Here is a 72,089-nt window from a genome sequence, read left to right as displayed (position 1 = left end):
TAAATTCCCACCTAGAGAGTTTATCACCGTCTTCATCAGTCCTGGTCCTGATCACCCGCCTGTACAGTAGATTCTAGAGAAATGCCTGCTTTAATAAACCCACTGAGAAACTTGACGATCATGTTAACAGGTTTAACAGGACATGGCTGATTGATAGGTAAATCAGGTGAGTTGCAGGGCAGAGTGTAGTCAGGACCAGGACTAGTATAGTGCACTAGTATAATATCTCCATTGCAGAGTGAACTTGAAGCAGGACTTCCAGCGTCTGCTGAATCTGCAGAATATTACAGAATAAATACACCAACTCACATTTACACTCATTCATCCTGTTTTAAACAACACACAAACTTTCTGTACTAAACCCAGTAAATGAAGAGGATGCTTGATCAGATATTAGGGGGATGTTTGAATTGTCTGGTATGAGTCACACCCGTTCCCCAGTCATCACAGGAAAGTATGAAAAGTATACATACCCCTAAAATGTTTCACTTTTTGTATAATTGCAGCCATTTGATAATATAAAAAGTACATTTTATTTATCATTAATGTACACTAAAATTTATTAAGAAAAGAAAAACTGAAATATCACATGGTCATAAGTATTCAGCCACTTTTGCTCAGTATTGAGTAAAAGCACCCTTTTGAGCTAGAACAGACATTTTTGAACATTTTAATTTGTATGAAAGTCTCTGGTGCAGAATTAAATAAAGACAAATCTGAGTATATTTAGATAGGTAATAATAATAATAATAACAAATTTACTATCAATGTTCAAGAATGTGACAAACTAAATATATTGGGTGTATATTTTAATAATGAAAACTGTGCTGAAACAAATTAGGAAAAAAGGAAAACGAAATGATGTGATAAAAAATATATAAAACATGTATTAATGTAATCAATACATTTATATTATCTAAAATCTTTCCACCAACATGGTGCTATGTGTAATTTTAAAGGCCTTTCAGAAACTGAATCAAAACAGGCAATTAAAAATATTACAAACTAAATTTTACCTGAAAAGACGAGAGACATTTTGTGGCTTATTTTAATAGACAGACTCCCTGTAAGATTTTTGATTCTTGATCACCTTTTATTTGAGTGTTACAGATCCACAGAGGTGTGGAAAAAATAAAACAAATAAACAAAAAAAAATACATTTTGTTTTTTTTTATTCTATAAATTACAAGACCATAAAATATGGATTTTTTTTATGAAAACCTCTTGAAGGGAAATTGTATGGATGGTTATTTGTGTTGTTAAATGTAGTCTGTGGAAAACTCAGTGTGCGATTGCCATGGACAATTGTAACTTTACGAGTGAATGTGTTTTTAAACAAATAATGATTAAACTGAAAAAAAAGACTCTGGACATTAACAAACACAATGGACAAAAATTGAACTTCGTATTTTTTTTAAATTTACTTTGTAAAATCTTGGAAAGTAAAATCTTTTGGAAAGTAAAGTATAAATGAAAAGGAAGCTGAAGGTAAAGGTGATGGACTGGCCAAGTACAGACTACGGTATCTCTAGAACTTAATCCATTTGAGCACCTGTGGGGCATCCTGAAGCGGAAGGTGGCGGAACGCATGATGTCTAACATCCACGTTTAAGAGGAATCCAATAGAGGAATCCAATACCAACCTGTGCAGCTTTGGTAAACTCCAGGCCCATGTAGGTCTAAGGCAGATAATACTAGATAATAATGGTGGCCACACAAAATATTGAGACTTTGGGCACAATTTGTGCATGTTCACTGTGAGGTTCACTCACTTGTGTTGCAGATATTTAGATGTTAAGTTTAATTTCTATAGTATTTCCCATGAAACGATAAAATCAAATATTTGCAGAAATTTGAGGGGTGTAATCTTGTTCTTTTGTGAGATACTGTATATTGGTCATGTATAAAATGTGTATTTCACAGAATCCTGAAATACAATCCCACCTACCTTTGAGCACACTGTCACTGTCACTGCTGGCTGAAGGTGATACACTATCACTCCCTGTACCTGTTAAACCAGACGATATTCCAGTATTAGTACACTGTCTTATAATATATATTTACAGTCATGTATACTGTACTAAACAGCAACTAACATCACAGGAAGCAGTGAGTAGTGTAGGAGGCTTATAGTAGTGTTTACAGGGTAACTAAACCCCCTGATTTTAGCTGACTACACCCTTAGCTTAAATTTGAAAACGGCTAAACAAAAATGAGAGGGGTAGTTTGGAAGGGGCACTGGGTGATGTATGGGTTTAGGGGCGTGGCAGGAGGGAGAGCTGATTGGCTGAGCTGTAGCAGCAGCAGTGCGCCTCTGATAGCTAGATGTGAAACACAGATGATTTGACATCTGACATTAGGTCTGTCACAATAATTGCAATATCGATTTATCGTACAATAAATGAACATGACCTCAATCATTTTTGATTAACCTGATGTCTGTTTCCATATGTATGTTTGTTTAAATATATATCAGTGAAGAGCATTTTAGCCAGTAATGCTTCAGTGTGGACTAAAATAGATGAAGAAATTAGTATTAAAAATCTTATGACAGGCATGACATCAATTTCCTAGAGCCTCTGACAGCCTGCACCCTGCATTTTATAGAACTACTTTGAGTCAATTAACAATTTCACACACTTCCCATCAATGCTATTGTTTTTTTCTACTGTCATTATTATAATTCCCTTACCTTTTTTCATTCTTCTACTTTTTTATTTCCTTTACTTCTCCACTTCCTTTACTTCACATTTTGTATATTACTCAAAATTAATTAATTTAATTTGTAATTTGTAATTAATTTAAATACAATGGGAAAGTGCCTATTACAAGCCATGCTGGCTTTTTTGTATTTCCTGCACTGTTATTATTAATATTACTGATTTCTGTCTTTATTATGTTTTAGATGTATTGTGCATTATAAAAAAACACACTCACAGGTAAGGCGCTTGCTGTTGGAGCGAATAATTGGGTCAAATTGGTTGACTGGACTTTTTGAACTCTCTGTGTGTAAAACACACTTTATATTTTCCGGTACCACTTTAAAATAAGACTACCCTTATAAAGGGTTTATAAACTGTTTATAAATGAGATTATTAATTATTATTGATTAGGTTGTAAATGCTTTAAAAAACATTGATAAGCAATTACAACAACAACAATTGAAAATGCCACAGTGATCCGTTGTTTGCTTAGTAATTTAATTCAACTGAGTCATTTAATTTGATAGTAAAGAGTTAAACATAAATTAATGACAGGGTTAATGCTGACTGATAGAAAACGCAAAGTAAGATCTGAGGTTTGACAGTAGAAATGAGTGTGTAATTAATATTTTGCAAATTTTCAACTCACTGTTGCCATTTCTATTTATGTGTTGTTATTTATAAACCATTCATAAATCTTTATAAAGGTAGTCTTATTTTAAAGTGGTACCTATGTTCCTTACAGAAACAGCAGATTTTGAGACTAGAATTTGAAATAAAGCAGAACTACTTACGATTTCTTCTTTTCATTATCAGAACACAGAAGATCCCAGAACACAGGACCACTATAACCACAGTGACCACTACAATCACTGCAACCAAAGCTTTAGTAACAGGGGCCTCAGAGTTTCCAGCTAAAAGAACACAAACAAAAACAAAGCACCAGTAAAACGGACTGACAATATACTGATATTCTACGCATACACAATAGAGACTTTAGACTAACTTTAAACAGCATGATCTACTTTACTCTCTCTCTCTCTCTCTCTCGGACTCCGGCTGCTGATGGAGAAACAGCATGATCAGTGATTTGAACCACTAATCCTCAGGTCATAGTGACAGCGTCATCAACATAAGACATCTATCACTGCTTATTTTCTGCATTGTAATGTAAAGAATTTCTGTATATTTATCATAATATATAATATATATCAATAATATATCAGTAATGTATGATTATATTTACCACATTTTTCAATCACTGTTTCTGTGTGGGTTCTGTGAGACACGCAACAGTAATAATCTGCTTTATCATCTTCCTGTATCTCCACACTCTTCCTCAGCTGGTAGGTTCCATTGTGATTGGGTCTGATTTCAGAAGATGTGATCAGATGATCAGGAATTTCAGTGGTGAACTTCCTCAGACTCATCTTCACTTCTTTGGGGTAGAATCCCGTGATCAGGCAGGTCAGGTTCAGCTTTCTAGAATCTCGCACAAATTTCTTTGCAAACGTAAGAACAGCAGGTGGAGCTGAAGTTAGAAAGAAATGAAACAATATTTCAGTTAAAAATATATTCAATATAAATATTTATATATATTTCAGAACTATAACAATAATTTCTTCACATTATGATACAGTAATGCCTGCACCATTTCAATCATAATATAAATCTTAGTAATGTTTTTCTAACCTCTGTAACACTTACTTTACAAGATTCGAATTATCTGATAGTTTTGATAAATGTAACAAAATTTTAACAAACGTTCAACCAGGACCATTAGACAGAATTAATATCACTGTCGATGAAGTTAGGAAAATATTTCAAAACACTAATACTAGAAAAGCAGAGGGGCCAGACCAGTTTAGTCCTTTTATACTGAAAAACTTTGCAGCTGAGCTGGCACCAGCTTGGCAACCAGTGTTTCAATTGTCAATCGACACACACACAGTTCCAACAGTATGGAAAACTTCATATATAAAACCATTGCCTAAAACTCAAAATCCAAAAGAACATAAAGATTATAGACCTATAGCCCTAACTTCAGTAATTATGAAAGCTCTAGAGAGACTCCTGTTAAAATATCTTCAAATAACTTTGTCCAATGGCAAACTGGATTCATTTCAGTTCGCATATAAAACAGGTTGTGGCACAGAAGATGCTGTTGCCACATTAGTTCATATTATCACTAAACATCTAGATAAACCTCACAATTATGTAAGAGCTCTCTTTCTAGATTATTCATCTGCCTTTAATACAATACAACCCAATATTTTACTCTCAAAAATGTACCATCTGAGAGTGAACCCCTATCTGATTCACTGGTATGCCTCTTTCCTTACAAACAGAGTCCAGCTTGTTAAAGTGAATAAGACCCTTTCTTCTGCTATATTGACCAATGTTGGTGCACCTCAGGGCTGTGTGAGTTCTGCTTTGCTTTTTACTTTATATACAGACGACTGTCGTTTAACCACAAAAAATCAATATGTTATTAAATATTCGGATGATACTGTTTTGCTTACTTTACTAACCGACTCAGACAGCTCTGACCTGCACCAACAAGGGGTTAAAAAATTGCTGTATGGAGCAAAAACAACGCTCTGGAAATAAACACAAAAAAAACAGAAGAAATTGTGTTTAGTTTAAAATCTTTAATTATAAACCCCATCATTGTTAATAATGAAATAATCAAACAGGTGCAGTCATATAAATATCTTGGTGTAATGATTGATGCCACCTTATCATGGAAGCAGCATATGGACTATATTTGTAAAAAAACTAAACAAAGAATTTATTTTCTTCGTCGTCTCCGATCTTTTGGAGCTACTCGGCAGATACTCCTACTGTTCTATACTGCTGTTATTTTGAGTGTTCTGCAGTACTGTAATGCTGTGTGGTACAATTGCTTGTCCTTATCTGAAAAGTCCGGACTGAAACGCTTGATCAAAGTTTGCTCAAAAATTGTGGGTCAGCGTTTAAAAGGTCTGTATGAGACCGCTTATCATAACAACACAATGCGGTTAGCTAAAAACATTCTTTCTGATGCTAATCATGTTCTGAACAGCGAATATGTACTTCTCCCATCGGGACGACGATACAGTGTTCCGCGGTTTAATAAAGTCAGACTGAAGCACTCTTTCGTGCACCAGTCAATCCTTAAATTGAACCGGGAGCCTAATCTATAATCATACAAGATCTTTATGAAGCGAGATGATGCGAGCGAACTATGTATTTAATGTAACCCCTTTTTTTTTTTTTTTCCCTTTTATAATGGTTGTTTGTGCCCTTATATGTTGTGTTGTTAATGTATGATGTTGTAACGGAGCTACTGTTTTTATGCAAAACAAATTTCAGATCATGGATCTGACAATAAAGTATTATCTAATCTAATCTAATCTAGTATCACAATTATTACTTTTTAATTATTACTGTTCATCGGAACATAGCCACCAGCAGGACCAATAACTGGTTGCAGCGGACCGGGTGCAAGGAAAAACGTGGAGTGGATTTTCATCTGCTTCATCCTCTACCAGGGTATAAGCCCCCTCCCAGTACTAAAATAGCACTATTCAACGGTCAGTCTTTATCAAATAAAGCCAGTCTAATACAGGACCATATCCTTGACAAGAAAATAGATCCCATGTCTGAAACCTGGCACAAACCAGAGTCATATGCTGTATTGAATGAGGCCTGTCCCCCAGGTTACACTTACCTGGAAAAAGCCAGAAGCACTGGTTGTAGAGGAGGCTTGGCATTTATTTACCACACAGACCTGCAACTTCCCCTCTTCCTCTGCCCAAGCTGTCCACATTTAAATGCCTCTCTTTCAAATATGTGTCAAAAATGACTACAACAATATTACTTATCTATCGTCCCCCCAAACCCAACCCAGCCTTCATCACAGAAATACAGGACCTGCTGACATCACTTCGCACAACAACATTAACATGCTTACACTCCAAACCAAAACGTCTAATCCAGTTCAGAAACCTGAAAAATATCAATCTTGCCACTCTCAGTCAGGATATGAAAGAACTGTGAACTACTGCACACTTTACATCACTAAATGACTCTGTACAACACTGGCCTTCACAACATCCTTGAGTCCCATGCCCTACTGAAATCAAGAACAGTCTCCTTCTCCAGATCAGCCCTGTGGTTCACCATTTCCATCACCTTCTACACCTTCACCATTGATACAGACTCCAGAGCCAGTGACCATACTCTCTCACCACACAGAGAGAGGGGGAGAAACATATCCAGAAGATGAGGCCTTCCACATGTTCACTTGATCCTCTTCCAACAGCACTAATAAAAGCAAACAGCTCTGTTATTAGCCCCCTCATCACTGCAATAATAACAAATTCACTGCAAACTGGCCAAGTCCCCTCAGTCCTAAAACTCCTCTCATTCGTCCACACTTGAAAGAACCTTCAGTAGATCCTGAAGACATGAGATACTACAGACCCATCTCCAACCTGCAATTTCTCTCCAAGGTTCTGGAAAAAAGTTGTTGCAGCCCAGCTTCATCATCACCTTCATACACACAACCTGTATGAGACTTTTCAATCTGGTTTCCGCTCTGCACACAGCACAGAGACAGCACTGGTCAGAGTTACCAATGACCTGCTGATGGCCGCTGACCAGGGCTCCCCATCACTCCTCATACTCCTGGATCTCTCTGCTGCTTTTGGAACTGTGGACCACAACATCCTGCTGCATCACCATAGTTGGTCTCTCTGGGACCATCCTCAAATGGTTCCAGTCATACCTCAACGACAGAGCTGAGTATGTGGCCCTGGGGGAAGCAAGGTCAACTCCCCACACTGTCACCTGTGGGGTCCCTCAAGGATCAGTGCTTGGACCAGCACTGTTTACAGTCTACATGCTCCCTTTGGGCCACATTATCAGGAAACATGGACTATCATTTCACTCCTATGCGGACCACACCCAGTTGTATCTCAAAACAGATCCCATCTCCACCCCAGCCACACCACCAGTTCTTACTGCATGCTTGGAGGAGATTAAGGCATGGATGTCAAAGAACCTCCTTCAGTTAAACAGCGGCAAAACAGAAGCCATCCTCATAGGTACCCCACATCAGACCCAGGCAGCTCTCATCAGTAATATCTCTGTCTCTGGCCACAGCATTCCCCTCTCTTCCTCTGTCACAAATCTAAGTGTCAACGCACATTTATCATTTAACGATCACAATCGTCACCTCTCCAAAATCTCCTTCCTCCATCTCAAAAACATAGCAAAACTCCGTCCCTCCCTCTCCCAAATGGACACTGAAAAACTGGTCCATTCCTTTGTCTCCTCCAGGCTGGACTATTGCAACGCCCTCCTTGCTGGGATCTCTGACAGGAGCCTGCAGAAGCTTCAGCAGATCCAGAACTGTGCTGCCAGGATCCTGATGAGGAGACGCAAATATGACCACATTACATCACATTACATCTACACTGACTACCTATCCACTACCGAATCTAATATAAGCTCTGCCTTTTCCCTCACCAATGTCTCCATGGTAACACCCCACCCTACATCAAAGAGCTCCTTATCCCGCACAATACTGCAAGACATCTCCGCTCAACAAACACCCACTGCCTTCAACAGCCCCGGACCAAACTCCGCACAAACTACCCATGTCTGTGGAATGCTCTTAAAAAACAACTAAAAACTTTCTTATTCAAAGGCCTACTAGGACATTTTTCTACTGATGTGTGTCATTTTGTTGTTTTTATCTACTTGTTTCTAAACGTTTGCTTTTGATTTTATTGCCTTTTCTAGATGTAGCACATTGAGATTTCTTTCCAACGTAAAGTGCATTTTTAAATAAAATGTATTTTTTATTAATATTATACCAACAACAGTTATTATTATTAGTAATAATAGAAGCTGCTGTGGTAGTAGTTGTAGTGCAATATGTGCAATATTAGCACTTATTTACTTTTTATTTACTTTAATTTACTATTTACTACTGTCAGACTAAGTGCAATACCATGACATACATACTGGGGAACCGTGCTTCCACTTAATGTTTTTAGATCTATATTTTATAGTATTGTTGTTCTCTCATATTTTTGTATATATAAATTTGTATTGTTATTAATATTATATTTATTTATATTGCTTTACATTTCCCGACACTTTTGTCCTCTATGATGCAGTAACTTTGCAAATTTTCCCACAGTAGGATTAATAAAGGATTATCTTATTTTATCTTATTTTGTAGTAATAGTAACAATATTAATAATAATGAGAAGAAAAAGATATCTAAATCAGATTTTTCTTTAAACAGTAGAGTATTGGTAATAACACTATAATTATAAAAAGCATCCAGATACTCACTGTGACTCTGTGTGATGTCAGTAGTTCTGTACTGTAAATACATCTTCAGTATCTCCTCACACTGATCACATTTCCTAACAGCATTAAAGTCTTTACTCCACTTCTTCTCCCTCTCTCTGTTCTTCTTCTCCTCCCTCTCTCTGTTCTTCTTCTCCTCCCTCTCTCTGTTCTTCTCCTCCCTCTCTCTGTTCTTCTTCTCCTCCGGGGTTATCCAGGAGGTGCAGTTAAACTGAATCAGATCTTCTCCATCATAACCGAATTCATTAATACTGTTTAATACAGTCAGAGATCCATCAGAACTCTGTTCACCCTCACAGCCGTGCCTCCACTGAAGAACATGAACACCTGAAACAGAAGAACAGATAGAAAAATAAGACCACTAACTTGTTCAAACAAAGTAGCAAATAAAAAAAGTGAAGTAGAATGAAAATAATAAATGGTTACATGGCCAATCTAATCAGTGCTCTCTTTGCACATCATGCTTTTCAGATTTTTATTTGATAAAAATTGTGTAAACCATGAAGCATTTTCATTAAGGTGACAAAAAGTAAAAAAGTTTAAAGGGTGGGAATACTTTTGCACACCACTGTATATGTATATATACCCTCTAATGGGCTTTGTGCTAAAGTCGACCTAGATAAATTACATATATAAAAGCAACACATTAAAAACTAATTCTCATGTTCTTCAATCAAAATGATTGAAGAACATTATTTTTACTGAATTATTTCAGTAAAAATAAGTAAAAACAGTGTTTCTCACCTGACTGAGAGTGTCCAGACTTATCCATCTGAATGTCGATGAGTCTATTTAACAGTTGTCTGTCGTACTGCAGTTTCTCAGTGCTGATTATCCAGTCAGATTCTGAAATGTTCTTCACCCAGTTCTGTTTAGCAGTTCTGGGTTGATCTGAGCTGCTGTTGTAGAAATCTATCTGTGTGTCGTTCAGCAGAGTTACAGCAGTGCAGTCGTAAATATTAGAATAAGAGTTTTTAGACTGCATGGTGTAGAGATATAACAGAGAGTGATTATCTGTAGAAATCAGAAGAAAAAGACAGGGTGTTGAGGAATGTCCAATATATAAAGGATAGTAACTTAAATAAACACTTAAATAAAGCTTTCATTTGTTTCAGATTAAATTATTTGATAAAAAAATAACCACAGTGTAAACAGACCAACAGTATTCAACACCTGAAGTACTCAGTTTGCTATTTATAGGTTTATGTTTGAGTAAAATTAATAATGTTTTATTCTATAAACTACAGACAACATTTCTCCCAAATTCCATTTTATTTGCAGAAAATGAGAAATGGCTGAAATAACAAAAAAAGATGCAGAGCTTTCAGACCTCAAATAATGCAGAGAAAACAAGTTCATATTCATAAAGTTTTAAGAGTTCAGAAATCAATATTTGGTGGAATAACCCTGTTTTTTAATCACAGTTTTTTCATGCATCTTGGCATCATGTTCTCCTCCACCAGTCTTACACACTGCTTTTGGATAACTTTATGCTGCTTTACTCCTGGTGCAATAATTCAAGCAGTTCAGTTTGGTGGTTTGATGGCTTGTGATTCTCTCTATTTCTCTTCATTATATTCCAGAGGTTTTTAATTTGGTAAAATCAAAGAAACTCATCATTTTATATATCACATACTCTAGTTCACATGAGAGATTGTTCTGGATTAGGATTTTGAAATAAACCAACTGCAGTGATTGATATGAACCATATGTGCATTATGATATTGTACATGCCAGTGTTTAAAGGTGAATTAAAGTTATGTTTGTTATGTAGCTGTTCAGAAATGTCCTGCAGTTTTACTGACCCCAGATCTGGTCTCGCTGGAATGTCCGGTTAGTTTGTGTCAGATTTAAACTCGAGCTCAGAGATGAGAGCAGAGCGAATAGCAATAATAACATTAACTGTACTGCTGTACAATCAGTTTATTATGGGAACATACCAGGAGGATGCTCCTCAGCCAGCATGTGTATTTTATGTTCAAATTTACCAAAATGTACCAAACCAGGTGTTGATTAATATAATAAGAACTAGAAATAACTCTATTAAACGCAGGAGAGGAGGAGAGATTAGGAGATGTTTTAAGGGCTGGAAAAGCTGTAACTGCTTTTTGTAAAATTGCTGTTAGTATTTATTGTAATGCTGTAATGTGTTTTACTGAGCTAATAAACACTTACTGCACTGATAAGAAGCTTTTTCTTGACTGAAATTCCCTTTTAGACTGTAAGTTTAAAAATGTTTGGCCTTTCTAGACCACTGTAGACCACTGTCTACTGAAAACACAAACCTAGCTTTAATAATAATAATAATAATAAATATAGCCGCAAGCGGCAATCAAGCGGGTTCAAGCACCAACTGGCACAATGGTGCCTACTAGAATTGGAAACACTCTGTCACATTTATAGATTTTCAAAAGTCTTTCACCTGTGATTAATGATGAGCAGAGGACATTGAACATGATCAGTGCTTAAATTCACATACAAATCTATTGATGTTTGTAGGATATTCATTAAATGAGTTACAATTAATCAACAGGCATCTACATGTTATGGTTTTTGATCAGGAGACTTCAACCAGAATGTTCACTAAGTTTGGTGTTCAGATTGACCTTTTGAGCTTTTCAAAATAAGCTGAAGTTTTTGACCAAACAAGTTTATATTAACACCAAGGAGTGAATGTTCTGACATGACATGTAATTACAAAGTTGTTCTAAATCTAGATCTGAATTAAATTACACTTCATCACAGTAATATTGTACAGAAGTGTTTAACATTGTGAGATTACAGCAAATACTGCAGAGTTACAGCAATTTAGGTTAGAAATTTCAGGGACGCACAGATTGCTTGATGCCTGGACACTATTGTAAGCGACTATTTCACAATTGTTTTTGATGACTATTTAACTGCAGACACAGTGTGCAACAAGACCAACATTTAGGTTATATGTCAAATATTCAGAGACTAGTTTAAATTAAGCCTTTTTAAAACAATTAGCAATAATACATTGTCACATCCTGGTCTTGTCTCATGTCTCTGTGTGTCTTCCCCACGTGACCTGTGCTCCCCTGTGTCTCCTGTCAGTAGTTTTCCACCACCTGTGTCTCATTTGTAGCTACGCCCCTTCCCCAGGTGTTTCTATTCTAGAGTGTTTCCTGTTTCTTTATATAGATCCCCTGTGCCACTTTGTCTCTGTCGGTCTTTGCACCTTCCCCTGTCGTTTGTCTCTCTCTGTGTGTAATAGCCTCTGTTCCTCGCGCCTTAGTTTCTGTATCTCTTGTTTATATTTCTAGTTTCTTGTTTATTTCCGTGTTCCCTAGTTCCTTGTAAATACCCCTGCTTTGTGTTGATTCCTAGTTTAGCTCCTTGTATATATATTCCCTGTTTGTTTATCATTATTATTATATCTAGTTTGTTTGTTTTAGTTCTCTGGTTCCTCTCGTTTGTTTCTGGTTATTTTCAGTCATTTAGTTTATTCCATAGTTCCTTGTATGTATCTCCCTGTTTTATGTTTAAGTGTTTACTTGTTTCTCGTTTCTTTGTTTATTTATATTTATTTATTAAATTATTCATTTTTCCCTTACCTGCAGTTGTGTCCGCCTCCTCGTCTCCCTGCCTGGGTATTCCTGACATACATAAACAAAGCATTTGTTAAACATAGTTGTATTGACACATTTGTCAGAGCCACTGTACTTAATATGGCAAAACCAAATAGATGTCAAAATAGTACAGTATGTTTGACATATAGAAGGTTTTTTGAAACAGCGCCCCCAGTGGCCAGATTGTTTCACCACTTTGCAGGTCACTACAATGTCTCCACCTGAACATAACTGCCAAGTTTCATATTGATTGGTCAACATACAGCCTGCCAAAATGCCGGTTGAACCCTAGTAATAATAATAATGAGGAAGAGAATTGATGTTACGGGTGTCGGGAGGGAGGGAGTTCCAGGATTGGGAGTAGAGCGTTTTTTTTTGTTTGTTTTTGTAATATCTTAATATAAACCAGACATTGCACTGATGATGTCATTCAAATATATTGTTTTTCTTCATTTATTTTCCTCACAACAGAAATCAGTACCATGTAATATAATGTACCAGTAAAATTGTTGAATTTAATAATCTAATAATAAACAGAAGTACAAAAAATAAAATAAAACAAATGTAATTATTTGTGGTTTACTGTAAATCTACAAATTATTGTAAATCACTATAATACATGCAGGGATTCACTACTTTAGCTAAAGTGAATCAGAGTGAAACATGTTAGGGCAGGGGTGTCAAACTCATACTGGCCGAGGGCCACGTTGGCATATTGGCTGTCCTCTGAGGGCCAGATGTAACTTATAAATGTAATAAAATGTAACCAAACGTAATATAAAATGAATGTAATTACTCCTTAATGTTAAAAATTGTTTGCTTGTTGCTCTATTAACATAAATCCTTTTAATTTGTCACTTTATGAAATCCAAAAACTCCATCAATCAAGAACCAAACTATTCAAGTGAATAGAAATGACATCAAATACAAGTTATATTAACTTTGATCAAAACATCTGATACTGAAATAAGGCTTAATAAATATAAAATCTAAAATTGTGAGCTGTTAAGAACATGATAGATTTAGCAGTTCCTCAGATTTAGCAGTTCCTCATCCAATCACTAGTCGGAGCTGCAGCAGCAGCAGCACAAGCCCGCAGTTTTCACTGAGTCAGAGCTACAGCCCAGCCACGGGCTACAGGGCTCAGCTGAGCCAGTCTGGAGCGTTTTTAAAAAAATTTTAAGTTCTTCTGTGTAGGAAATAAAGGTTTTAACCCCACTAACCGGATAATACAGCTCTCTACAGTTCATCTTTCAGCCCAAGCAGCTAACAGCAGCAGTTTAGAGCAGAGTCACGGAGTCACTGCTGGGATTACATTATAAACAGGTCAGTTAGCGCGCTGCTAACCTCAGGATGTTTATAACTACGGAGTTTAGTGGACACACCACAGCAGCAAGGTTAGACTGTTGAAGGCTACTGAAGACTATTAAAGGCTATTAGAGGTTATTGAAAGGGTTATTGGGGGCAGAAATCAGTAGTACAGGCTGGTTAGATAAGTGATTCACGTCCTCGTCCTTTGCTGCGATGAAACTGCGACTAGCGCTGTCACAGTGATGTTTATTAACATCATTAAAACAGATTTTGTCAGCTATTGTCTTATAAATATTTACACAGAACTTATATCTCTCCTAAAAAGCGTTTATTTTGGTCAGTAACACTCTTCGTAAAACAAAAGGCATACCGTTCTTTCGCCTTGAAGCACAGCCGTCCGTCTGAATCAGCTTCTCTTTTTCTGGACATTATGGGATAAACATTTCACCCGCGCAGTTACGCCTTCCCTCCGGCAGGGTTTCCACATCAATGACTACACTGCCGTGTAGTGGCAGTAAGCCGTAACTTCGCGGGTAATACAATCGACAAGCATTGTGGGAAATGTAGTTTTTGGTCAAAGCACGCTTCTGATCTATTTATTATAGACACTAAGATCTTACAAGCTCTCGCGGGCCACATAAAAGGACGTTTGGCGGGCCACTTGTGTTTGACACATGTGTAGTAGTAGAGAGACTCCGCACTCCGTATCTGACCCGTTATACCGCAAATCCACCGCTAACCGCTAGAGGGAGTCCGCGAGTGAGTCCTAAATGAATAGGAGTGAATGGAGCTAATCGGCTAAAAACTCAAATTAAAAACAGTACCTAACTATTTATCCGAAATATATTTTTATATTTAGAAAGTGTAATTAAGTATTTCACTCAGAAATGAAAGAAAACGTACCTGTATATTTATATTTTTCTACAGTAAACGAGTTTTACTTACTATAGACGCTAGCATTTCTGCTACTGTAATCTGATCATGTAGTGAGATGATGCTGATGCTGAATTAAAGTACAGCCAGATCATATTTAAAAGCTGTTTAACTGGAGTTTAAGAGTTTTTAAAAATAATTTCTACAGTAGTGAAGCATTTAATGTTGTTCTGTTTTGAGGAAATAAGAATAATTTTCTGACAAACATGTATAAACTTTATTTTATAATCAAAGTTTATGATAATCATAATTTCACACTCACAATTAGTTTTTTTGTGTAGTATAGCTGTTATCATTACTGCTCCTGTAATCTGATTAGTTGGTGAGCTGATGCTGAATGAAAGTACAACCAGATCATATTTAAAAGCTGTATAACTGGAGTTTAAACGCTTTATAAATTATTTCTACAGCAGTGAAGCATCTGACTTTATTCTTTGTTGAGAAAATAAGATTTAACTTTAGTGTAAAATTGATCAAAGGTTTATAAATTCTGATTCTGCTCAGTTGTTCCATATGAACAGATTAATTTCATACTCATTCTATTACCTGAAACACCCAGAATCTTTAAGTGGTAATGCACTGTTAAGAGATTTTGTAACGCTGCATTATACAGGGTTTATCATATATATATCTTATATATATAAAAAAAAAAAAATATATATATATATATATATATATATATATATATATATATATATATATATATATATATATATATATATATATAAATAATGCAATGCATATATATTTATTATTTATGATACAATGTTAAACCATACAGTGTCTGTCTCTAAAAATGAGTGTTTAATAAATGGTGTTTCAAAGTTGAAACATTTGCATAGATCTCAGAAGTGATGAATTTAAGAATATCACTTTTTTAATACTTGTTTTGCAATAAGTCTTCCTCATCAATGCTGCATTTATATTGCAGTTTGAGTAGTATATTTAAGCTTCTTTCACACTGATTCCAGAAAATGTAGAGAAACAATCTGTTACCATGTTGTGGAAAGGAGGACTCAAAAGCATAGTTTTTTTTAGATGTATAAATTTATTAATTTATATAATTAATGCACATAAGGCTGAACTCCCACCCACAGGGATTGTGAGCCAGTTTGATACCAAGGCACCACTGGAGTTGGGTGGGTTGGGCACTGAAACGGCATCTTAAAAGGGCACCTTAAAATAAGAGCAAAGAAAACTTGCCCCAAAAAAGTGAAAAACAGAGCTGTCACAGACAGGTTCTTTAACGTGGAGCTTTGAATTTGTCTGTTTTTGGCTTTTGTGGTCTTTTTTGCCTGGTTTTACTTTCTTTTCTGTTCCCTTTTTCTTGTCGTGTCTTGTCGCCAGCTGTTACTGGTCACTCTACAAAGGGGCGACAGAGAACTGAGGTTTCACTGGGTCTTTATACTGTGTCCCACAGCTGAGCCTAGTCAGCAGGGCAAACTGAGTCTTTTGTCCCAGACCAACCAGCTCTGCCACTTTGCTGGAGACTGGCGGTATAGGTTGCCTTCTTACACTTTGCACAACAAAAAACAGACTTTAAAAATAATAATAATAATATTTACACAATTTACACACATTACACACAAATTAATACAATTTACACAATTTTACGGCAAGGCGAGATTAAAGAGCTCAACACTAGACCTCTTTACTGGATTCCATTCCGTATAATTCCAGGTTTCTGATTCACAACACAGAAATTTCAGTGCTTAAGGCCCAAAACTGGCAGCTTAGTAAACCCAAGTACCAAGCCCACAACACTGTCTTTAATAACACCATGCTCTAACACTGAGTGATTAAAACCGCCTAATTTTAGCTTCAAAAAGCACAGACTTTCAGTAGTGGTGTGGAACGGTCTGTAAGAGTAAACTACAGTTTGGACTGTGTGGTTAATAGTACATCTTATCCATTGGGTGGCTGTTATTTGGCAGCAGGATCTTCAGGTGGACTAATAGCAGGAACTTCAGGTGGATTGGGGTAACAGGACCTTCAGGTGGACTGATAGCAGGACCTGTAGCTGGGTTGGCAGAAGGATAATTAAGTTCTATTTCTATTTAAACAGCAGAGCAGCAGAAGGTGAACAGAAAACACCACAATAACAGAAACAGAACAGATCTTTAATACTGTATTTAGAGATCTTCCATAGGATGGAAGGAGCTCCTCCTTTCTTCTGATTAAATAATGATTCAGATCTTATCCAATCATATGAACTGAATGTTTAGATACATCAGTAATTTGATCTAGATTACTAAATTATATACAGTCATATGAAAAAGTTTGGGCACCCCTATTAATCTTAATCATTTTTAGTTGTAAATATTTGGGTGTTTGAACAGCCATTTCAGTTTGATATATCTAATAACTGATGGACACAGTAATATTTCAGGATTGAAATGAGGTTTATTGTACTAACAGAAAATGTGCAATATGCATTAAACCAAAATTTGACCGGTGCAAAAGTATGGGCACCCTTATCATTTTATTGATTTGAATACTCCTAACTACTTTTTACTGACTTACTGAAGCACAAAATTGGTTTGGTAACCTCATTGAGCTTTGAACTTCATAGCCAGGTGTATCCAATCATGAGAAAAGGTATTTAAGGTGGCCAATTGCAAGTTGTTCTCCTATTTGAATCTCCTCTGAAGAGAGGCATCATGGGCTCATCAAAACAACTCTCAAATGATCTAAAAACAAAGATTGTTCAACATAGTTGTTCAGGGGAAGGATGCAAAAAGTTGTCTCAGAGATTTAACCTGTCAGTTTCCACTGTGAGGAACATAGTAAGGAAATGGAAGAGCACAGGGACAGTTCTTGTTAAGCCCAGAAGTTTCAGGCCAAGAAAAATATCAGAAAGGCAGAGAAGAAGAATGGTGAGAACAGTCAAGGACAATCCACAGACCACCCCCAAAGAGCTGCAGCATCATCTTGCTGCAGATGGTGTCACTGTGCATCGCTCAACAATACAGCGCACTTTGCACAAGGAGAAGCTGTATGTGAGAGTGATGCAAAAGAAGCCATATCTGCAAGAACGCTTTTGTATACCTCCGGCGACTCTGTTTGAAATGGCTTCTTTCGCATATATATATATATATATATATATATATATAGTACAGTACAGGCCACACCTTCTCTTTTTCAATGTGTTTTCTTTATTTTAATTACTATTTACATTGTAGATTCTCACTGACGGCATCAAAACTATAAATGAACACGTGGAGTTTTATATACTTAACAAATAAAGGTGAAATAACTAAAAAATAGTTTCTTCAAAATAGCCCCCTTTTGCTCTGATTACTGCTTTGCACATTCTTGGCATCATTATCTCATTGAGCTTCAAGAGGTGGCCACCTGAAATGAAAAGTTTTCCAACAGTCTTGAAGGAAGGAGTTCCCAGAGGTGTTTATTAGCACTTGTTGAGAATCTACAATGTAAATAGTCATGACCTGTACTATACATGTATCTAAACATTCACCATGGGGAGTGGTCCAGCATAGCTCATAGCTGCCACTATAAGCGGGAGGTCGCAGGTTTGAACCCCCGCTCATCATGCAATTCCCCAGTCACCACTGTTTTCCAGGTATAGCGGAAAGTGGGAATGGAAAGTATTCAGACCCCTTAAAAATGCTCACTCTTTGTTTCATTGCAGCCATTTGCTAAAATAAAAAAAACTTTACTTTGCCATCGGCTGCCGGCGCTCAGAGGAAGCAATTAGTCTTGCTCTCTCTGGGTGGGTACAGTAGATGGCGCTCTTTCCCCTTATCACTCCTAGGGTGATGTGGATCAGCACAAGGCTGCATCTGTGAGCTGATGTATCAGAACCGAGTCGCTGCGCTTTCCTCCGAGTGTTAGCGCTGTGATGCTACTCAGTAATACTGCATCAGCAGCAGTTCAAAAAGAGGCGGAGTCTGACTTCACGTGTATCGGAGGAGGCTTCCTGGTGTTGGGGCATCACTAGCGATGGGGGAAGTCCTAGTGAGTGTGATGGGTAATTGGCTGAGCAAAATTGGGGAGAAAATGGGAAAAAAAAAAACACGAGGGCGAGTAACACAAAAATAACGCAAAAGTTACTTTTACTGGTAACTAGTTATTTTTATAGTGGAGTAACTCAGTAAGTAACTCTTCTTTGGAGAAGTAACTAGTAACTATAACTAATTACTTTTTTAAATGAACGTGCCCAACACTGCCCACAAGCGACAAATGATGGGCGACTCGTTGCGTTAAAGTGTGAACGCAGGGTTAGAAGGGAAACATGGCGACGCCCCTGTTCACTTCGATGTAGGCATCCTTTCTAGTGTCGCTTTATGCACCTTATAGTACGAAAAATACAGTGATAATAACAGAATTATAATATAATGTATATAATAATACATAATACTTCTCTGAGATGTATCATGAAGTGGTAAATAAATTCCCACCTACCTGTAGAGAGTTTATCACCGTCTTCATCAGTCCTGGTCTTTTTCACCATCCTGTACAGTAGATTCTAGAGAAATGCCTGCTTTAATAAACCCACTGAGAAACTTGACGATCATGTTAACAGGTTTAACAGGACATGGCTGATTGATAGGTAAATCAGGTGAGTTGCAGGGCAGAGTGTAGTCAGGACCAGGACTAGTATAGTGCACTAGTATAATATCTCCATTGCAGAGTGAACTTAAAGCAGGACTTCCAGCGTCTGCTGAATCTGCAGAATATTACAGAATAAATACACCAAATTACATTTCCACTCATTCATCCTGTTTTAAACAACACACAAATTCATTGGTATAGGAACCGGGGGGGTGGGTGGAACAGAAATAGGTGGATTTGTCCCCAAAAAAAATGTGAACGCAGAAAAAGCAGAAATTGTCTTGAAATAAACTTTTATTTTAAATCTGCATCCCTGCCATGAAAAGCACCTCCTCTCAGAAGCGTGTTTCTAATTAAAGTTAGCTAAAGCAATTATTTCTGCTTTTATCAGGAAGACGGTGTGCACACGCTGCAGAGGTTTGCTCACTTGTGTTGCAGATATTTAGATATTAATGGAGGACAGTAAATCAGTAAATTCTATTCAAGTTGCACACTGACAACCTTAAGTTTAATTTCTATGGTATTTCCTATAAAATGATAAAATAAATATTTGCAGAAATTTGAGGGGTGTAATCTTGTTCTTTTGTGAGATACTGTATATTGGTCATGTATAAAATGTGTATTTCACAGAATCCTGAAATACAATCCCACCTACCTTTGAGCACACTGTCACTGCTGGCTGAAGGTGATACACTATCACTCCCTGTACCTGTTAAACCAGAGGATATTCCAGTATTAATGCACCGTCTCATAATTACAGTCATGTATTCTGTACTAAACATCATTTAACATCACAGGAAGCACAGGAAGTAGTGTAGCAGGCTTACAATAAAGCAGAACTACTTACAATTTTTTCTTTTCTTTATCAGAACATAGACAATCATAGAACACAGGACCACCACTATAAGCACAGAGGCTGAAACTGCTCCAATAGTAAGGCTCACAGGGCTTCTTTCTAAAAAAAAAAACACACACACAAAAAAGAAAGCACCAGTAAAACTGACTGATGATATCATAAACTGATCTTCTACTCATAAACACTGGTGACTTTAGACTAGTCACCCTGATGCTCCATCACTCTGGAACAGGATAAATCTCGACTCATCAGATCTTCACATGATCTTCTTCCACTGATCCAGAGTCTGATCTTTACTCTCTTTATTAAACTGAAGCTGTTTTTAAAGCTGGTTATTCTCACTGATAAGCGCTATAGGTTCCATTGACGCTCTACCACACTCCCCTTGGTTAAGTCCACCAAAAAACAAAAAAAGGAAATACGACAAGAAATCCACAGAACCATTGGGTTTAAAGTTGAACAGTTTACTTCTTCCAAGTTAGGTTTACATTCTTCCAAAGTCCTTCCAAAGTTAACCAAAAAGGGGAACTTAACAAAGAAAGAAAGAGAGAGAGGTCAAAAACTGTTTGGCTTTAAGGCTCCATCTTCTCCTTCTTGTTCACCAACTGCCCTACCCCCCTCCCTCTCCTGATTCTCTCTGGAACTCTTAGCCCCTCCCACAGCCCCTTTCTCATGGTAGAGTCCAATTACCCACAGCTAGCAAGGCAACCACTCTGTTCTAATTCTAACTTTCCACAATACATATATAATCTATATAAATACCATAAATTCTATATATTAACATATGAACTGTAAATCCTTCAAAAATGAATTGTACATAATAATGAACTTGAGATATGGTATTCTTTCTAATAATCCAACAACCAGATAAACATTATATATATGAACTAAATTTAGGCTCTTACATTACCGGCCCCTAATTGTTCTCAAAGCTTTGAAACAATTACCAAAATATAACTGAAAATAATAAGAGCCTTCAATCAAATTGGGCCTGATAAATACTCATCAGTCATTGTCAGATTCATAAAGAAGACACAACTTTGTTACTGGGCGACACAGTTCATTGGTCTTGGTCTTGATTCTGACTTGACGGACAAAGCCATTCCTGTCTGGGAAAGTTTCCACTATTCTTCCAAGTGGCCATGAATTTCTGGGTGATGTGTCATCAATTATCAGTACCACATCATTGACACAGAAGTTTCTTCCAGGCGTAAACCACCTCTGACGTTCTTGAAGCTGTGTTAGGTATTCTTTACACCAGCGCTTCCAAAAGAGGTCTGTGAGGTATTGGATCTGTCTCCATCTGCGATTGGCATAATTGTTGTCTTTGTTGAATACTCCTGGAGGTAACTCTGACTTCTTCTTGAGTAATAGCAAGTGATTCGGTGTCAAGGCTTCTACATCATTGAGATCTGATGATGCCTTTGTGATAGGCCTGCTGTTTATGATGGCTTCGGCTTCACACAGCAAGGTATGAAGACCTTCATCAGTCAAAAGTTGTTCTCTAGCTGTGATGTTCAGAACCTTTCTCACTGAGCGAATGAGCCGCTCCCAGCTTCCTCCATGGTGAGAACCTGCTGGTGGATTGAATTGCCATTGTATGTCCTTTTGTTGCAAGTGTTTTGTGATCTTAGTGGTGTTCCATTCTTTTATTGATTTCTTCAATTCACTGTCGGCAGATCGCAAGTTCGTTCCATTATCAGAGTACATCTCCTTGACTTGTCCTCTCCTGGCTACAAATCTTCTTATTGCGTTAAGACATGCATCTGTGTCAAGTGAAGTTGCAACTTCCAAATGTACGGCTCGTATGGCAAGACATGTAAATATTACACCGTATCTCTTTTCTTGCCCTCTTCCTCTTTTCACCAGGAACGGGCCGAAGTAGTCTACACCAACTCTTGTGAATGGAGGATCATCTGGTTGGACCCTGCATTTCGGCAGATCCGCCATGAGCTGCTTACCAGCAGTTCCATGTAGTCTTTTGCATACAACACATTTGGATAAGAATCTTCTTATGGCTCAATTAGCTCCAGGAATCCAAAATCTTTGACGGAGTTGAGCCAACATATGATTTCTTCCTGCATGCGCTGTGACATCGTGTATATGTCTCAGGATGAGCAATGTGATGTGTGATTTCCTTGGCAAGACAATTGGCTGCTTGGAATCATCTGGCATTGTTGCTCGACTCAATCGTCCTCCAACTCTAATGATCCCATCTTGAAGTACTGGATTCAACTTGTAGAGTAGGCTGTTTTTCTTTACCCTTTGATGCTTTAATGCTGCCAAGTCTTCACTGAAACTTTGTTTCTGACAAAGCTTTACAATTGCTTCTTCTGATCTGGTTAAATCTTCACAGTTTAGCTCTGTTCCCTTCAGAGATTTCTTGAACTGGTTCATCATGCTTTCCGAGTTTACTTCCTTTCTCTTTTCTTTCAGTTTCTTTAGCAACTCTTTTAATCTCAGAAACCAAGCAACTATCCGTTTCAGTTTTGTCCAGGATGAGTAGGCAGTCATCAACTGGTCCATTCCATTTTGAGTTTCCTGAAACTGAATGACATGAGCTTGTGCTGATCTTCTGATCTCCAAGTCATCAGTGTCCAGCATTCCTGGATCTGGATTCTTGGGCCATTGATCTTGTGCACAATGCAAGAAACTTGGTCCTGAGAGCCAGCTTTTATTTTTTAAGAATGCTTCAACAGACTGTCCTCGAGAAACTTTATCAGCAGGATTCAAATTGGTACCGACATATCTCCACTGTGAAGCCTGAGAATGCTCCAGGATTGTTGCGATTCTATTCGCCACGAAAGTCTTGAATCTTGTGCTTTCACTGTTCAAGTACTTTAGCACAGTTGTGCTATCTGTCCAAAATACAGATGTGTGAAGTTCCAATTCCAGTTCTTTCTTCAGCAATCTGTCCATCTTGACTGCAACTGTGGCTGCTGTTAATTCCATTCTTGGTATAGTTGGAGCCTTTAAAGGTGTGACCAGGGCCTTTGCCATCACCAGAGTGGAATGAGCTTCACCAGATGCATTACGTTACAGTAGATAGCTCACAGTTCCATAAGCATCTGCACTTGCGTCAGCAAAGTGATGTAGCTGTGCGAAGACTGATTCACCAAACTGTTTTGGTTTGATACATCTGTCAACTCCAAAATCTGCAAGCTGCTGCAAACTTGAAATCCACTTGTTCCAGTCCTTAACAATGTTATCAGGCAGGTTCTCATCCCAACTGTACTTCTGTCGGCATAAATCTTGCAAGATTCCTTTTGCTGGAAGTACTATTGGAGAAAGAAAGCCTAATGGATCAAAAATGGAACTGACAATGGAAAACAAACCTCTCCTAATATGCGGTCGTTCTTTTAGGTTGATCTTGAACCTGAACTGGTCCGACTCAGCACACCACTGGATTCCCAATGCTCTTTCCATAGGCAAGTTGTCCACGTCCAAATCCAGATCTTGAAATCCTTCTGCTCTGTCCTGCTCAGGAATTGAGTTGAGCACCTTTCGGTTGTTGCTTGCCCACTTTATCAGTCGAAAACCACCCTTTGCCAACATGCTTCTCAAGTCAATGCAAAGAGCAATCGCTGTGTTTTCATCTTTAATTGACATCAGAAAATCATCTACATAACAATTTTTCTTGACTGTCTTAACAGCGTGTTGTCCAAATTCCTCCTCAGAATCTGTAGCACATGTTTGAAGTGCAAAAGTTGCTACACTTGGCGATGATGTTGCCCCAAAAATGTGAACCAGCATCTTGTGTTCGACAAGTTCTTGTTCATAGTTTCCATCCGGCCACCAGAGGAATCTAATAAGATCTGTGTCATCATTGCTGACTCTGACCTGGTAGAACATAGCTTCTACATCGGCCATAACTGCCACAGTCTCTTGCCGGAACCTCATGAGAACTCCTACTAGTGAACTTGTTAAGTCTGGTCCTTGTAGGAGCTGTTGGTTAAGCGATGTTCCTTGAAAGCTCGCTCCGCAATCAAAGACAACACGCAATTTTTGCTTGACTGGATGTCTGACTCCATGATGAGGCAGATACCAGGTTCGTCCCTCAGTAGGCTCAATTTCAGCACCTTGGAGCTTAACTGCATAGCCTTTCTTGAAGAGTTCATTCATAAATGCCACATATTCACTGTGAAACTTGACATCTCTTGTAAATCTTTTCCTCAAGTTCAGTGCTCGTTGCTCAGCAACTGATCTGTTGTTTGGGATACACATAGATTTGTTTCTCAGTGGAAGACAAATACTATAATGGCCATCCACCAATGTTGCAGACAGGGACACCTTGTCAATAAACTGGTGATCATCCTTGGACATTTCGATGCTCTCATCTAGCCCAGCATCAGGAAAGTCTTGCTTGAATTGCAGCTGCCAGAGGTCTTCTAACTTGGCTACTGAAATCCGATTTACAGTGAAGTCTGACAATTTCTTTGCCTCTTTTGCATTGTGTCCACTTCTAAGCGGTCCATTTATCGTCCAGCCCAATACTGTTCTTACGGCATATGGTCCATCATCCACACTATTAACCACTTGTAGTGGCTCCATTGCCTTGGGAACATTTGCTCCTATGAGCAATCCAACCTCCGACTGGATGCTGGGAAGTTTCACATCTTTTAGATGAGGCCATCTGTTAACATCCTTTTGATGGGGAATATTGTCTTTAGTCACTGGAATGGTTTTCTGTGAAAACACCTCTGAAAGTGCAATAAACTGGTTACCATCCAAACTACAGATCTCCAGTCCAGTCACAACGCAAGTGTTCATCATAGATTCCTTTCCCATTGTCCGCAATAAGATGCTTGTGTTGCGCCCATTCATGTTGAGCTGGTTTATCAGTGATTCAGTTGCAAATGTAGCTGAGCTACCTGGGTCCAAAAACGCATATGTGGTGACTATTTTTGTTCCCTTCTGTGCTTTAACACACACTGGAATGATGGAAAGAACACATTCTTCTTTACCGGCCCCAATAGCACCACAAGCTTCTGTTGTTTGTACAAGGGCACTTGATACAGATTGTTGCTCACAGACTTCCATAGATGTTTCATCTTTTGAGTCCTTATTTTTCACGTGCAGCAGTGTTGGATGTATTCGAAAGCATTCTTGGCACTGTGATTTCTCTTTACAGCTACTGCTCATGTGACCATGTTTCAAACATGCAAAGCACAGACCCTTGCTTCTCAAGAATTCAATTTTCTCCTGGTGGGGCTTACTTCTTAGTTTTCTGCAAACCATGAGTCCATGTTGCTCTCCTCCACAATAAAGACAAGGTTTACCGCTCGTATCAACAGCTTGTGCCTTTGGTGTTGTTTGTTGAGTGTTCTCGCTTTTGCCTTTATTTCCAATTCCTGGAGAGGCAACCGCAGTTGAAAACACCTTTGGTCTGATTGTCTCAGCATGTAGTGTCTTTGGTTTCTGTCGAACTGGGTCTCTCATGCTTGTACTGGTATCTTTTATGTTACCATAGAGTGGATGTAACATATATTTTACTTGTTTGTTGACAAAGTCAACAAAATCCTTAAATTTAACCCGTGCCTTTGTTTTTTCTTGTAAGTCACAGGCAAATTTTCTCCAAGCTTCTTTAAGTTTATATGGAAGTTTGTTTGCCAGCACCTTTATGTTTGCTGTGTTATCCAAGCCTTCCATATAACTAATGTCTGACATTGCATTGGAGCAGCTGGTGAGAAACAGTGCAAAAGACTGTAGCGCAGCGCCATCTTCTGGCTTGATTATCTTCCAGTCCAAAGCCTCTTTGATATATGCTTCTGCTATCTTGTATTTATCACCAAAGAACTCTCTTAGCATCTGCTTTGCCTTCATGTACCCTGCCGATGGTTCCATGTGGATACAACTTTTCACCAATTCGTGTGGCTGTCCACTTGTATATTGCAACAGAAATTGTAGCCGATCACGATTGTCACTAGTACGACCTTCAATTCCATGCTCAATAGATCTAATGAAAGATTTATACTCAAGTGGATCCCCCTTGAATATTGGAACTCTGAGTTCGGGAAGCAATGACATTTTGTGATTCTTTACAAGGTACTCTGTGACATTGGCTTGTTGAGAGATAGCTATGCATAGACTATCAAATGCAGATTCATGCTTGTTTTCAATGCCTTGTGTGGTCAAAGTTCCTGGATGCGTGTCAGGTGGAGTTTTATGCTCAGCACCGGATGAAGGTGAGGCCTTCAGTGATGGTTGAAAACTAGCATTCTTTGTTTTTTCATCTTGCACGCCAACCTTAGTGATGCTCTCAGCTTCTTGTCCACGTTCATATTTTTGCAAAACTTCCATTTTTGCACCAGACTCTGCCAGAGCAGTATGCACTGCATGCATTTCCTTTCTTGCCTTTAGTACAGCTTCTACTCTTTTTTGTTCAGCCTCAAACTCTGCTTCCCGCAGTCTTTTAGTAGCAAACCAATCTGCTTCTTCCTTTTCTAAGGCTAACTTTTCACTTAAAGCTGCAGCCTTTGCCTTTAATGCTGCATGTTCCATCTCAGCCCTCATTCTTGCAGAGGAAGTTGAAGACAACATGCTTCCACATTGTGAACCAGATCTACTTGCCATCCTCAGCCATATATTGTTGCAAACCAGAATTTATCTCCAAAAATTCTTGGTGCAAACAATGAAAATTGACATGCAGTTTGTTTTTAACAATGTCGGCATTTGCGTCATCTTCCATTAGCTGCTCAATCTTTTTCACCATATTAGTTATTTGGGACAGCTTGCCTTTGCGTGCCTTAACTTGTCTAGATTTGTACTCTTCTAAAGCCTTCTCTGTCATTTTACTATCCGTTTTCCACTTTTTGCTTCTTCATCCATGATGAATACAATTCCCACTTAATTAGTAAAGATTACAGTGCTGAAGACTTAGCTTTACATGTGTTCCAATTCCTCCATAGAATGCACACTGTCCTCCATTTTGGCTTCAACTAGCATCCAGCAGCCAAACAAGACAAATGACTTACAACTTGTTGTTTTTTCGACATCCAGTTTCCATCCTCCACAATCTCAGTTCCACAGCTTCCAAGTGTTCCATTAATCCATGTACAGCCAGTTTTTTGACTACAATATAGGTTCCATTGACGCTCTACCACACTCCCCTTGGTTAAGTCCACCAAAAAACAAAAAAAGGAAATACGACAAGAAATCCACAGAACCATTGGGTTTAAAGTTGAACAGTTTACTTCTTCCAAAGTCCTTCCAAAGTTAACCAAAAAGGGGAACTTAACAAAGAAAGAAAGAGAGAGAGGTCAAAAACTGTTTGGCTTTAAGGCTCCATCTTCTCCTTCTTGTTCACCAACTGCCCTACCCCCCTCCCTCTCCTGATTCTCTCTGGAACTCGTAGCCCCTCCCACAGCCCCTTTCTCATGGTAGAGTCCAATTACTCACAGCTAGCAAGGCAACCACTCTGTTCTAAATCTAACTTTCCACAATACATATATAATCTATATAAATACCTTAAATTCTATATATTAACATATGAACTGTAAATCCTTCAAAAATGAATTGTACATAATAATGAACTTGAGATATGGTATTCTTTCTAATAATCCAACAACCAGATAAACATTATATACATAAACTAAATTTAGGCTCTTACAAGCGCTTTTCTTAAAAGGCACTAATCACAGCTGTTTAGTCTCTTTAATCCCTTTAGTTCCCTTCACTGCAGTGTGAGTGAGTGTGGTAAAGCTCTTACTTTCACTGTTAAACAACATATCCCTAAGTTCTAGTGCTTTTTTATACCATTTGTCTGATTTCACCAAAAGTTTAAGTGATCGCTGATCACCATCATTTAGGATATTTTTTCTGACCACATTCCTTCCTGGTAGATGATGATCCCCCCTGTCCTTTCACTGTTTAATAATAAAGAGTTGGTCAGTTCTTAACCTGATTTTAGTAGTTTTAGTTTCTCTTTAGATGTTTTACCTGCATTATTGATGCATACCAAGAATTTGACCCTTCTGAAACAGATAAACACCTTTCCAAGACCACAGCATGAGTCTGTCTTTCCACATGGTTGTTTAATTAACTGATGAGAAGCTACTCCCTGCATCAGTTAGGGTTAAATGTTAACTTGTTGCAGCTGAAACATATTAATCACCCATGCAGTAATTATTATCCATGGAGAGGCTCTTACCTATTAGTTTAGTTAAACCCAAAAGTAATTAATGGATCATTGGTTTATTATCATTTTAATGGACATCAAAATGAATAAATAATGATATTTTATTAATAGTACCTAAAATATTGTTGTTATAAAAATACATTTTATAAAAAAATATTTTATTTATATTTTAATCCCATTTTCTACCCAATATAAAAGGCTAATTACCCCACCCACTCTTTAGGGCTCCTACTAACAATAGTAATGCCCCCAACTCTAAGAAGCTAACACACACCTGTATCCACCAGCATCACAATGGGAGTGATGTACAGAATCTCGATTAACAAATTTAATCTGATTAATCACAACAAAATTATGTGATTAACTGCGACTAATCGCATTTGTTTTTCTTCAGATGTAAATTATTATAGTGAATATTTAAATGTAAATAAAATAATGAATGTAAAGAAATGTAAAATGCAATTATATGTATATTAGTGGTGTCAATTAAAATAATAGTATATACTTGTATGTTTGAGGGCAAATAAAATCAACATAGAGTGCTGGAGAATGCATGATGCATAAATTGAACTGTAAAATTGGTTGTGAGGGTTTCTGAATTTGAATTTAATTTGAATATTTAAAAATGATCAGAGATGAGGAGCAGTGCAGTGCAGGAGTGCGGGTGTGTGGAGAGAGAGAGAACTCTAACCGGGTCTGAGCTGGAAGTCTGAACCGGACTGTTACTGCTGGACACCGTATGAGCTCCGCCGTTCAGTCGTTCAGCCAGAAAACAGATCAGTGTGTTGGGCGGGGCGGGGCAGATTCCAGCGGAAGTAGGAGTCAAATTTTGTGCCTTAATTAACTTGCGTTAAAAAAATAGTAACGTGTTACTGATTCCAAATTAACAGCGTGCGTTAACGCTTTAACGTTGACAGCCCTAATCACATGTGGCCTCAGTTGCTCGATCCTGCCGCTTCGCGCTTTATAACATCAGGAAAATTAGACCGTTTCTGACGCAACAGGCCACCCAACTCCTGGTACAAGCGGTCGTCATCTCACGCCTCGACTACTGCAATGCCCTGCTAACTGACCTCCCGGCCTGTGTAGTAAAACCACTCCAAATGATCCAGAATGCAGCAGCACATCTGGTCTTCAACCAGCCAAAACGGGCACATGTCACCCCGCTGCTCACTGAGCTCCACTGGCTACCAGTTGATGCTCGCATCAAATCCAAAACTCTTACAATCGCCTACAAGGTGATGACAGAACAGGCTCCTTCCTACCTGCACTGATCACTCCTGAAGACTTACGCTACCTCCCGGCCGCTGCGCTCCTCCAATGAACGTCGCCTCGCTTTACCAAACAAACACTCACACAAAGCAATCCAGACTGTTCTCATACAGAGTTCCCCAATGGTGGAACAAACTACCTTCCACTACCAGATCAGGAGAATCTCTCACTATCTTTAATAAACTCCTGAAGACAGAGCTCTTCAAAGAGCTCTTACTCTCCTAACACCTCTAACTAACTACCTTCTACTACCAGATCAGGAGAATCTCTCACTATCTTTAATAAACTCCTGAAGACAGAGCTCTTCAAAGAGCACTTACTCTCCTAACACCTCTAACTAACTACCTTCTACTACCAGATCAGGAGAATCTCTCACTATCATTAATAAACTCCTGAAGACAGAGCTCTTCAAAGAACACTTACTCTCCCAACACCTCTAACACACTAACTACTTCTAACCTCATTTCCTTCTTCCCCTCCTTCACTTCTCTATCCCTTTATTTCCCTTCGACCTCCTTTAAGCCCTATCTAAGAATGGTTTATCTTAATTCCTATTACTTTTGTACTTTTTGGACAAAAGCGTCTGCCAAATGTAATGTAATGTAATGTAATTATAATAGTATGTTAGCATAATATGTCAGTAATGTATGATTATATTTACCCCATTGTTTAATCACTGGTTCTGTGAGGGAGTTGTGAGTCACGTAACAGTGGTACTGGTCTTTCTCATCTTCCAGTATCTCCACACTCTTCCTCAGCTGGTAGGTTCTATTGTGATTGGGTCTGACTCCAGAAGATGTGATCAAATGATCAGGAATTTCAGTGGTGAACTTCCTCAGACTCATCTCCACGTCTTTGGGGTAGAATCCCGTGGCCATGCAGGTCAGGATCAGCTTTCCTGAGTCTTTTACAGATTTCTTTGCAAATATATGAACAGCAGGTGGCGCTAAAGACAGAAATGGAGCAACATTTCAGTTTAGCCTTCAAACAGATAAAAATATAACAGTTTATATCACTATAATTACACCACAATATGATACAGTAATGCCTGCACCATTTTAATAATATATTCGTAATAAAGTATATATATATAGTAAAGATTTTCTAACCTCCATCTCTATTATTACTTTATAATTTTGTACCTTTATTTAAACTGCTACATTAAAGTAAATAAATTCAACAAACAGTAAACAAAATCTATTAAATAAATACAGATGATTTTGCTGTACATTTCTGACTATCCCTCACTAGTTTATGTGTAATAAAACAATTTACTTATTGCTGCTCTAGTGCTGTACTATGCGCAATAGCTAAATTTATCATATGTGGAATAATGTGTTTATGGACAATATGTGCAGTATCAGCTCTTATGTACTATTTATTTGCTGTTTATTACTGTCAGCCTATGTGCAGTAAACAACGATCACTGCTTACCATGATATGCGTACTGGGGGACTGTGCTTCCATTAATCTTAATATTTCTAGATATATATTTTATAGTATTGTTATTCTTTTCTTATATGCTTTGTATATATATATATATTTTTTTTTATATTATATTGTTTTATATTTCCTGACACTTCTGTCCTCTATGATGCAGCAACTTTGCAATTTTCCCCACTGTAGAATTAATAAAGGATTATTTTATTTTATCTCATCTTATTTTAGTAATAATAATAGTAAGAAGAAGAAGAAGAAGGAATCTAAATCAGATTCCTCTTTGAACAGTAGAGTAATGGTGATAAAACTATAATAATAAAAAGCATCCAGATACTCACTGTGACTCTGTGTGATGTCAGTAGTTTTGTACTTTAAATACATCTTCAGTATCTCCAAACACTGATCACATTTCCTAACAGCATTAAATATTCTACTCCACTTCTCCTCCCTCTCTCTGTTCTTCTCCTCCTCCCTCTCTCTGTTCTTCTCCTCCTCCCTCTCTCTGTTCTTCTCCTCCTCCGGGGTTATCCAGGAGGTGCAGTTAAACTGAATCAGATCTTCTCCATCATAACCGAATTCATTAATACTGTTTAATACAGTCAGAGATCCATCAGAACTCTGTTCACCCTCACAGCCGTGCCTCCACTGAAGAACATGACCGTCTGAAGAACAGATAGAAAATTACAACCACAAACTGTGAGTTCCTTAAGTTTTCATGATGCTGTTTGTTCACTAGTGTTCACTAATAAACCACTGAGACTTTCACAGAACAGCTGTATTTATACTGAGACTGAATTACACACAGCTGGATTAACTCTATTAAGGCTGTGAAATAATTTCACTGGATTTTATTTAGGGGGTTCAGAGTAAATACTTTTGTTCAGAGTAAATACTTTTGCACATAAAAATTGTGAAAACCATGTATTATTTTTATTTCACTTCTCAAATATGTGCTACTTTGTGTTATTACACAATATTTAAGCGGAAAATAAGTAAAAACAGTGTTTCTCACCTGACTGATTGTGTCCAGACTCACTCATCTGAATGTAGAGGAGTTTATTTAACAGTTCTCTGTCGTACTGCAGTTCCTCAGTGATGGTGTTCCAGTCAGATTCTGGAATGTTCTTCAGCCAGTTCTGTTTAGCAGTTCTGGGTTTATCTGAGCTGCTGTTGTAGAAATCTATCTGTGTGTAGTTCAGCAGAGTTTCAGCAGTGCAGTCGTAGATACTAGAGTTTTTAGACTGCATGGTGTAGAGATATAACAGAGAGTGTTTACCTGTAGAGAAACAGAAGAAAAAGACAGGGTGTTGAGGAATGTCCAATATATAAAGGATAGTAATTTAAACAATTAAATAAAGCTTTGATTTATTTCAGATTAAATTATTTGATAAAAAAATAACCACAGTGTAAACAGACCAACAGTATGCAACACCTGAAGTACTCAGTTTGCTATTTATAGGTTTATGTTTGAGTAAAATTAATAATGTTTTATTCTATAAACTACAGACAACATTTCTCCCAAATTCCATTTTATTTGCAGAAAATGAGAAATGGCTGAAATAACAAAAAAAGATGCAGAGCTTTCAGACCTCAAATAATGCAAAGAAAACAAGTTCATATTCATAAAGTTTTAAGAGTTCAGAAATCAATATTTGGTGGAATAATCCTGGTTTTTAATCACAGTTTTAATTTCATGCATCTTGGCATCATGTTCTCCTCCACCAGTCTTACACACTGCTTTTGGATAACTTTATGCTGCTTTACTCCTGGTGCAAAACTTCAAGCAGTTCAGTTTGGTGGTTTGATGGCTTGTGATTCTCTCTATTTCTCTTGATTATATTCCAGAGGTTTTCAAATTTGGTAAAATCAAAGAAACTCATCATTTTATATATCACATACTCTAGTTCACATGAGAGATTGTTCCGGATTAGGATTTAAAAATAAACCAACTACAGTGATTGATATGAACCATATGTGCATTATGATATTGTACATGCCAGTGTTTAAAGGTGAATTAAAGTTATGTTTGTTATGTAGCTGTTCAGAGATATCATGCAGCTTCACTGACCCCAGATCTGGCCTCACTGGAATGTCCGGTTAGTTTGTGCCAGATTTAAACTCGAGCTCAGAGATGAGAGCAGAGCGAATAGCAATGATAACATTAACTGTACTGCTGTACAATCAGTTTATTATGGAAACATACCAGGAGGATGCTCCTCAGCCAGCATGTGTATTTTATGTTCAAATTTACCAAAATGTACCAAACCGGGTGTTGATTAATATGATGAGAACTAGAAATTAAACTCTATTAAACTCAGATTAGTAGGAGAGATTAGGAGATGTTTTGTTGTTTTAAGGAAAACAGGGCTGTAAAAGCTGTAACTGCTTTTTGTAAAATTGCTGTTAGTATTTATTGTAATGCTGTAATGTGTTTTACTGAGCTAATAAACACTTACTGCACAGATAAGAAGCTTTTTCTTTACTGAAATTCCCTTTTAGACTGTAAGTTTAAAAATGTTTGGCCTTTCTAGACCACTGTAGACCACTGTCTACTGAAAACACAAACCTAGCTTTAATAATAATAATAATAATAAATATAGCCGCAAGCGGCAATTAAGCGGGTTCAAGCACCAACTGGCACAATGATGCCTACTAGAGCATAGGATAGTGATGTGTAAGAAAGTCTAATAGAATTGGAAACACTCTGTCACATTTAGAGATTTTCAAAAGTCTTTCACCTGTGATTAATGATGGGCAGAGGACATTGAACATGATCAGTGCTTAAATTCACATACAAATCTATTGATGTTTGTAGGATATTCATTAAATGAGTTACAATTAATCAAAAGGCATCTACATGTTATGGTTTTTGATCAGGAGACTTCAACCAGAATGTTCACTAAGTTTGGTGTTCAGATTGACCTTTTAACCTTTTCAAAATAAGCTGAAGTTTTTGACCAAACAAGTTTATATTAACACCAAGGAGTGAATGTTCTGACATGACATGTAATTACAAAGTTGTTCTAAATCTAGATCTGAATTAAATTACACTTCATCACAGTGATTTTGTACATAAGGTTAGAAATTCCAGGGACGCACAGATTGCTTGATGCCTGGACATTATTGTAAGTGACTATTTCACAATTGTTTTTGATGACTATTTACCTGCAGACTCTACAGTGTGCAACAAGACCAACATTTAGGTTATATGTCAAATATTCAGAGACTAGTTTAAATTAAGCTTTCTTAAAACAATTAGCAATAATACATAAACAAAGCATTTGTTAAACATAGTTGTATTGACACATTTGTCAGAGCCACTGTACTTAATATGGCAAAACCAAATATATGTCAAAATAGTACAGTATGATTGACATATAGAAGGTTTTTTGAAACAGCGCCCCCAGTGGCCAGATTGTTTCACCACTTTGCAGGTCACTACAATGTCTCCACCTGGACATAACTGCCAAGTTTCATATTGATTGGTCAACATACAGCCTGCCAAAATGCCGGTTGAACCCTAGTAATAATAATAATGAGGAAGAGAATTGATGTTACGGGTGTCGGGAGGGAGGGAGTTCCAGAATTGGGAGCAGAGCGTTTTTAATGTTATTGTAATGTCCTAATTTAAACCAGACATTGCACTGATGATGTCATTCAAATATATTGTTTTTCTTTATGTATTTTCCTCACAACAGAAATCAGTACCATGTAATATAATGTACCAGTAAAATTGTCGAATTTAATAATCTAATAATAAACAGAAGTACAGGGAGAAAGTACAGAAAATCCACAAATCTTATAGTAAATCACTATAATACATGCAGGGATTCATTACTTTAGCTACAGTGAATCAGAGTGAAACATGTTTGGGGATAGAATGAGTTTTTTCTTCATAGCAAATGTGTTTCCACCATCCTCCCTTATTCTTCCCACGATACTGAATTACTCATGACTTAAGAATGTCTAACTGGAACAAAAGTCCCTTGTGCTAGAACTTCCCGTTAAAAAGACTGTAGAGAGACTGAGAGTGAGTCCTAAATGAACAGGGTGAATGGAGCTAATCGTCTAAAAAATCATATTAAAAATATTACCTACATTAAACAGGTTTTATGTAATATAGATGCTAGCATTTCTGCTACTGTAATCTGATCATGTAGAGAGTTGATGCTGAATAAAGGTACAGCCAGATCATATTTAAAAGCTGTAAAACTGGATTTTAAAAGCTTTTTTTAAATAATTTCTGCAGCAGTGAATCATCTGTTGTTGTTCTGTGTAGAGGAAATACGATTCCCATTAATTGGAACCTATGCTAAGCTAACGACATAAAATGGAATGGTAGTTGAGGCTAATCTAATGTTGACGTTAAGTGAAATTTAAGGTGCTGTATCTTTATAACTAAGGCTGTATCTCTGAAAACATTTTGTCTTTTAAGTTTTAGAGCTGCAAAATTTACCTTGGGGGGGGGGGGGGGCAATACAATACATATTAATTTTATTTATTTATTAATTTAATCTTCACTTTTTGAATATATATATATACTTTTTTTCTTTTTTTTTAATCACTGGAACATAATTCAGGTCTGAAAGGGTTAAAAGCTGTATAACTGGAGTTTAAAAGCTTTATAAATTATTTTACAGCAGTGAAGCAGCTGGTGTTGTTCTGTGTTGAGGAAATAAGATTAATTTTCAGAGTAAAACTGATTAAACGTTTATAAACTGTTGGTAATTCTAACAGTGTTAAAAATATGAATAATACATAAATAAATATAAACATATACATACATATATATACGTATTTATTTATCATGATGTCATGTGAAACTCTGCTGCAGTCTGTGTGAAGTAAACTCTCTCTGTCTCTCTCTGAAAGTTAAAAGTTAAATAAACTCTAAAACAGATTAAAACTCACCTCCAGTCACGATCAGGAGAAAGCTGAACAGCAGAAGAGCTGTGATAGATCTCATCATCATCTTCTCTCATTATTATAAACACAGAAATAAACAATTTATCCGGGATAGATAACTCTGGGAGAAAGAGATCCTCTAGCCTCGAACACAGAAACGAGTCGATTCTATGATTCGGTTCTTTTAAGTGAGCAGGAGTCGGTTGAACTGGAGTGAATTGATTCATTTCATTGCAACTGGTTGAAACTGATGCGACAGTTTTTCAACATTAAAGTATTTCTCAATCTCACAGCCAAACCACAGATAAAATCACTACCCAGTAATATATAAAGTATTATATATCATATATTTAGTGTGTAAATTGAGCTTTAAATGGATTTATCTAATAATAAACAGAAGAACATAAAATGTAAAATAGAAAAAGTTAAATTATTTGTGGTTTACTGTAATTCCACAAATGTTATTATAAGTCACTGTAATACATACAGGGAGTTATTACCTTAGTTACAGTGATTTAGCTAATTTCTAACATATTATGGGATAGAATTACCTTTTTATTTATAGTAGAGTATAAAAAGACTGCCCACTCCGTATCTGACCGTTATACCGCAAATCCACCGCTAACCGCTAGAGGGAGTCCGCGAGTGAGTCCTAAATGAATAGGAGTGAATGGAGCTAATCGGCTAAAAACTCAAATTAAAAATAGTACCTAACTATTTATCCGAAATATATTTTTATATTTAGAAAGTATAATGAAGTATTTCACTCAGAAATGAAAGAAAACGTACCTCTATATTTATATTTTTCTACAGTAAACGAGTTTTACTTACTATAGACGCTAGCATTGCTGCTACTGTAATCTGATCATGTAGTGAGATGATGCTGATGCTGAATTAAAGTACAGCCAGATCATATTTAAAAGCTGTTTAACTGGAGTTTAAGAGTTTTTAAAAATAATTTCTACAGTAGTGAAGCATTTAATGTTGTTCTGTTTTGAGGAAATAATCATTTTCTGTATAAATATTATTAAACATGTATAAACTTTATTTTATAATAAAAGTTTATTCTAATCATAATTCCACACTCACAATTCGTTTTTTTGTGTAGTATAGCTGTTATCATTACTGCTCCTGTTATCTGATTAGTTGGTGAGCTGATGCTGAATGAAATTACAACCAGATCATATTTAAAAGCTGTATAACTGGAGTTTAAAAGCTTTATATTATTCTGCAGCAATGAATCATTTTATGTTGTGCTTTGTTGAGAAAATAAGATTAAATTTTAGTGTAAAATTGGGTAAAAAAAGGTTTATAAACTCTGACTTATTACCTGACACACCCAGAATATGTAAGTGGTAATGCACTGTTAAGAGATTTTGTAACGCTGAATTATATATATATATAAAATGCAGTGCATATATTTATTTGTTATGATATCATGTTAAACCATACAGTGTGTGAACTAAACTCTGTCTCTAAAAATTAGTGATTCGAAGATCTCAGAAGTGATGAATTTAAGGATATCACTTTTTTAATACTTGTTTTGCGATAAGTCTTCCTCATCAATGCTGCATTTATATTGCAGTTTGAGTAGTATATTTAAGCTTCTTTCACACTGATTCCAGAAAATGTAGAGAAACAATCTGTTACCATGTTGTGGAAAGGAGGACTCAAAAGCATAGTTTTTTTTTAGATGTATAAATTTATTAATGTATATAATAAAAGCACACAAGGTTAAACTCCCACCCACAGGGATTGTGAGCCAGTTTGATACCAAGGCACCACTGGAGCTGGGTGAGTTGAGCACTAAAATGGAACCTTAAAAGGGCACCTTAAAATAAGAGCAAAGGGACTTGCCCCAAAAAAAGTGAAAAACAGAGCTGTCACAGACAGGTTCTTTAACGTGGAGTTTTGAATTTGTCTGTGTTTGGCTTTTGTGGTCTTTTTTGCCTGGTTTTACTTTCTTTTCTATTCCCTTTATCTTGTCGTGTCTTGTCACCAGCTGTTACTGGTCACTCACTCCTCTACAAAGGGGCGACAGAGAACTGAGGTTTCACTGGGTCTTTATACAGTGTCACACAGCTGAGCCTAGTCAGCAGGGCAAACTGAGTCTTTTGTCCCAGACCAACCAGCTCTGCCACTTTGCTGGAGACTGGCGGTATAGGTTGCCTTCTTACACTTTGCACAACAAAAAACAGACTTTAAAAATAATAATAATAATATTTACACAATTTACACACATTACACACAAATTAATACAATTTACGCAATTTTACGGCAAGGCGAGATTAAAGAGCTCAACACTAGACCTCTTTACTGGATTCCATTCCGTATAATTCCAGGTTTCTGATTCACAACACAGAAATTTCAGTGCTTAAGGCCCAATACTGGCAGCTTAGTAAACCCAAGTACCAAGCCCACAACACTGTCTGTAATAACACCATGCTCTAACACTGAGTGATTAAAACCGCCTAATTTTAGCTTCAAAAAGCACAGACTTTCAGTAGTGGTGTGGAACGGTCTGTAAGAGTAAACTACAGTTTGGACTGTGTGGTTAATAGTACATCTTATCCATTGGGTGGCTGTTTATTGGCAGCAGGATCTTCAGGTGAACTAATAACAGGATCTTCAGGTGGATTGGGGTAACAGGAACTTCAGGTGGACTGATAGCAGGACCTGTAGGTGGATTGGCAGAAGAACAGAACAGAACAGATCTTTAATACTGTATTTAGAGATCTTCCATAGGATGAAATGAGCTCCTTCTTTTCTTCTAATTAAATAATGATTCAGATCTTATCCAAGCATAACTGAATGTTTAGATACATCAGTAATTTGATCTAGATTACTAAATTATATACAGTCATATGAAAAAGTTTGGGCACCCCTATTAATCTTAATCATTTTTAGTTCTAAATATTTGGGTGTTTGCAACAGCCATTTCAGTTTGATATATCTAATAACTGATGGACACAGTAATATTTCAGGATTGAAATGAGGTTTATTGTACTAACAGAAAATGTGCAATATGCATTAAACCAAAATTTGACCGATGCAAAAGTGTGGGCATCCTTATCATTTTATTGATTTGAATACTCCTAACTACTTTTTACTGACTTACTGAAGCACAAAATTGGTTTGGTATCCTCATTGAGCTTTGAGCTTCATAGCCAGGTGTATCCAATCATGAGAAAAGGTAATTAAGGTGGCCAATTGCAAGTTGTTCTCCTATTTGAATCTCCTCTGAAGAGTGGCATCATGGGCTCATCAAAACAACTCTCAAATGATCTAAAAACAAAGATTGTTCAACATAGTTGTTCAGGGGAAGGATGCAAAAAGTTGTCTCAGAGATTTAACCTGTCAGTTTCCACTGTGAGGAACATAGTAAGGAAATGGAAGACCACAGGGACAGTTCCTGTTAAGCCCAGAAGTGGCAGGCCAAGAAAAATATCAGAAAGGCAGAGAAGAAGAATGGTGAGAACAGTCAAGGACAATCCACAGACCACCTCCAAAGAGCTGCAGCATCATCTTGCTGCAGATGGTGTCACTGTGCATCGCTCAACAATACAGCGCACTTTACACAAGGAGAAGCTGTATGAGAGAGTGATGCAAAAGAAGCCATATCTGCAAGAACGCTTTTGTATACCTCCGGCGACTCTGTTTGAAATGGCTTCTTTCGCATATATATATATATATATATATATATATATATATATATATATATATAGTACAGTACAGGCCACACCTTCTCTTTTTCAATGTGTTTTCTTTATTTTAATGACTATTTACATTGTAGATTCTCACTGACGGCATCAAAACTATAAATGAACACATGTGGAGTTTTATCTACTTAACAAAAAAAGGTGAAATAACTAAAAAATAGTTTCTTCAAAATAGCCCCCTTTTGCTCTGATTACTGCTTTGCACATTCTTGGCATCAATATCTCATTGAGCTTCAAGAGGTGGCCACCTGAAATGAAAAGTTTTCCAACAGTCTTGAAGGAAGGCGTTCCCAGAGGTGTTTTTTAGCACTTGTTGAGAATCTACAATGTAAATAGTCATGACCTGTACTATACATGTATCTAAACATTCACCATGGGGAGTGGTCCAGCATAGCTCATAGCTCATAGCTGCCACTATAAGCGGGAGGTCGCAGGTTTGAACCCCCGCTCATGCAATTCCCCAGTCACCACAGTTTTCCAGGTATAGTGGAAAGTGGGAATGGAAAGTATTCAGACCCCTTAAAAATGTTCACTCTTTGTTTCATTGCAGCCATTTGCTAAAATAAAAAAAACTTTACTTTGCCATCAGCTGCCGGCGCTCAGAGGAAGCAATTAGTCTTGCTCTCTCTGGGTGGGTACAGTACAGTAGATGGCGCTCTTTCCCCTCATCACTCCTAGGGTGATGTGGATCAGCACAAGGCTGCGTCTGTGAGCTGATGTATCAGAACCGAGTCGCTGCGCTTTCCTCCGAGTGTTAGCGCTGTGATGCTAGTCAGTAATACTGCATCAGCAGCAGTTCAAAAAGAGGCGGAGTCTGACTTCACGTGTATCGGAGGAGGCTTCCTGGTGTTGGGGCATCACTAGCGATGGGGGAAGTCCTAGTGAGTGTGATGGGTAATTGGCTGAGCAAAATTGGGGAGAAAATGGGAAAAAAAAACACGAGGGCGAGTAACACAAAAATAACGCAAAAGTTACTTTTACTGGTAACTAGTTACTTTTATAGTGGAGTAACTCAGTAACTCTTCTTTGGAGAAGTAACTAGTAACTATAACTAATTACTTTTTTAAATGAACGTGCCCAACACTGCCCACAAGCGACAAATGATGGGCGACTCGTTGCGTTAAAGTGTGAACGCAGGGTTAGAAGGGAAACATGGTGACGCCCCTGTTCACTTCGATGTAGGCATCCTTTCTAGTGTCGCTTTATGCACCTTATAGTCTGAAAAATACAGTGATAATAACAGAATTATAATATAATGTATATAATAATACATAATACTTCTCTGAGATGTATCATGAAGTGGTAAATAAATTCCCACCTACCTGTAGAGAGTTTATCACCGTCTTCATCAGTCCTGGTCTTTTTCACCCTCCTGTACAGTAGATTCTAGAGAAATGCCTGCTTTAATAAACCCACTGAGAAACTTGACGATCATGTTAACAGGTTTAACAGGACATGGCTGATTGATAGGTAAATCAGGTGAGTTGCAGGGCAGAGTGTAGTCAGGACCAGGACTAGTATAGTGCACTAGTATAATATCTCCATTGCAGAGTGGACTTAAAGCAGGACTTCCAGCGTCTGCTGAATCTGCAGAATATTACAGAATAAATACACCAAATTACATTTACACTCATTCATCCTGTTTTAAACAACACAAATTCATTGGTATAGGAACCGGGGGGGTGGGTGGAACAGAAATAGGTGGATTTGTCCCCCAAAAAAATGTGAACACAGAAAAAGCAAAAATTGTCTTGAAATAAACTTTTATTTTAAATCTGCATCCCCGCCATGAAAAGCACCTCCTCTCAGAAGCGTGTTTCTAATTAAAGTTAGCTAAAGCAATTATTTCTGCTTTTATCAGGAAGACGGTGTGCACACGCTGCAGAGGTGTGCTCACTTGTGTTGCAGATATTTAGATATTAATGGAGGACAGTAAATCAGTACTTCTATTCAAGTTGTACACTGACAACCTTAAGTTTAATTTCTATGGTATTTCCTATGAAACAATAAAATCACATATTTGCAGAAATTTGAGGGGTGTAATCTTGTTCTTTTGTGAGATACTGTATATTGGTCATGTATAAAATGTCTATTTCACAGAATCCTGAAATACAAGCCCACCTACCTTTGAGCACACTGTCACTGCAGGCTGAAGGTGATACACTATCACCCCCTGTACCTGTTAAACCAGAGGATATTCCAGTATGAATACATCGTCTTATAGTTACAGTCATGTATCCTGTACTAAACATCATTTAACATCACAGCAAGCACAGGAAGTAGTGTAGCAGGCTTACAATAAAGCAGAACTACTTACAATTTATTCTTTTCTTTATCAGAACATAGGCAATCATAGAAAACAGGACCACCATTATAAGCACAGAGACCGACACTGCTCCAATAATAAGGGCCACATGGCTTCTTTCTATAAGAAAACACACAATAAAAACAAAGCACCAGTAAAACTGACTGATGATATCATAAACTGATCTTCTACTCATAAACACTGGTGACTTTAGACTAGTCACCCTGATGCTCCATCACTCTGGAACAGGATAAATCTCGACTCATCAGATCTTCACATGGGAAAGCTCTTACTTTCACTATTAAACAACATATTAAACAACTCTTAGTTCTAGAGCTGTTTTTCCACCACTTGTATGATTTTATCAAGCGTTTAAGTGATCGCAGATCTCCATCATTCAAGTTTTTTTCTAATCACATTCCTTCCTGGAAGATGATCATCCCCCACTGTCCTTCCATTGTTTAATAATAATGTGATGGACAGTTCTTAACCTGATTTTTATCTGCATTATTGATGCATACAAATAATAATAATAATAATAATAATAATAATAATTTGATCCTTCTAAAACAGATTAACACTTTTCCACGACTACAGGATGAGTCTGTCTGTCCACATGGTTGTTTAATTAACTAATGAGAAGCTACTCCCTGCATCAGTTAGGGTTAAATTTTTACTTCAAACATATTAATCACCCATGCAGTAATTATTATCTAATGGGAGGCTCTTACCTATTTGCTTAAATCCAGGAGATGTATATAATAATGCTGAATAAATTATACATATTATTGAACATACAGATTCACCAAAAAAATATAAAACATATTGAGAAATGTATTTAAGAGATTTATGTACTTACTTAAAATATAATGAAAATACATTATTATTATGATTTTATCAAATGTTTGAAAGTAAACTTTGATCATACTTTTTAAAGTACAATATAGTGTATTTTTAAAAATAGACTACTATGAAGTACACTTTTAGTTTAATGTAATTCAATATACTTCTAAAATACTTATTTTCAAATATACTTTTGTACATTTTAGTTACAGTAGTTCACTTAAAATAAAATGTATCATGTAACTTCTTAGAAAATAAATTAAATTACTACATTTATAAAATTTAAAGTATATTTGTAAAAGGCTAAAAATTTTAGTACAGTAAATTAAAATACATTTTTATACCCAGCGAAGTACAATAGAAGTGTGCTAAGACAGGAACAAAAAGTATATTTGTACTCTAATATAAATAGATCACATATATTTAACATCAATTCTTAGTACATTTCTAATACAGTGAGTCCAAGAAGTATTTGATCCCTTGCTGATTTTCTTCGTTGGCCCACTAATAAAGACATGATCATTCTATACTTTTAATGGTAGATGTATTCTTACATGGAGAGACAGAATATTAAAAAGAAAATCCAGAAAATAAATCTAAGGAATATATATTAATTGATTTGTATTTCATGGAGTGAAATAAGTATTTGATCCCTTAGTATTCATTAGCAGTTCTGGCTTTTACAGACCAGTTAGACACTCCCAATCAACTTGTTACCTGACCTGAAGCCACCTGTTCTCACTAATCACTTGTGTGAAAAACACCTGTCCACAGAATCAGACAGATCACACAGATTTCAAGTCTCCAACATGGGTAAAACCAAAGAGCTGTCACAGGACCTCAGAGTCAGAATTGTTGACCTTCACAAAGCTGGAATGGGCTACAAAAAGATTAGTAAGGTGTTGGATGTGAAAGTAACAACTATTGGTGCAATTATCAGAAAGTTTAAAGAGTATAACATGACAATCAACAGACCTCGGCCCGGTGCTCCAAAGAAGATTTCGCCTCGCGGGGTGGCAATGATGCTGAGAACGGTCAGAAATCGTCCTGCAACCACTCGGCAGGAGTTAGCAAATGACCTGAAAGCAGCTGGGACCACAGTTTGCAAGGAAACAATTGGCAACACTTTGCGCAACAATGGATTCACATCCTGCAGTGCCCGAAAGGTACCCCTGCTGAAGAGAGCACATGTGGAGGCGTGCCTCAAGTATGCCAATGATCATTTGAAAGATGAACCAAGTTATCGGGAGAAGGTTTTGTGGTCAGACGAGACCAAAATTGAACTTTTTGGCCTCAACTCCACCCGCCATGTGTGGAGGAAGAAAAATGCTGCCTATGACCCCAAGAACACTGTGCCCACCGTCAAGCATGGAGGTGGAAGCATAATGTTTTGGGGGTGTTTCTCTGCCAAGGGTACAGGGCTACTTCACCGCATCACTGGGAAGATGGATGGAGCCATGTACCGCACAATCCTGAGGGACAACCTCCTCCCCTCTGCCAGGGATCTGAAAATGGGCCGTGGTTGGGTCTTCCAACATGATAACGACCCTAAACATACAGCAAAGGATTGGCTCAAGAAAAATCACATTAAGGTCATGGAGTGGCCCAGCCAGTCGCCAGACCTCAATCCGATCGAAAATCTATGGAGGGAGCTGAAGGTCAGAGTTGCCAAGCGACAGCCCACCAACCTTCATGATTTAGAGAGGATCTGCAAAGAAGAGTGGGCCAAAATTCCCCCTGGTGTGTGTGCTAAACTTGTGGTTAACTACAACAAACGTCTCACCGCTGTGCTTGCAAACAAAGGCTTTGCCACTAAGTATTGAGTGTGTTTGGCAAGAGGGATCAAATACTTATTTTCCTCATTGAAATACAAATTAATTAAAATATATTCTTTAAAATTATATTCTGGATTTTTGTCTTGATATTCTGTCTCTCCATGTTAGAATATATCTACCATTAAAAGTGCAGAAGGATAGTGTCTTTATTAGTGGGCAAACAAAGAAAATCAGCAAGGGATCACTGGACTCACTGTATACCTGGTGTATAATAAATAGTGATACAGATGTAATACTCATTATTAAATGTATTATTTTACAGTAAGCATATTTAAAATATGGGGTTACTTACATAAAGTAGTTTAAATGTTTAAATGTTACTTAAGTATATTTAAAATATATTTTAGTACAGTTAAGTACACTTAGCACAATTTAAGTAAGACTCTTCTACTATTTTTATACTGTAATTAAAGTATAATAAGTACAAAAAAGTTGTTGTATTTTTTCACTTTTTAAATATACTGATTAATAATAATGTGGCTACAAGATCACTTTAGTGCACTATAGTATGATAATGCTTATAGTATACTTTAATCTACTTTTTTCACTAGGGAAAGGTTACTAATAAACGTGAACCCAAACTTTGCCTGAAAAAAAGTAATTAATAGATACTCATTTTAATGGACATGAGTGTGTGAATAAATAATGCTATTTTATTAATAGTACCTAAAATAGGGGACTTCCGGTTTAGGCAATGTAGGGGGAAGTTCGTTTGAGGATCTGCTCCGTTTGATTTATTTTAAAACGCTGTTTTACCGAGTCTGATCAATTTTTATTTGACCGTCATCGGTTCTCCTGAACTCAGACCATAATTTGGTACAAATGTCACGGCAAACCAGGCAGGGAAAGGGAGAAACTTTCAACCCTCCGACGTCCACAGCAGCAGCGACAGCTAAAACAGCCTCGACTAGCATGGCGGACGCTAACGCTCCTATTACTATTGCAACCCTGGTCGCTGAGCTGGAGAAACACCGCAGTAGCCTGACTGTGGACCTCACCGCTTCAATGGAGAGGTCGTTGGAAAACTCTCTAAGCACTATTCAAGTGTCATTGGACTCTATTAGGGCTGCAGTGGAATCTCACAGTCAGAAATTCTCTGTCATAGAGAGCACACTTTCTGAACACAGTGACGAGCTAGCAAGTATGGAGTCGAAGCTAACGGAGCTACTGAAAGAGAATGTCACACTGACTTCCAAGGTAGACGACCTCGAGAACCGCTCCAGACGTCAGAACCTGAGAATTATCGGCTTGCCTGAAGGATCCGAAGGTCAGTCACCATCTACTTTCATCTCTCAGCTACTTGTTGAGATTATGGGAGAGGAGATCTTCCCACAACCACCGGAGCTGGACAGAGCGCACCGAGCATTGGTCGCTAAGCCGGCGCAAGGAGAGCGACCTCGGGCTGTGATTGTCCGTTTTCACCGATTCCAAGAGAAGGAGCGCGCTCTCCACTGGGCGAGAGAGCATCCAAGCACCATGTATCAGGGCAAGAAGATTTTGTTTTTTCCTGATATGAGCTCCAGTCTGGCTCGGAGGCGTGCAGCTTTCAAGGGGATCAAGGCTAAAATGTACAAGGATGGTGTAGCTTTTGCATTACTCTACCCCGCTCCCCTTCGGATCACCATTGGTGGTAAGCACAGTTTCTTTGAAACGCCAGCTGAGGCTGAAGCTTTCTATCTACAGCATGCTAAGCAGACATGACTGATCAGTGTTTAAATCGACATGATGCTTTGGAGCTCCTGGTGTAAACAAAACAGGAACAAAGTATAAGTAGTTCTGAATCTGATGACTGAAGTTGTGACTTTTTTCAGACTCGGACAATAGCAGTTTCGTAACCTTTTATAGGAGCTCGTCCCAGTTAGTTAGTTAAGGTAGTTTAGTTGTACCGGATGCACATTTCGTTGGGACCTGCGGCACGCTTCTTCGGAAGGACGAGCATAGGTTTTTGTTTGTTTGTTTGTTTGTTTGTTTTTTTCTTCTTTTGGTGCAGCTTCTAATGCTGCTTTGTATATTGTTCTGCCGTTTTCATTGTGTGTTATTTTGGGGATGTTTATGTAAGTTGGTCTGCGTGGAATTTATTTATTTTTGTAATTACAAAAGGCACATAACAAACGTACAAGAAAACGGTGGTGTACTATTTAAAGTTCCATTTGATCATATGATGGTACATGTCAGGAAACTACAGTAATACTGGAACTACAGAGCTCTCTGTTAGATTAGTCACATGGAATGTTCGAGGCTTAAATGGCCCAGTGAAACGATCTAGAGTTTTCCAACATCTGAAGATGTTAAGGACAGACATAGCATTCCTTCAAGAAACGCATCTGTGTTTAAAAGATCATATTAGACTTCGTAAACCATGGATAGGACAGGTGTTCCACTCGTCTTTCGACTCAAAATCTAGGGGTACTGCGATTTTAATTTCTAAAAAAATAAATTTTTTATTGGAAAAAACAATATCAGACAAAGGGGGACGTTACATAATTGTCCTGGGAAAACTTTCTCAAATACCTGTTATATTGGTTAATGTATATGCCCCAAACTGGGATGATGCTCAGTTTATGACTAAATTTCTGTCTTCCATTCCTAATTTGGATACCCATCACCTTATTTTTGGAGGTGATTTAAATTGTACTATAAGTCCATATCTCGATCGGTCTAACCCCATTTCTATTAATCTCTCTAAAATGGCCAAAATAGTCAAATCGTTTATGAGCGACTGTGGTTGTGTGGATCCATGGCGTTTCTTTAATCCAAGCTCTAAAATTTACTCTTATTTCTCTCATGTCCATCAAGTGTTTTCAAGAATTGATTATTTTTTCTTAGATAAAGTATTGCTATCTAGCGTAAAGGCCTCAGAGTATTCCGCCATAGTTATCTCAGACCATTCACCCCTATCTCTCGATCTCTCTTTCCCTGTAAAACGGCTAAATAATCGGACATGGAAATTTAATACATTACTTCTTTCAGATAAAAAATTTTGTGAATCTATTACTACATCCATTAACGACTTTCTGCAAACAAACCAATCTAACTCAGTTACCCCATCTTTGCTCTGGGAAACACTTAAAGCAGTTCTTAGAGGAAATATAATTTCTTACAGTACTTTTCATAATAAACAGCGTATAAACTCGCAGCAAGAATTAGTTAATGAAATGCAAGATATTGACAAGAAACGGGCAGTTCAAGATACCCCAGAACTTCGTAAGGAAAGGATTAAAGTTCAATCTCAGTTTGATCTACTTACAACTAACAAAGCTGAGCATAATATACTACGCTCAAAAACTACTTTTTATGAACACGGAGATAAAGCAGGCCGTCTTCTTGCTAATCAACTTAAACGTCAGGCAGCCTCAAGGCTGATTCCACAAATTCTCATACAGTCAGGTCAGCTTACAACTTGTCCTTTAGAAATAAATGATGCGTTCGTAGCTTATTATCGCAAACTTTATACTTCTGAACAACCCCAGAATTTGATTGAAATGGATAAGTTCCTGGGAACATTAGAAATTCCAAAAATTGAACAGGATGTGTTAGCAAATCTTGAGTTGCCATTAACAATTGAAGAAATAGTAGAAAGTATTAATTCAATGTCTAAAGGCAAAGCACCTGGGCCAGATGGTTTCAGTATTGAATTTTCCAAAAATTTGTGAAACAATTAGCCCCCCTTCTTCTTGAAATGTTTAACGCGTCTTTTTTAACCGGAACTCTCCCTCCTACACTAACGCAAGCATCGATTTCTCTTATTTTAAAGAAAGACAAAGACCCGTCGGAGTGTGGGAGTTACCGTCCAATTTCCCTTTTGAATGTCGACGTTAAAATTTTAGCTAAAATACTTAGTAAGCATCTTGAATCGGTCATGCCATCTATAATAGCTGAGGATCAAACCGGTTTTATTAGGGGACGTCAGTTATTCTCTAATATACGCCGTCTGCTTAATATTATACTTTCCCAGTCTTCCTCTTTACTTCCAGAAGTGGTGATTTCATTGGATGCTGAGAAAGCTTTCGACAGAGTTGAGTGGAATTATTTATTCGCAACTTTAGAGAAATTTGGTTTTGGTGGAAATTTTGTTTCCTGGATTCGTCTTTTGTATAAGGCCCCTCAGGCTAGAGTACATACTAATAGCTGCTATTCAGAATATTTTCCTCTTTCACGAGGAACGCGCCAAGGTTGCCCTCTTTCACCCCTTTTATTTGCATTGGTTATTGAACCTCTCTCTATAGCTTTAAAATCGTCAAGGAATTTGCGAGGAGTAGTTCGGGCGGGGGCTGAGCACAGAGTCTCCTTGTACGCTGATGATCTTTTATTATATATCACAGACCCTGTGGGCTCTTCTGATCATTTATTAGAGATTTTAAACAAATTTGGTTCTTTTTCAGGTTACAAACTTAACCTCAACAAAAGTGAGTGCTTTCCACTCAACTCTGCCGCTAAAAACATCCAACAGGGAGCTCTACCCTTCCACCTATCTCCTGGAAGCTTTAGGTATCTAGGAATAAATATCAGTCACTCTCTGTTAGCACTTCGTAAGAATAATTTTGATAAGCTAGTAGATCAAATTAAGGCAGATTTACAAAGATGGTCTCAGCTCCCACTCTCTGTTGCGGGTCGAATTCAGTCTGTTAATATGAATGTATTACCCAGATTTCTATTTCTTTTTCAGTGCCTCCCTATTTTTTTAACAAAGGCCTTTTTTACCATGGTGGACAAGATAATACTGTCCTTTATCTGGGCAGGCAAAACTCCTAAGGTTAAAACAAGTGTACTTAAGGCACCTCGACTTAATGGAGGATTGGGCCTTTTTAACTTAAAATATTATTACTGGGTGGCAAATATACAAAAGGTTTTATTTTGGATTCATAAACCGGAACAAGATTGGTGCGAAATGGAAGCATATTGCAGTCAAAGCACATCCCTTTCAGCTCTTATATGCTCACATCTTCCGATAGCAGTTACACAATATTCATCAAACCCAGTGGTTGTCTCCACAGTCAAAATTTGGACACAATTCCGACAACATTTTAAACTCAGTAATATGTCTTTATATGGTCCTTTACTTAATAATCATCTGTTTATCCCTTCTAGAATTGACTCTGTCTTTAATCTTTGGAATAGATTAGGCATCTCTCAGTTTAAAGATATGTTTTTTGGGGGGGAGTTTGCCAGCTTTGAACAATTATCTGTCAAATTTGGTTTGCCCCATAATCATTTGTTTCGATACTTTCAGGTTCGTAGCTTTGTCAAAAAATATTGCCCAACATTCCCTTATTTGCCTCCTCAAGATTTATTGGATGATGTCTTAAAAAATCCGTATAATTTTACAGGTATTATCTCCAGGTTATACAAACAATTACTACTGCAGGGGGATTGTCCCACAACCAAAGTTAGATCTGCATGGGAAAGGGAGTTGGGAAAAACGTTTCAGGATGCTTGGTGGGAAAAAGCTGTATACGAAGTTAATTATCTTTCGTCTTGTGCTTATCTTAATTTTATACAGTTCAAAGTTTTGCACAGAATGCATTTATGTAAAACAAGATTAGCTAAGTATACGCCAGGAATGGATCCTAAGTGTGACAGATGTTCAGTGGCATTAGCTGACCTTACTCACATGTTCTGGTCTTGCTCAAAACTTCAAAATTATTGGTCCAGTTTTTTTAAAGTGATGTCTGAATCTTTGGACGTTTGCATAGACCCCTGCCCTTCAATAGCCCTATTTGGCGTCCCACTAAATTACTTAGACTTATCTAACTATAAATTAAATGTTTTGTCTTTTTCATCTTTAATAGCTCGGAGACGTTTACTGTTACACTGGAAGTCTCCATTGCCACCTTCAGACCTCATGTGGTTATCTGATTTAATGTCCTTTCTGAAATTGGAAAAAATCAAATTTACCCTAAAAGGTTCAACTCACAAATTTTACCGAACTTGGCGACCTCTTCTTCATTATTTTGACCAATTACCACATCTGTCTATAAACTGACTGATTCTTGAGAGTCTCTATCTATTTTACTATTATTATTATTATTACTTTTTATATAAATCTATTCGATCACATTGTGTGCCTACTATATTCATTGTTACTTTTTCTTTCATTAATATAATTGTTATTTTAAATATTATATAGTTTTTATTCACATTTGTATGTTTTATATTGTATTTCATTGTTTAGTCTAAAAACGCTGCTTATCTTTTTTTTTTTTTGTATTGTCTTAGACCAACATAGGGGAGGGGGGGGGGGGTGGTGTGTGTGAAAATGTGAAAATGTTGTGTAGAAGAAAACGGATGTTATCATTGTTTTTGTTATTATTTGCACTGTGACTTAATATAATGTCCCATAAAAACATATAATAAAAAAAAAAAAATAGTACCTAAAATAGTCTTGTTATAAAAATACATTTTATAAATAATTATTTTATTTCTATTTTAAACCCCTTTTTTTTACCCAATATAAAAGGCTAATTACCCCACCCACTCTTTAGGGCTCCTACTAACACTATTAATGCCCCCAACGCTAAGGAGCTACAGACACCTGTATCACCAGCATCACAATGGGAGTGATGAGGGATGAGAGCGCCACATACTGTCCCCATCCTCATTAGAAGGGTCCTCATCATCAACACAGGACATCTTTAATCATCTGCTTATTTTACTGCACTGTAATGTACAGAAGTTCTGTATGTTTAAAGGATCATATTATAATAATATGTCAGTAATGTATGATTATATTTACCCCATTGTTTAATCACTGGTTCTGTGAGGGAGTTGTGAGTCACGTAACAGTGGTACTGGTCTTTCTCATCTTCCAGTATCTCCACACTCTTCCTCAGCTGGTAGGTTCTATTGTGATTGGGTCTGACTCCAGAAGATGTGATCAGATGATCAGGAATTTCAGTGGTGAACTTCCTCAGACTCATCTCCACGTCTTTGGGGTAGAATCCCGTGGCCATGCAGGTCAGGATCAGCTTTCCTGAGTCTTTTACAGATTTCTTTGCAAATATATGAACAGCAGGTGGCGCTAAAGACAGAAATGGAGCAACATTTCAGTTTAACCTTCAAACAGATAAAAATATAACAGTTTATATCACTATAATTACACCACAATATGATACAGTAATGCCTGCACCATTTTAATAATATATTCGTAATAAAGTATATATATATAGTAAAGATTTTCTAACCTCTATAACTATTATTTCTTTATAATTTTGTACCTTTATTTAAACTGCTACATTAAAGTAAATAAATTCAACAAACAGTAAACTAAATCTATTAAATAAATACAGATGATTTTGCTGTACATTTCCGACTATCCCTCACTAGTTTATGTGTAATAAAACAATGTACTTATTGCTGCTCTAGTGCTGTACTATGCGCAATAGCTAAATTTATCATATGTGGAATAATGTGTTTATGGACTATATGTGCAGTATCAGCTCTTATGTACTATTTATTTGCTGTTTATTACTGTCAGCCTATGTGCAGTAAACAACGATCACTGCTTACCATGATATGTGTACTGGGGGACTGTGCTTCCATTAATCTTAATATTTCTAGATATATATTTTATAGTATTGTTATTCTTTTCTTATATGCTTTGTATATATATATATTTTTTTTTATATTATATTGTTTTATATTTCCTGACACTTCTGTCCTCTATGATGCAGCAACTTTGCAATTTTCCCCACTGTAGAATTAATAAAGGATTATTTTATTTTATCTCATCTTATTTTAGTAATAATAATAGTAAGAAGAAGAAGAAGAAGGAATCTAAATCAGATTCCTCTTTGAACAGTAGAGTAATGGTGATAAAACTATAATAATAAAAAGCATCCAGATACTCACTGTGACTCTGTGTGATGTCAGTAGTTTTGTACTTTAAATACATCTTCAGTATCTCCAAACACTGATCACATTTCCTAACAGCATTAAATATTCTACTCCACTTCTCCTCCCTCTCTCTGTTCTTCTCCTCCTCCCTCTCTCTGTTCTTCTCCTCCTCCCTCTCTCTGTTCTTCTCCTCCTCCCTCTCTCTGTTCTTCTCCTCCTCCCTCTCTCTGTTCTTCTCCTCCTCCGGGGTTATCCAGGTTTTAGAGGTGCAGTTAAACTGAATCAGATCTTCTCCATCATAACCGAATTCATTAATACTGTTTAATACAGTCAGAGATCCATCAGAACTCTGTTCACCCTCACAGCCGTGCCTCCACTGAAGAACATGAACACCTGAAACAGAAGAACAGATAGAAAAATAAGACCACAAACTTGTTCCAACAAAGTAGCACAAAGTAGCAAATAAAAAAGTGAAGTAGAATGAAAATAATAAATAGTTACATGGCCAATCTAATCAGTGCTCTCTTTGCACATCATGCTTTTCAGATTTTTATTTGATAAAATTGTGAAAACCATGAAGCATTTTCATTAAGGTGACAAAAAGTAAAAAAGTTTAAAGGGTGGGAATACTTTTGCACACCACTGTATATGTATATATGTATAGCCTCTAATGGGCTTTGTGCTAAAGTCGACCTAGATAAATTACATATATAAAAGCAACACATTAAAAACTAATTCTATTGTTCTTAATGAGTCACTGCAATAACTTGTTCAGTACCTGACTGAATTACTTTAGCACTTAAACAATCAAAATTAATCAGTTTAAAGTCTTTTTTTCATTCATCTACAACATTTAAACAGTTCTATATAAAACACAAAGCAAAATCATTACAGGATATTTAAGTGAAAAATAAGTAAAAACAGTGTTTCTCACCTGACTGAGAGTGTCCAGACTCATCCATCTGAATGTCGATGAGTCTATTTAACAGTTGTCTGTCGTACTGCAGTTTCTCAGTGCTGGTGTTCCAGTCAGATTCTGGAATGTTGTTCAGCCAGTTCTGTTTAGCAGTTCTGGGTTTATCTGAGCTGCTGTTGTAGAAATCTATCTGTCTGTCGTTCAGCAGAGTTACAGCAGTGCAGTCGTAGATATTAGAGGTTTTAGACTGCATGGTGTAGAGATATAACAGAGAGTGTTTACCTGTAGAGAAACAGAAGAAAAAGACAGGGTGTTGAGGAATGTCCACTATATAAAGGATAGTAACTTAAATAAACAATTAAATCAAGCTTTGATTTATTTCAGATTAAATTATTTGATGAAAAAAAAAACACAATGTTGAATTAAAATCAACCACAGTGTAAACAGACCAACAGTATTCAACACCTGATGTACTCAGTTTGCTATTTATAAGTATATGGCTGAAATAACAAAAAAGATGCAGAACTTTCAGACCTCAAATAATGCAAAGAAAACAAGTTCATATTCATAAAGTTTTAAGAGTTCAATAATCAATATTTGGTGGAAAAACCCTGTTTTTGAATCACAGTTTTTTTCATGCATCTTGGCATCATGTTCTCCTCCACCAGTCTTACACACTGCTTTTGGATAACTTTATGCTGCTTTACTCCTGGTGCAAAAATTCAAGCAGTTCAGTTTGGTGGTTTGATGGTTTGTGATTCTCTCTATTTCTCTTCATTATATTCCAGAGGTTTTTAATTTGGTAAAATCAAAGAAACTCATCATTTTATATATCACATACTCTAGTTCACATGAGAGATTGTTCCGGATTAGGATTTAAAAATAAACCAACTACAGTGATTGATATGAACCATATGTGAATTTTGATATTGTACATGCCAGTGTGTTTAAAGGTGAATTTAAGTTATGTTTGTTATGTAGCTCTGGTACTTATGTTGGTGTTAAAACACTGTTCAGAAATGTCCTGCAGCTTCAGATCTGGTCTCGCTGGAATGTCCGGTTAGTTTGTGCCAGATTTAAACTCGAGCTCAGAGATGAGAGCAGAGCGAATAGCAATAATAACATTAACTGTACTGCTGTACAATCAGTTTATTATGGGAACATACCAGCAGGGTTTAGGATAGCTAATGTTCATATATGAACTGTTGTTAGAAAACACTCTGAAACACTCAGCAGTATACAGTACTGTGCAAAAGTTTTAGACACCTAAGCAAATATATAATACACATATAATTTAAACAGATGCAAATAAACATTAATACAGCAAAACCATACAAGGAATTTCTTATTTTTAACTGTAAGTATGATTTATCCTGTGAGCGTGAAGCTGAAGAACAGTGTAGTGTAGAGATTCCAGATTTCTCCTGGATGCTCCTCAGCCAGCATGTGTATTTTATGTTCAAATTTACCAAAATGTACCAAACCAGGTGTTGATTAATTTGATCAGAACTAGAAATTAAACACTATTAAACTCAGATGAGGAGGAGAGATTAGGAGATGTTTTAAGGAAAACAGGGCTGGAAAAGCTGTAACTGCTTTTTGTAAAATTGCTGTTAGTATTTATTGTAATGCTGTAATGTGTTTTACTGAGATAATAAACACTTACTGCACAGATAAGAAGCTTTTTCTATAATGAAATTCCCTTTTAGACTGTAAGTTTTAAAATGTTTGGCCTTTCTAGACCACTGTAGACCACTGTCTACTGAAAACACAAACCTAGCTTTAATAATAACAATAATAATAATAATAATAATAATAATAATAATAATAATAATAATGAGGAAGAGATGGATGTCATTCAAAAATATTGTTTTTTTCTTTATGTATTTTCCTCACAACATAAACCAGTACCGTGTAATATAACGTACCAGTAAAATTGTTGGATTTTTCTAATAATAAACAGAAGTACAGAAAAATTTTAATAAAACAAATGTAATTATTTGTGGTTTACCGTAAATCCACAAATCTTATAGTAAATCACTATAATACATAAAGGGATTCATTACTTTAGCTACAGTGAATCAGAGTGAAACATGTTTGGGGATAGAATGAGATTTTTCTTCATAGCAAATGTGTTTCCTCCCTTATTCTTCCCACTATACTGAGTTACTCATGACTTAAGAATGTTAAACTGGAACAGACTTCCCATCTGTGTGGGAGAAGTTACTGCTGTTTGTTCCCGTTAAAAAGACTGTAGAGAGACTGAGAGTGAGTCCTAAATGAACAGGGTGAATGGAGCTAATTGGCTAAAAAATCATATTAAAAATATTACCTACAATAAACAGGTTTTATGCAATATAGATGCTAGCATTTCTGCTACTGTAATCTGATCATGTAGAGAGCTGATGCTGAATAAAGGTACAGCCAGATCATATTTAAAAGCTGTAAAACTGGATTTTAAAAGCTTTTTTAAATAATTTCTGCAGCAGTGAATCATCTGATGTTGTTCTGTGTTGAGGAAAGAAGATTCATTTTCTGTTTAAACATTATTTAACATGTATAAACTTTATGTAATACAAGAACTTATAAAGAATATAATGTAATTATATAGTTATACAGAATAAAAAGACATTAAAGGTCTCATTCCGCCAAAATCCACTTTTTCCAGCTTTTACTCCACGTTAGCATGTTAGCATACTTGATTAATGTATTTTACAATACTGTTTCACTTGATTACTTGTTGTTTACTTAGTGTTTAGAGCTAACTCTATTAAACGTAATGGGAACCTATGCTAAGCTAATGCCTTTAAATGTAACGGCTATTCAATAGCTAACGCAATAGCTAACGTATGGGGAGCCGAGGCTAAGCTAACGCCATTGAATGTAATGGGAACCCAAGCTAAGCTAACGTCATTGAATGTAAAGGGAAACGATTCTAGGCTAACAACATGTAATATAACGGTAGCCGAGGCTAAGCTAACGTCATTGAATGTAATGGGAAACGATTCTAGGCTAACAACATGTAATATAACGGTAGCCGAGGCTAAGCTAACTCTATTGAATGTAATTGGAACCTATGCTAGCTATGCTAAGCTAACGCCATTAAATGGAATGGTAGTTGTGGCTAAGCTAAAGTTGGAGTTAAGTGAAATTCAAGGGTTAATTTTATCTAGCACTCAGTGCTGTATCTTTATATCTAGGGCTGTATCTCTGAAAACATTTTGTCTTTTAAGTTTTAGAGCTGCAAAATTTACTGTGTGGAAGGGGGGGGGCAATACAATACATATTAATTTTATTTATTAATTGAATCTTCACTTTTGAGCGCAGTGCATTACATACTATATATATATATATATATATATTTTTTTTTTTTTTAATCACTGGAACATAATTCAGGTCTGAAAGAGTTAAAAGCTGTATAACTGGAATTTAAAAGCTTTATAAATTATTTTACAGCAGTGAAGCAGCTGGTGTTGTTCTGTGTTGAGGAAATAAGATTAATTTTCAGAGTAAAACTGATTAAACGTTTATAAACTCTGATTTTGCTCAGTTTCTCCATATGAACCGATTCTTTTCAGACTCACTGTAGAGCGCTTTCTAGTGTCTGACACACCCAAAATCCTCTAGTGGTAATTCTGCACTGTTGGTAATTCTAACAGTGCAAATATATATAAATAATAAATAAATAAGCATATATATATATACGTATTTATTTATCATGATGTCAAGTAAAATGCTACAGTCTGTGTGAAGTAAACTCTCTCTCTCTCTCTGAAAGTGAAACGCTTGAAATAAACTCTAAAACAGATTAAAACTCACCTCCAGTCACGATCAGGAGAAAGCTGAACAGCAGAAGAGCTGTGATAGATCTCATCATCATCTTCTCTCATTATTATAAACACAGAAATAAACCATTTATCCGGGATAGATAACTCTGGGAGAAAGAGATCCTCTAGCCTCGAACACAGAAACGAGTCGATTCTATGATTCGGTTCTTTTAAGTGAGCAGGAGTCGGTTGAACTGGAGTGAACTGATTCATTTCATTGCAATCAATCTCACAGCCAAACCACAGATGAAATCAAAAATCCACCGCTAACCGCTAGAGGGAGTCCGCGAGTGAGTCCTAAATGAATAGGAGTGAATGGAGCTAATCGGCTAAAAACTCAAATTAAAAATAGTACCTAACTATTTATCCGAAATATATTTTTATATTTAGAAAGTATAATGAAGTATTTCACTCAGAAATGAAAGAAAACGTACCTGTATATTTATATTTTTCTACAGTAAACGAGTTTTACTTACTATAGACGCTAGCATTTCTGCTACTGTAATCTGATCATGTAGTGAGATGATGCTGATGCTGAATTAAAGTACAGCCAGATCATGTTTAAAAGCTGTTTAACTGGAGTTTAAGAGTTTTTAAAAATTATTTCTACAGTAGTGAAGCATTTAATGTTGTTCTGTTTTGAGGAAATAAGAATAATTGTCTGTTTAAACATTAATAAACATGTATAAACTTTATTTTATAATCAAAGTTCATTATAATCATAATTCCACACTCACAATGAGTTTTACGTGGTATGGATGCTATCATTACTGCTCCTGTAATCTGATTAGTTGGTGAGCTGATGCTGAATGAAAGTACAACCAGATCATATTTAAAATCTGTATAACTGGAGTTTAAAAGCTTTATATTATTCTGCAGCAATGAATCATTTTATGTTGTTCTTTGTTGAGAAAATAAGTTTCAATATTAGTGTAAAATTGATCAAAGGTTTATAAATTCTGATTCTGCTCAGTTGTTCCATATGAACAGATTCATTTCATACTCATTCTATTACCTGAAACACCCAGAATCTTTAAGTGGTAAGAGATTTTCTAATGCTGCAATAAAATGCAGTGCATATATATTTATTTTTTATGATACAATGTTAAACCCTACAGTGTGTGAACTAAACTCTGTCTCTAAAAATGGTTGTTTAATAAATGGTGTTTCGAAGTTGAAACATTTGCATAGATCTCAGAAGTGATGAATTTAAGGATATCACTTTTTTTTAGATGTATAAATTTATTAATGTATATAATAAAAGCACACAAGGTTGAACTCCCACCCACAGGGATTGTGAGCCAGTTTGATACCAAGGCACCACTGGAGCTGGGTGAGTTGAGCACTGAAACGGCACTTTAGAAGGGCACCTTAAAATAAGAGCAAAGAAAACTTGCCCCAAAAAAGTGAAAAACAGAGCTGTCACAGACAGGTTCTTTAACGTGGAGCTTTGAATTTGTCTGTGTTTGGCTTTTGTGGTCTTTTTGCCTGGTTTTACTTTCTTTTCTGTTCCCTTTATCTTGTCGTGTCTTGTCGCCAGCTGTTACTGGTCACTCCTCTACAAAGGTGCGACAGAGAACTGAGGTTTCACTGGGTCTTTATACTGTGTCACACAGCTGAGCCTAGTCAGCAGGGCATACTGAGTCTTTTGTCCCAGACCAACCAGCTCTGCCACTTTGCTGGAGACTGGCGGTATAAGCAGCCTTTTTACACATTGCACAACAAAATCCAGACTTTAAAAACAATAATAATAATATTTACACAATTTACACACAAATTAATACAATTTACACACATTACACACAAATTAATACAATTTACACAATTTTACGGCAAGGCGAGATTAAAGAGCTCAACACTAGACCTCTTTACTGGATTCCATTCCGTATAATTCCAGGTTTTTGATTCACAACACAGAAATTTCAGTGCTTAAGGCCCAAAACTGGCAGCTTAGTAAACCCAAGTACCAAGCCCACAACACTGTCTTTAATAACACCATGCTCTAACACTGAGTGATTAAAACTAGTTTTAGCTTCAAAAAGCACAACACTTCTGTAAGAGGTCTGTAAGAGTAAACTACAGTTTGGACTGTGTGGTTAATAGTACATCTTATCCATTGGGTGGCTGTAATTTGGCAGCAGGATCTTCAGGTGGACTAATAGCAGGATCTTCCGGTGGATTGGGGTAACAGGACCTTTAGGTGGACTGATAGCAGGACCTGTAGCTGGGTTGGCAGAAGGATAATTAAGTTCTATTTCTATTTAAACAGCAGAGCAGCAGAAGGTGAACAGAAAACACCACAATAACAGAAACAGAACAGATCTTTAATACTGTATTTAGAGATCTTCCATAGGATGGAAGGAGCTCCTTCTTTTCTTCTGATTAAATAATGATTCAGATCTTATCCAATCATATGAACTGAATGTTTAGATACATCAGTAATTTGATCTAGATTACTAAAATATATACAGTCATATGAAAAAGTTTGGGCACCCCTATTAATCTTAATCATTTTTAGTTGTAAATATTTGGGTGTTTGCAACAGCCATTTCAGTTTGATATATCTAATAACTGATGGACACAGTAATATTTCAGGATTGAAATGAGGTTTATTGTACTAACAGAAAATGTGCAATATGCATTAAACCAAAATTTGACCGGTGCAAAAGTATGGGCACCCTTATCATTTTATTGATTTGAATACTCCTAACTACTTTTTACTGACTTACTGAAGCACAAAATTGGTTTGGTAACCTCATTGAGCTTTGAACTTCATAGCCAGGTGTATCCAATCATGAGAAAAGGTATTTAAGGTGGCCAATTGCAAGTTGTTCTCCTATTTGAATCTCCTCTGAAGAGTGGCATCATGGGCTCATCAAAACAACTCTCAAATGATCTAAAAACAAAGATTGTTCAACATAGTTGTTCAGGGGAAGGATAGAAAAAGTTGTCTCAGAGATTTAACCTGTCAGTTTCCACTGTGAGGAACATAGTAAGGAAATGGAAGAGCACAGGGACAGTTCTTGTTAAGCCCAGAAGTGGCAGGCCAAGAAAAATATCAGAAAGGCAGAGAAGAAGAATGGTGAGAACAGTCAAGGACAATCCACAGACCACCTCCAAAGAGCTGCAGCATCATCTTGCTGCAGATGGTGTCACTGTGCATCGGTCAACAATACAGCGCACTTTGCACAAGGAGAAGCTGTATGGGAGAGTGATGCGAAAGAAGCCATTTCTGAAAGCACGCTTTTGCATACCTCCGGCGACTCTGTTTGAAATGGCTTCTTTCGCATATATATATATATATATATATATATATAGTACAGTACAGGCCACACCTTCTCTTTTTCAATGTATTTTCTTTATTTTAATGACTATTTACATTGTAGATTCTCACTGATGGCATCAAAACTATAAATGAACACATGTGGAGTTTTATGTACTTAACAAATAAAGGTGAAATAACTAAAAACTAGTTTCTTCAAAATAGCCCCCTTTTGCTCTGATTACTGCTTTGCACATTCTTAGCATCATTCTCTCATTGAGCTTCAAGAGGTGGCCACCTGAAATAAAAAGTTTTCCAACAGTCTTGAAGGAAGGAGTTCCCAGAGGTGTTTATTAGCACTTGTTGCCCCTTTGTCTTCTTCACTCTGTGCTCCAGCTCACCCCAAACCATCTGGATTGGGTTCAGGTCCGGTGACTGTGGAGGTTCAGCTCATTTTTTGTTAAGTATAAAACTCCACATGTGTTCATTCATAGTTTTGATGCTTCAGTGAGAATCTACAATGTACATAGTCATGACCTGTACTGTACATGTATCTAAACATTCACCATGGGGAGTGGTCCAGCATAGCTCATAGCTGCCACTATAAGCGGGAGGTCGCAGGTTTGAACCCCCACTCATGCAATTTCCCAATCACCACAGTTTTCCAGGTATGGTGGAAAGTGGGAATGGAAAGTATTCAGACCCCTTAAAAATGTTCACTCTTTGTTTCATTGCAGCCATTTGCTAAAATAAAAAACTTCACTTTGCCATCAGCTGCAGGCGCTCAAAGGGAGCAAAATTGGGCTTGCTCTCTCTGGGTGGGTACAGTACAGTAGATGGCGCTCTTTCCCCTCATCACTCCTAGGGTGATGTGGATCAGCACAAGGCTGCGTCTGTGAGCTGATGTATCAGAACCGAGTCGCTGCGCTTTCCTCCGAGCGTTAGCGCTGTGATGCTACTCAGTAATACTGCATCAGCAGCAGTTCAAAAAGAGGCGGAGTCTGACTTCACGTGTATCGGAGGAGGCTTCCTGGTGTTGGGGCATCACTAGCGATGGGGGAAGTCCTAGTGAGTGTATTGGGTAATTGGCTGAGCAAAATTGGGGAGAAAATGGGAAAAAAAAACACGAGGGCGAGTAACACAAAAATAACGGTGGTAAATAAATTACCACCTACCTGTAGAGAGTTTATCACCGTCTTCATCAGTCCTGGTCCTGATCACCGTCCTGTACAAACTCGGTTTAGCAGGTTTAACAGGACATGGCTGATTGATAGGTAGATCAGGTGTGCGTTTGCAGGGCAGGGTGGAGTCAGGACCAGGACTGAAGTGCACAAGTGGAATATCTCTGGTGCAGAGTGAACTTGAAGAAGGACTTCCAGCGTCTGCTGAATCTGCAGAATATTACAGAATAAATACACCAACTCACATTTACACTCATTCATCCTGTTTTAAACAACACAAATTCATTGGTATAGGAACCGGGGGGATGGGTGGAACAGAAATAGGTGGATTTGTCCCCCAAAAAAATGTGAATGCAGAAAAAGCAGAAATTGTCTTAAAATAAACTTTTATTTTAAATCTGCATCCCTGCCATGAAAAGCACCTCCTCTCAGAAGCGTGTTTCTAATTAAAGTTAGCTAAAGGAATTATCAAGAAGACACACGCAGCAGAGGTTTGCTCACTTGTGTTGCAGATATTTAGATATTAATGGAGGACAGTAAATCAGTACTTCTATTCAAGTTGCACACTGACAACCTTAAGTTTAATTTCTATGGTATTTCCTATAAAATGATAAAAATAAATATTTGCAGAAATTTGAGGGGTGTAATCTTGTTCTTTTGTGAGATACTGTATATTAAAATGTGTATTTCACAGAATCCTGAAATACAAGCCCACCTACCTTTGAGCACACTGTCACTGCTGGCTGAAGGTGACACACTATCACCCCCTGTACCTGTTAAACCAGACGATATTCCAGTATTAATACATCGTCTTATATTTACAGTCATGTATTCTGTACTAAACATTAACTAATATCACAGGAAGCACAGGAAGTAGTGTAGGAGGCTTACAATAAAGCAGAACTACTTACATTTTTTTCTTTTCTTTATCAGAACATAGACAATCACACAACACAGGACCACCATTATAAGCACCGAGACCGAAACTGCTCCAATAATAAGGGCCACAGGGCTTCTTTCTAAAAAAAAAAAACACACACACAAAAGAAAGCACCAGTAAAACTGACTGATGATATCATAAACTGATCTTCTACTCATAAACACTGGTGACTTTACACTAGTCACTCTGATGCTCCATCACTCTGGAACAGGATAAATCTGGACTCATCAGATCTTCACATGGGAAAGCTCTTACTTTCACTATTAAACAACATATTAAACAACTCTTAGTTCTAGTGCTGTTTTTCCACCACTTTTTATCAAACGTTTAAGTGATTGCAGATCTCCATCATTCAAGATTTTTTTCTAATCACATTCCTTCCTGGAAGATGATCATCCCAGGACAGTGGTCCTTCCATTGTTTAATAATAATGCGATAAACAGTTCTTAACCTGATTTTTATCTTAACACCTTTCCACGACTACAGGATGAGTCTGTCTTTCCACATGACGGAAGCTACTCCCTGCATCAGTTAGGGTTAAATTTAAACTTGTTGCAGCTGAAACATATTAATCACCTATGCAGTAATTATTATCCAATGGGAGGCTCTTACCTATTTGCTTAGTTAAATCCAGGAGATGTATACACACTATATTGTACTTTTCAAAAAGTATGATCAAAGTTTACTTTCAAACATTTGATAAAAGCATAATAATAATGTATTTTTAATATAGTTTAAGTAAGTACACACATCTCTTAGTATATTTACAACATACTTGGACATTTCTCAATATGTTTTAAGTATAATTAAGTATATTTTTTCAGGGTTTTAAGTTTAAGTATAATTTAAAAATTTGCTTTGAAAATTAGCTTCAGTAATTAGTTTTCTTTTACTATAGTGAATCTGTATGTTCTATAATATGTATGTAATATATTCAGCATTATTGTTTAAATAAATAGACTACTATGAATTACACTTTTAGTTTAATGTAATTCAATATATTTCTAAAATACTTATTTCTAAATAAACTTTTGTACATTTTAGTTACAGTAGTTCACTTAAAGTACAATGCATTATTTAACTTTTTAGAAAGTAAATTTAATAACAACATATAATTTAATGTAAATTTGTAACACACTAAAAATGGAAGTACATTAGTACCCAACGAAGTATACTAGAAGTGTGCTTCTTACAAAAGACAGGAACAAGAAGTATATTTGTACTCTAATGTAAATAGATCACATATATTTAACATCAATTCTTATCACATTTCTAATAAATCTGGTTTATAATAAATAGTGATACAGTTGTAATACTCAATATTAAATGTATTTTTTTACTGTAAGCATATTAAAAATATGGGGTTACATACATGAAGTATTATGTTTAAATGTTACTTGAGTATATTTAAAATAGTTCCATTTTAGTACAGTTAATTACACTTAGCACAATTTACGTAAGACTCTTCTACTATTTTTATACAATTAAAGTAAAATAAGTACCAAAAATCTTGTTTTATTTTATTACTCTTTAAATATACTGATTAATAATAATGTGGCTATAAGAACACTTTAGTGCACTATAGCATAATAATAATGCTTAATATACTTTAATCTACTTTTTTCACTAGGGAAAGGTTACTAATAAACGTGAACCCAAACTTTGCCTGTAAAAAAGTAATTAATAGATACTCATTTTAATGGACATGAGTGTGTGAATAAATAATGCTATTTTATTAATAGTACCTAAAATAGTCTTGTTATAAAAATACATTTTATAAATAATTATTTTATTTCTATTTTAAACCCCTTTTTTACCCAATATAAAAGGCTAATTACCCCACCCACTCTTTAGGGCTCCTACTAAGAATAGTAATGCCCCCAACGCTAAGGAGCTACAGACACCTGTATCACCAGCATCACAATGGGAGTGATGAGGGATGAGAGCGCCACATACTGTCCCCATCCTCATTAGAAGGGTCCTCATCATCAACACAGGACATCTTTAATCATCTGCTTATTTTACTGCCCTGTAATGTACAGAAGTTCTGTATGTTTAAAGGATCATATTTTTTTTTTTTTTTTTTTTTTTTTTTATCTTTTGCACCAATAAAAACAATAAACACAAACTGCAAATAGCAATAAACAAAATAGTGCAGGTAGAGGCAAAAACCTAACATGGGCTTAAAAAAATGCCTCTACCTAAATGATATCAAAATCATATTATAACAAATATAACATCAAAAAAAAAAAAAAAAAAAAAAAAAAAAAAAAAAAAAAATCACAATTCAAACATGTAACAAAAAATATATTCACAATACATTCATCAGATGATCTTTTAAACATCTTTTATAATGTTTTACAGATGTACATTTTTTTGCCAAATGGTTAAAATTATTCCACAGTTTTGTCCCCCTATATCTTATTGAGTACTGACCTCTACAAGAGAGAAATTTAGGAAGATGGAGATCTTAAGACTGACGGGTTGAATACTTATGTATTTCTGCATTTGTAATAAAATAATTTATAAATTGTTCTGGAAAATTTTCCTGATTCGAATAAATTTTAAAAATAAAGATACATATTTGGAATATATTAATATTATAAATAGAGAGAATTTGAAGTTTCTGAAATAAAGGAGCAGATGAAGTGTATAGATGTGATCGTGTTGCAATACGGACAAATCGTTTCTGAAGAACCAGAATTTTACTAAGACTAGTAGAATATGTACTCCCCCAAACTATATTACAATATGAAAGATATGGATAAATAAGACTATAATAAAGAGTAAGAAGAAATTTTGTGTTAACCAGATAACTAACCCTCCTTATTATACCAATAGATTTATTTATTTTTCTACTAACCCAGTCTATTTGCTCTTTCCAACTTAAGTTTTCATCAATAATGATTCCCAAAAACTTAGAACTTGACACTTTAGGCGACACCATAGATTCAATTGTAATTTTTGATAAGCTTTTAGAATACATTTTTCTTCCACTAAAAATTATATAATTTGACTTTTTTATATTTAAAACAAGTTTATTTAATTTAAACCAGGTTACATAAGCAGCTAAACCAGTATTTGCATCCTTAATCAATGTATCAAAATTTGAATGGCTATTTATTAGAGTTACATCATCTGCAAACATTATTGGGGAAAAATATGAAACATTAGACAAGTCATTAATATAAATAAGAAATAACAATGGTCCTAGAATAGAACCCTGTGGGACACCACAAAGCAATTCAGCTCTACTAGAATAACAACCATTTACACAAACAAACTGCCTTTTATCTGAGATATAGCTTTTTAAAAGATTATATGTAGTATCCTGAAAACCATATTTATGTAACTTTTCTAATAATGTATGATGGTTAGCTGTATCAAATGCCTTTGAAAGGTCTAAAAAAATACTACAAACAAATTTACTTTTTTCTAGTGCAGAGGTAATTTTGTCAGTCAGATGAAGCAGAGCCATAAAAGTAGAATGATGTTTCCGAAAACCATACTGATGTTTATAAAAAAACTGAATTAGAATCTAAATGAAAAATAATCCTTATATTATATATTATATCCATATATTATTTTTTCTAATATTTTTGAAAAACATGGCAAAATTGATATAGGTCTATAATTGGTAAAACAACATGGGTTATCTGCTTTAAACATTGGGATAACTTTGGCAACTTTTAAATCTGATGGCACAATACCAGTTTTTAAAGATAATGAAAAAATATAAGCTAGTGGCTGCAATATTTCATGCTTCACCTGTTTAACAAGAAATGCAGAAATATTGTCATGACCAGCTGAAGATATCTTTAATTCATCAATTATATCACTTATTTCTTGGATATCAACAGATTTAAAAGAAGATATAACAGGAAAAGTTCTGGTTATAAAGTCCAGTGGGTTACCATAACAATAGGGAATGTTATTTACTAATTCACAACCAATATTTGCAAAAAAACTGTTAAATTGATTAGCAATATCAGATGGATTATTGAACTGATTTTCACCATCTGACATAACTGATGGTACCTCTATAGCAGCTTTCTTCCTTTGTAACATCTGATTTATCACTTTCCATGTTGCTTTAGTATCTTGTGAATTAGTCATAATTTTTTCACTGAAATATTTCTTTTTCGCATATCTAATAAAATGAGTATACTTGTTTCTATAGTTTTTATAAGTACTATGTGTTAAAGGAGTAGGATTTACAACATATTTTCTATACAAACCATTTTTTTCCTCAACATCCTTAGTAAATCTTTAGTAAACCAAGGCTTATTAAAATCATTACTGTTTTTCTTAGTAGAAGTACAAATTGGAAAACATTCATTAAAACTAAAACTAATCACATTCATAAACTTTTGATATGCAAATTCAACATTGTTTTCATAATATAAATCACACCATGATGTACTAGTGAGCATGTTCCTAAATTTACAAATGTTTGACTTACTCATAATTTGTTTATTAATATTGTTCTTAGTATCTTTAACTTTAATAGAATTAACTAAAGAACACTGAAATATCGGAAAATGGTCTGATAGATCTGCCAACAAAACCCCAGATTTAATTCCTTCATTAAGAGAATTTGTTAAGATACTATCTATCAAAGTTGCTGAATTTTCGTTAACTCGTGTGGATTTATAAATAAGAGGAAAAAAATAATTTGAATAGAGAACACTAAGAAAATCCTCTACTTGAGTATCTAATTTATTTTTATTAGAGTAATATGTCAATGATGTATGATTATATTTACCCCATTGTTTAATCTCTGGTTTTGTGAGGGAGCTGTGAGACACGTAACAGTAATAATAGGCTTTATCATCTTCCTGTATCTCCACACTCTTCCTCAGCTGGTAGGTTCCATCATCATTGGGTCTGACTCCAGAAGATGTGATCAGATGTTCAGGAAATGAAGTGCTGAACTTCCTCAGACTCATCTTCACGTCTTTGGGGTAGAATCCCGTGGCCATGCAGGTCAGGATCAGCTTTCCTGAGTCTTTTACAGATTTCATTACAAATATATGAACAGCAGGTGGCGCTAAAGAGAGAAATGGAGCAACATTTCAGTTTAGCCTTCAAACAGATAAAAATATAACAGTTTATATCACTATAATTACACCACAATATGATACAGTAATGCCTGCACCATTTTAATAATATATTCATAATAAAGTATATATATATATAGTAAAGATTTTCTAACCTCTATCTCTATTATTACTTTATAATTTTGTACCTTTATTTAAACTGCTACATTAAAGTAAATAAATTCAACAAACAGTAAACAAAATCTATTAAATAAATACAGATGATTTTGCTGTACATTTCCGACTATCCCTCACTAGTTTATGTGTAATAAAACAATTTACTTATTGCTGCTCTAGTGCTGTACTATGTGCAATAGCTAAATTTATCATATGTGGAATAATGTGTTTATGGACAATATGTGCAGTATCAGCTCTTATGTACTATTTATTTGCTGTTTATTACTGTCAGCCTCTGTGCAGTAAACAACGATCACTGCTTACCATGATATGCGTACTGGGGGACTGTGCTTCCATTAATCTTAATGTTTCTAGATCTAGATTTTATAGTATTGTTACTGTTTTCTTATATGCTTTGTATATATATATATATATATATATATATATATATATATATATATATATATATATATATTTATATATTATATTGTTTTATATTTCCTGACACTTCTGTCCTCTATGATGCAGCAACTTTGCAATTTTCCCCACTGTAGAATTAATAAAGGATTATTTTATTTAATCTCATCTTATTTTAGTAATAATAATAGTAAGAAGAAGAAGAAGAAGGAATCTAAATCAGATTCCTCTTTGAACAGTAGAGTAATGGTGATAAAACTATAATAATAAAAAGCATCCAGATACTCACTGTGACTCTGTGTGATGTCAGTAGTTCTGTACTGTAAATAAATCTTCAGTATCTCCTCACACTGATCACATTTCCTAACAGCATTAAAGGCTTTACTCCACTCCTCCTCCCTCTCTCTGTTCTTCTCCTCCTCCCTCTCTCTGTTCTTCTCCTCCTCCCTCTCTCTGTTCTTCTCCGGGGTTATCCAGGTTTTAGAGGTGCAGTTAAACTGAATCAGATCTTCTCCATCATAACCGAATTCATTAATACTGTTTAATACAGTCAGAGATCCATCAGAACTCTGTTCACAGCCGTGCCTCCACTGAAGAACATGAACACCTGAAGAACAGATAGAAAATTACAACCACTAACTGTGAGTTCCTTAAGTTTTCATGATGCTGTTTGTTCACTAGTGTTCACTAACACACCACAGAGGTCTTCACAGAACAGCTGTATTTATACTGAGACTAAATTACACACAGCTGGATTAACTCTATTAACTCATTAAGTTTAGATTTCTGAAGGCTGTGAAATAATTTCACTGGATTTTATTTAGGGGGTTCAGAGTAAATACTTTTGTTCAGAGTATATACTTTTGCACATAAAAATTGTGAAAACCATGTATTATTTTTATTTCACTTCTCAAATATGTGCTACTTTGTGTTATTACACAATATTTAAGCGGAAAATAAGCAAAAACAGTGTTTCTCACCTGACTGAGAGTGTCCAGACTCATCCATCTGAATGTAGAGGAGCATATTTAACAGTTGTCTGTCGTACTGCAGTTTCTCAGTGCTGATTATCCAGTCAGATTCTGAAATGTTCTTCATCCAGTTCTGTTTAGCAGTTCTGGGTTTATCTGAGCTGCTGTTGTAGAAATCTATCTGTCTGTCGTCCAGCAGAGTTACAGCAGTGCAGTCGTAGTTTTTGGACTGAATGGTGTAGAGATATAACAGAGAGTGTTTATCTGTAGAAATCAGAAGAAAAAGACAGGGTGTTGAGGAATGTCCAATATATAAAGGATAGTAATTTAAATAAACACTTAAATAAAGCTTTCATTTATTTCAGATTAAATTATTTGATAAAAAACCAACCACAGTGTAAACAGACCAACAGTATTCAACACCTGAAGTACTCAGTTTGCTATTTATAGGTTTATGTTTGAGTAAAATTAACAATGTTTTATTCTATAAACTACAGACAACATTTCTCCCAAATTCCATTTTATTTGCAGAAAATGAGAAATGGCTGAAATAACAAAAAAAGATGCAGAGCTTTCAGACCTCAAATAATGCAAAGAAAACAAGTTCATATTCATAAAGTTTTAAGAGTTCAGAAATCAATATTTGGTGGAATAATCCTGTTTTTTAATCACAGTTTTAATTTCATGCATCTTGGCATCATGTTCTCCTCCACCAGTCTTACACACTGCTTTTGGATAACTTTATGCTGCTTTACTCCTGGTGAAAAAATTCAAGCAGTTCAGTTTGGTGGTTTGATGGTTTGTGATCATCCATCTTCCTCTTGATTATATTCCAGAGGTTTTCAAATTTGGTAAAATCAAATAAACTCATCATTTTATATATCACATACTCTAGTTCACATGAGAGATTGTTCCGGATTAGGATTTTAAAATAAACCAACTACAGTGATTGATATGAACCATATGTGCATTATGATATTGTACATGCAGGTGTGTTTAAAGGTGAATTTAAGTTATGTTTGTTATGTAGCTCTGGTACTTGTGTTGGTGTTAAAACACTGTTCAGAGATATCATGCAGCTTCACTGACCCCAGATCTGGTCTCGCTGGAATGTCCGGTTAGTTTGTGCCAGATTTAAACTCGAGCTCAGAGATGAGAGCAGAGCGAATAGCAATAATAACATTAACTGTACTGCTGTACAATCAGTTTATTATGGGAACATACCAGCAGGGTTTAGGATAGCTAATGTTCATATATGAACTGTTGTTAGAAAACACTCTGAAACACTCAGCAGTATACAGTACTGTGCAAAAGTTTTAGACACCTAATCAAATATATAATACACATATTATTTGAACAGATCCAAATAAACATTAATACAGTAAAACGATACAAGGAATTTCTTATTTTAACTATAAGTATATAATATCCTGTTAGCCTGAAGCTGAAGAACAGTGTAGTGTAGAGATTTCAGATTTCTCCTGGATGCTTCTCAGCCAGCATGTGTATTTTATGTTCAAATTTACCAAAATGTACCAAACCAGGTGTTGATTAATATAATAGGAACTAGAAATTAAACTCTATTAAACACAGGTGAGGAGGAGAGATTAGGAGATGTTTTAAGGGCTGGAAAAGCTGTAACGGCTTTTTGTAAAATTGCTGTTTGTATTTATTGTAATGCTGTAATGTGTTTTACTGAGATAATAAACACTTACTGCACTGATAAGAAGCTTTTTCTTGACTGAAATTCCCTTTTAGACTGTAAGTTTAAAAATGTTTGGCCTTTCTAGACCACTGTAGACCACTGTCTACTGTCAACTTAATCTCAACTGCTTAAGCGAAAACACAAACCTAGCTCTAATAATAATAATAATAATAATAATAATAATAATAATAATAATAATAATAATAATAATAAATATAGCCGCAAGCGGCAATTAAGCGGGTTCAAGCACCAACTGGCACAATGGTGCCTACTAGAATTGGAAACACTCTGTCACATTTAGAGATTTTCAAAAGTCTTTTACCTGTGATTAATGATGGGCAGAGGACATTGAACATGATCAGTGCTTAAATTCACATACAAATCTGTTGATGTTTGTAGGATATTCATTAAATGAGTTACAATTAATCAACAGGCATCTACATGTTATGGTTTTTGATCAGGAGACTTCAACCATAATGTTCACTAAGTTTGGTGTTCAGATTGACCTTTTAACCTTTTCAAAATAAGCTGAAGTTTTTGACCAAACAAGTTTATATTAACACCAAGGAGTGAATGTTCTGACATGACATGTAATTACAAAGTTGTTCTAAATCTAGATCTGAATTAAATTACACTTCATCACAGTAATATTGTACAGAAGTGTTTAACATTGTGAGATTACAGCAAATACTGCAGAGTTACAGCAATTTAGGTTAGAAATTTCAGGGACGCACAGATTGCTTGATGCCTGGACACGATTGTAAGTGACTATTTCACAATTGTTTTTGATGACTATTTACCTGCAGACTCTACAGTGTGCAACAAGACCAACATTTAGGTTATATGTCAAATATTCAGAGACTAGTTTAAATTAAGCTTTTTTAAAACAATTAGCAATAATATGTAGGTATATATAAAATGTTATTGTAATGTATTGTAATTTAAACCAGACATTGCACTGATGATGTCATTCAAATATATTGTTTTTCTTCATGTATTTTCCTCACAACAGAAATCAGTACCATG

The 72,089-nt window shown here is 36.1% G+C and overlaps 2 protein-coding genes across 2 annotated transcripts; both read right to left on the bottom strand.

Moving 5' to 3' along the window:
• Positions 1-31,358: 31,358 nt before the first annotated feature.
• On the bottom strand, positions 31,359-36,371 carry LOC125790054 (HLA class I histocompatibility antigen, alpha chain E-like). Its single transcript, XM_049473165.1, has 3 exons — positions 36,100-36,371; positions 32,201-32,464; positions 31,359-31,850 (listed from the first exon to the last, which is right to left on the bottom strand). The coding sequence occupies exons 1-3, from the start codon at positions 36,158-36,160 to the stop codon at positions 31,408-31,410; spliced, it is 768 nt and encodes a 255-aa protein (XP_049329122.1). The 5' UTR covers positions 36,161-36,371; the 3' UTR covers positions 31,359-31,407.
• A 16,079-nt stretch (positions 36,372-52,450) lies between these two features.
• LOC125790053 (histone-lysine N-methyltransferase, H3 lysine-79 specific-like) lies at positions 52,451-57,496 on the bottom strand. The gene is made up of 3 exons (XM_049473164.1): positions 57,364-57,496; positions 53,563-53,826; positions 52,451-53,021 (listed from the first exon to the last, which is right to left on the bottom strand). Exons 1-3 carry the CDS (start codon positions 57,422-57,424, stop codon positions 52,525-52,527), a joined length of 822 nt encoding a protein of 273 aa, XP_049329121.1. The 5' UTR covers positions 57,425-57,496; the 3' UTR covers positions 52,451-52,524.
• Positions 57,497-72,089: the final 14,593 nt, after the last annotated feature.

This window comes from Astyanax mexicanus, unplaced genomic scaffold (assembly GCF_023375975.1).
Source record: "Astyanax mexicanus isolate ESR-SI-001 unplaced genomic scaffold, AstMex3_surface scaffold_34, whole genome shotgun sequence".
In the NCBI taxonomy this organism is placed as follows: Eukaryota; Metazoa; Chordata; class Actinopteri; order Characiformes; family Acestrorhamphidae; genus Astyanax; species Astyanax mexicanus.
The sequence above is the reverse complement of the archived record's forward strand: the minus strand, read 5'-3'. Positions and strand labels throughout refer to the sequence as shown.

Bases quoted from the DNA above. Each gene is read 5' to 3' on its own strand.
- LOC125790054 (XM_049473165.1), bottom strand. From the start codon at position 36,160: ATGATGATGAGATCTATCACAGCTCTTCTGCTGTTCAGCTTTCTCCTG. The intron at 32,465-36,099 runs GTGAGTTTTAAT...GTTTCTCTACAG, and splicing joins TCTCCTGATCGTGACTGGAG to GTAAACACTCTCTGTTATAT. The intron at 31,851-32,200 runs GTGAGAAACACT...TCTGTTCTTCAG, and splicing joins GTCTGGACACAATCAGTCAG to ACGGTCATGTTCTTCAGTGG.
- LOC125790053 (XM_049473164.1), bottom strand. From the start codon at position 57,424: ATGATGATGAGATCTATCACAGCTCTTCTGCTGTTCAGCTTTCTCCTG. The intron at 53,827-57,363 runs GTGAGTTTTAAT...GTTTCTCTACAG, and splicing joins TCTCCTGATCGTGACTGGAG to GTAAACACTCTCTGTTATAT. The intron at 53,022-53,562 runs GTGAGAAACACT...CTTCTGTTTCAG, and splicing joins GTCTGGACACTCTCAGTCAG to GTGTTCATGTTCTTCAGTGG.